At 38.1% G+C, this 72,089-nt stretch overlaps 1 protein-coding gene, 1 long non-coding RNA gene and 4 other non-coding genes across 6 annotated transcripts; 3 read left to right on the forward strand and 3 right to left on the reverse strand.

Annotated features, from left to right (window-relative positions):
* Positions 1 to 3,612: 3,612 nt before the first annotated feature.
* LOC111803444 lies at positions 3,613 to 5,256 on the reverse strand. The gene is made up of 2 exons (XR_002816376.1): positions 5,078 to 5,256; positions 3,613 to 3,830 (listed from the first exon to the last, which is right to left on the reverse strand). It is a non-coding gene; the product is annotated as an uncharacterized LOC111803444 (long non-coding RNA).
* Positions 5,257 to 13,887: 8,631 nt separating this feature from the next.
* Positions 13,888 to 13,959, reverse strand: TRNAC-GCA. The gene has a single exon. It is a non-coding gene; the product is annotated as a tRNA-Cys (tRNA).
* A 5,406-nt stretch (positions 13,960 to 19,365) lies between these two features.
* LOC111804580 lies at positions 19,366 to 19,487 on the reverse strand. The gene has a single exon (XR_002816544.1). It is a non-coding gene; the product is annotated as a U5 spliceosomal RNA (small nuclear RNA).
* A 16,294-nt stretch (positions 19,488 to 35,781) lies between these two features.
* Positions 35,782 to 36,649, forward strand: LOC111803757. The gene is made up of 3 exons (XM_023688293.1): positions 35,782 to 35,970; positions 36,138 to 36,352; positions 36,439 to 36,649. Exons 1-3 carry the CDS (start codon positions 35,782 to 35,784, stop codon positions 36,647 to 36,649), a joined length of 615 nt encoding a protein of 204 aa, XP_023544061.1.
* Positions 36,240 to 36,378, forward strand: LOC111804584. Its single transcript, XR_002816548.1, has one exon. It is a non-coding gene; the product is annotated as a small nucleolar RNA Z247 (small nucleolar RNA).
* A 34,294-nt stretch (positions 36,650 to 70,943) lies between the features above and the next one.
* Positions 70,944 to 71,060, forward strand: LOC111804579. The gene has a single exon (XR_002816543.1). It is a non-coding gene; the product is annotated as a U5 spliceosomal RNA (small nuclear RNA).
* The last annotated feature ends 1,029 nt before the right edge of the window (positions 71,061 to 72,089 follow it).

A 72,089-nucleotide genomic window follows, 5' to 3' on the forward strand; every position in this document is an offset into this window, starting at 1 on the left:
TCAGAGTTCTCAGACACTTCAGACACCTCAGATACCTCAGACACCTCATAGTTCTCAGACACCTCAAACACCTCAGACACCTCAGAGTCCTCAGACACCTCAGACACCTCAGACACCTAAGATACCTCAGACACCTCAGACACCTCAGACACCTTAGAGTTCTCAGACACCTCAGACACCCCAAACACCTCAGATCTCAGAGTTCTCAGACACCTCAGACACCTCAGAGATCTCAGACACCTCATATATCTCAGACACCTCATATATCTCAGACACCTTAGACACCTCAGACACCTCAGACACCTCGGACACCTCAGATATCTCAGACACCTCAGAGGTCTCAAACACCTCAAACTCCTCAGACACCTCAGACACCTTAGACATCTCAGACACCTCAGACACCTCAGACACCTCAGACACCTCAGACACCTCAGACACCTCAGATACCTCAGACACCTCAGACACCTTAGACACCTCTGACACCTCAGATATCTCAGATATCTCAGACACCTCAGACACCTCAGACACCTTAGATATCTCAGACACCTCAGACACGTCAGACACCTCAGAGTTCTCAGACACTTCAGACACATCATCTCAGACACCTCAAACATCCCAGAGACCTCAGAGTTCTCAGACACCTCAGACACCTCATACACCTAAGATACCTAAGACACCTCAGACACCTCGGACACCTCAGACACCGCAGACACCTCAGATACCTCAGAGTTGTCAGACACCTCAGACACCTCCGAGATCTCAGACACCTCAGATATCTCAGACACCTCAGACACCTCATATATCTCAGACACCTCGGACACCTCAGATATCTCAGACACTTCAGAGGTCTCAAACACCTCAAACTCCTCAGACACCTTAGACACCTCAGACACCTCAGACACCTCAAATATCTCACACACCTCAGACACCTCAGACACCTCAGACAGCTCAGATATCTCAGACACCTCAGACACCTCAGATATCTCAGACACCTAAGACACCTCAGAGGTCTCAAACACATTAGACACGTCAGACACCTCAGAGTTCTCAGACACCTCAGAAACCTTAGACACCTTAGAGTTCTCAGACACCTTAGAGTTCTCAGACACCTCAGACACCTCAGAGTTCTCACACACCTCAGAGTTCTCAGACACCTCAGACACCTCAGACACCTTAGAGTTCTCAGACACCTCAGACACCTCAGAGTTCTCAGACACCTTAGACACCTCAGATATCTCAGACACCTCAGACGTCTCAAACACCTCAGACACCTCAGAGAGCTCAGACGTCTCAAACACCTCAGACACCTCAGACGTCTCAAACACCTCAGACACCTCAAACACCTTAGATATCTCAGACACCTCAAACACCTCAGACACCTCAAACACCTTAGACACCTCAGAGATCTCAGACACCTTAGACACTTCAGATATCTCAGACACCTCAGACACCTCAGATATCTCAGACACCTCAGACACCTCAGAGTTCTCAAACACCTTAGACACCTCATACACCTCAGACACCTCAAATATCTAAGACACCTCAGACACCTCAAATATCTCAGACACCTCAGACACCTCAGAGGTGTCAAACACCTCAGACACCTCAGAGTTCTCAGACTCCTCAGATACCACAGACACCTCGGACACCTCGGACACCTCTGACACCTCAGACACCTCAGAGTTCTCAGACACCTCAAACACCTCAGATCTCAGACACCTCAGATCTCAGAGTTCTCAGACACCTCAGATATCTCAAACACCTCAGATATCTCAGACACCTCAGATATCTCAGACACCTCAGACACCTCAGACACCTTAGAGGTCTCAAACACCTCAGACAACTCAGGCACCTCAGAGTTCTAAGACACCTCAGACACCTCAGACACGTCAGACACGTCAGACACCTCAGATATCTCAGACACCTCAGACACCTCAGAGATCTCAGACACCTCAGACACCTCAGATATCTCAGACACCTCAGACACCTCAAACACCTAAAATATCTTAGACACCTCAGACACCTCAGATATCTCAGACACCTAAGACACCTCAGAGGTCTCAAACACATTAGATACCTCAGACACCTCAGAGTTCTCAGACACCTCAGACACCTTAGACACCTCAGACACCTTAGACACCTTAGAGTTCTCAGACACCTTAGAGTTTTCAGACACCTCAGACACCTCAGATATCTCAGACACCTCATACACCTTAGACACCTCAGAAACCTCAGATATCTCAGGCACCTCAGACAACTCAGAGGTCTCAAACACCTAAGACACCTCAGAGTTCTCAGACATCTCTGAAACCTCAGATATTTCAGAAACCTCAGACACCTCAGAGATCTCAGACACCTCAGATATCTCAGGCACCTCAGACACCTCAGATACTAAGACACCTCAGACACCGCAGAGTTCTCAGACACCTCAGACACCTCAGATACCTCAGATATCTCAGACACCTCAGACACCTCAGAGTTCTCAGACACCTCAAACACCTCAGATTTCTCAGACACCTCAGACACCTCAGATATGTCAGACACCTCAGACACCTCAGATATCTCAAACACCTCAGACACCTCAGACACCTCAGATATCTCAGATATCTCAGACACCTCGGACACCTCAGACACCTTAGACACCTCAGACACCTCAGACACCTCAGAGTTCTCAGATACCTCAGACACCTCAAACATCTCAGACACCTCAGACACCTCAGACACCGCAGAGATCTCAGATACCTCAGACACCTCAGATATCTCAGACACCTCAGATATCTCAAACACCTCAGATATCTCGGACACCTCAGATATCTCAGACACCTCAGACACCTCAGACACCTCAGAGGTCTCAAACACCTCAGAGTTCTCAGAGTTCTCAGACACCTTTGACACCTCGGACATTTTAGACACCTCAGAGTTCTAAGACACCTCAGACACCTCAGACACCTCAGACATCTCAGATATCTCAGATACCTCAGACACCTCAGAGTTCTCAGACACCTCAGAGTTCTCAGACACCTCAGACACCTCAAACACCTCAAACACCTCAGACACCTCAAACACCTCAAATATCTTAGACACCTCAGACACCTCAGATATCTTAGACACCTCAGACACCTCAGACACCTCAGACACCTCAGACACCGCAGATATCTCAGACACTTAAGACACCTCAGAGGTCTCAAACACATCAGACACCTCAGACACCTAAGAGTTCTCAGACACCTCAGAGTTCTAAGACACCTTAGACACCTTAGAGTTCTCAGACACCTCAGACACCTCAGACACCTTAGAGTTCTCAGACACCTCAGACACCTCAGAGTTCTCAGACACCTTAGACACCTCAGATATCTCAGACACCTTAGAGAGCTCAGACGTAATATAACCATTCAAGAATGCACTTTTCACATCCATTTGATACAATACAAATTTTTTGTAAGAAGCAAAAGCAAGTAACATTTTAATAGCTTCTAATCTAGCAACGGGTGCAAAAGTTTCTTCATAATCTATGCCTTCCTGTAACGCCCCTAATTTTCTCCACCCTAATTAGCGACGTTACCTTATACTCGTCAAATCAACAGGACAAGAGTTCACATGGAACAGTCTCAATAACGAAAATGCATTCATCAATTTAAGCAGTTCATACCTAGGAAAACAATTGCGACAACCTAGCCTAGAAGTAATCAACAGAGACTAGAGAAAACAATTCGCAAAACTAAGAACCCAAGAGAATCCAACAGGCGCTACGACACAACAAACCCTCCTCAAGATTTCCATGGCCCTTCGCCTCATCCACCGTCACCCGTACATGGGAGCCTTGCCCTTTCCTGAAAAATATTGGTAGCACGTGGCTTGAGTATTATATAAAATACCCAGTAAGTCGCCCCACTGTTGGGGTTAAGCATATATTCATACATTCGGGTACAAGCAGTCGCACACAATGCATCTACATGTCGCACACGATACACATACATGACGCACACAACACACATACATGTCACACAGAATACCCATACATGTCGCACATCGTTACCATACATGTCGCACACTGCTAGAAGAACGGAACTGAGAGAGATGTTTGTCTTCCATTCCTTCCCATGGCCTTAGGCCCTTGCCTTGTCCGGGCGGGGGTGGATGCATGGTAATTTCCCACACATGGCCCACGTGTGTGACTGTGGGCCCACCAGGCGAGCTCGCAAGTGAACTCCCTGGGCCTGGCTTGGTCGGGTATGTATGACATACAATACCGGACGCCACGGACAAAGGAGGGCCTGCATGATATCGTGGCGAACACAATATCGAATATACGCATCCATACCATCCGTAGCATAACGGGGGAGTGCCCCAAGTACATAACCATAGCGTGCATGAGGTTCTTAAGGTTTACCTCCATGGCATTACACCTACGACGCTCCATCCTCTCGCCGCATTTCATAGCATAACCATGACATCATATTCATAAACATGACATACATAGCAATTCACTGCAAGAATCACATACATAAACAAAGCATGCATAGCATTTCACGGCAAGAAACATCTAACCTAGCGTCACAACATCATATTCATAAACATGGCATACCTAGCAATTCACTGCAAGAATCACATACATAAACAAAGCATGCATAGCATTTCACGGCAAGAAACATCTAACCTAGCGTCACGACATCATATTCATAAACATGGCATACCTAGCAATTCACTGCAAGAATCACATACATAAACAAAGCATGCATAGCATTTCACGGCAAGAAACATCTAACCTAGCGTCACGACATCATATTCATAAACATGGCATACCTAGCAATTCACTGCAAGAATCACATACATAAACAAAGCATGCATAGCATTTCACGGCAAGAAACATCTAACCTAGCGTCACGACATCATATTCATAAACATGGCATACCTAGCAATTCACTGCAAGAATCACATACATAAACAAAGCATGCATAGCATTTCACGGCAAGAAACATCTAACCTAGCGTACAGCAACAACATATGGTGCATGCAAGGGCCACAGGGCACGCACCAACATACATACATATCTAACGCCAACAGTAAGGTTACTTACCTCCTTGGCCTTGGCCGAAGTCACCCACAATGCTAATTCCAGCGCCTAACTACCTCCTATAAGATAACATGATACACTTAGAGCCCTTTCACAACTAGCTCTTATGCCTAGCTACAAAGGTACGTCCCTATCACAATCTATTTTATCACAATGGAGTTATACTGACCTCAGATGGCTGAAACAAGGGTGGGAATGACGCCAGAAGGATTAAAAACCTAAAAATCGGTATGCTATTTGGATGTCGAGCCGCCGAGCCGCGCCGCGAAGCCGCACAGCCGAGCTGCTGGTGGATCCGAAACCGACGGCCTGCGAAGAACCCTAACGGCGCGGGGTTTCTAGGCGCACCTCTGGTTTGGGCCGAAAAGGAACGAGGCCAAATGGTGGTGTCTGAGCGCGGCTTGCGAGGTGTGGGCTGCACGCCAGCCGAGACGACCCGCAGAATGCCAAGGGTCGACCCGTGCCCACCGCTTCGTCTTCCTCGCCAGAACGCCTCAATAGCCCTATCACGGGCTTGGCTGCTGTCACCTGTGGAAGCGTCGTCGTTCGTCCATCTCCGGTGACGCGTCTGTCCTCCCTTGCCCGCCGTACACTAGCGCCTGCTCCTACCTAAAGCTCGCGGCGTTTATTGAACCCGATCTGAAGTCTCGCGACACTTTCTATCTCACCTAAACCCTTCGGCTCCTCCCTCAAAGGTATGACAGTCACTCAAAAAAGGAAAAGACGGCTACTAAGGTACCTAGGGTTTAATACGCATTAATACGCCTTGGCTGGCAAGGCATGCCTCACCGAAAATCCCATGATTTCCGGCGAGATTTAAGGAGTTCCCCTTTTTTTTTTTTTTCTTTTTTTTTTTGCCTTTTTGAAACCCCTACCATTACACTTCCTCTTGACAATAACCTTAAGCTACAAACCTAGCTTTATTTCTAATGATATTCCCATTTTCATCCATTTTATTTCTAAAAACCCATTTGGTTCCAATAATAGAAGTATTAGATGACCTAGGTACTAATTCCCAAACGTTGTTCCTTTCAAATTGATTTAGTTCTTCTTGCAGAGCTAAAATCCAAAACTCATCATTTTCGACATCCTTAAGACTTTTTTGTTCAATTTGAGAAACAAAAGCAAGATTATTAAATAAATTAATAGAAGAACGAGTTTTCACACCTTGTTCGAGATCACCAAGAATCAAGTCCTTGGGATGAGATAAGGCATACCTCCATTCTTTTGGCATTGATGAAGAACCTTCCTCCTTTTAAGCTCACCTCTTCTTTACTTGAAACAATTTCTTTGCTTTTGTCACTAACATGTAAATCTCCAAAATTTCTTTCTAAATCATGACTACAAATAGACTCATTAGAAATATTATTGCAAGATTCATCAAATACCACGTGCATAGATTCCTCAATAACTAAAGTTCTCTTATTGAAAACTCTATAAGCTTTACTAGTAGATGAATAACCAAGAAAAATACCAATATCCGTTTTTGAATCAAATTTTCCCAGCTTTTCTTTGTTGTTCAAAATAAAACATTTGCAACCAAAAACTTTGAAATACCCGACCTTTGAAATTTTGTTATGCCAAAGTTCATAAGGGGTTTTATCTAATGAAGGTCTAATTAAAACTCTATTTAAAATATAACAAGCGGTATTAACGGCTTCCGCCCAAAAATATTTAGGTAAATCATACTCATTTAACGTTGATCTAACAAATTCTTGTAAAGTACTATTTTTCCTTTCAACCACACCATTTTGTTGAGGAGTCCTTGGAGAGGAGAAGTCATGACAAAAACCATTATCTTCACAAAAATTTTCAAAGGCAACACTATCAAATGTCACTCTTAATTTTAGTAATTAAAAACTCTTTTTCATTTTGAACTCTTTTTACAAAACTAGCAAATCTTTTCAAAACATCATTCTTATGTTTTATCATCAAAACCCAAGTAAATCTTGAAAAATCATCAACTATGACAAAAGCGTAATAGTTTCCTCCCTAGCTAGCTATTTTAGAAGGGCCAAATAAGTCCATATGAAGTAGTTGAAGAGGTCTAGTGGTAGAAATCATATTTTTAGATTTGAAAGAAGATTTAGTTTGCTTGCCCATTTGACAAGCATCACAAATTCTATCTTTTTCAAATTTAAGTTGAGGAAGACCTCTAACTAATGAAGTTTTTGAAATATTTGAAATCAAGTGCATACTAGCATGTCCTTGTCTTCTATGCCATAGCCAAGAGTTATCAAGCAAAACCGAAAGACATTTATTATTTGTAGGACAATCATTCAAATCAATAGTATACACATTATCATCTCTATTTCTTACAAATAAAACTTTCCTATCACTAGCATTTTCAATTATGCAATTATTCTTATCAAATACAACTCTAAAACCTTTATCACATAATTGACTAATGCTAAGTAAGTCATGCTTTAAACCATCAACTAACAATACATTTTCAATGAGAGTACAAGAGTCATTACCTATAGTACCCTTACCAATTATTTTACCCTTCTTGTTATCACCAAAGGTTACTAAGCCACCATCCTTCTTGGAAAGATTCACAAACTTGGATGAATTACCCGTCATGTGTCTTGAGCAACCACTATCCAAGTACCACTTATTTTTCTTGGAGGCTTTCAAACAAACCTAAAAACAAAGATATTCAAAATTGACATTTTGGTACCCATACTTGTTTGGGTCCTAGAAAGTTAGTATTCACAAATTTAGGAATCCATTTCATATTTGCATTCATATTAAAGACATTGTATTTGGATAAGTAACAAGAATAATCTTTATGTCCAAACTTACCACACGAGAAACAAACAACATTATGCAAGAATTTATTTCTTGGACTAAATTTGTGTATTCTATTTTTATTCGAAAAATTATTTTCTAAAACATTGTTAAACTTTGTATTTTGAGAAACTTTTCTTCCTAAATGAATATTTTGAGAATTTTTCAATTTAAAGCACTTAGGTCTAATATGACCTTCAACACCACAATAATGACATATAGGCACAAATCTAGATTTATCATACTTAGATACAAATTTACATGTGTTAGATTTAGACAAGATAGGGGATGCTTTAACAAATATTGTTTTAGAACTTGAAGGTGTAGAACATTCATCAATATAGCCTAATCCTCTTTTATCACCATATGACTTACCTCCTTCAAGTATTTTATCTAATTTTTGAGCACCTATTGTTAACATTTTAATAGACTCCTTAGCCCTACCAAGTTCTTGCAAATTATTTGATTCATTTTCTTTGAGCAATTTAATTAATTTATCTTTTTCACAACAATCATGCTCAAGAGACTTGACTTTATCAATTAATGCATTTTTCTCATCACAATCAAATACATGCTTTTCACAAGGTACATCAATTTTAACAATATTATGATCCTTCTCTTTTAAGCAAGAAATTTCATTTAGTAAAGACTTATTTTCAATAATTGAAGTCTTATGGTAAGGATCCAAATTTTTGTTTTATTTATTTTAGATTTTATGCTAAGATTTTATTTTTGCTGCCAAAACGAAAAGATATTATGCTGCATTTATTATCGCTGGAAAAGGTATGATTTCTAGCAAGGAAATTACTACCTTAATGGAAAAGTCATAAAGACCTTTTATATTCCCATATACAACTCTCCTCCTTCCTTGGAAACAACTTTTGCTCTCCAAACGTTTAGGGTTTTCGAGGGTGTCTGAGAGTACGGAAAAATCGAGAGGGTTAGCCAGGAAAAACGTGTGAGGTGGTTCGCTGGATTTTCTTCGGTGAGTGGCCGGAGGGAGAAGCGACCGAGGCTATCGGTGTTGAATATCGTTGCGCGTTGGTCGGAATAGGTGAGGGGTGTCGTCGCATCGTCGGAATCGGGGTTGTGACGTCGCCGTTGGCGGCGCAGCGACGATTAGGGTTTTCGCGAGATTTCGGGTAAGGAAGACGAAGGAAAACGGGTCGGGTTCACGTTTGGCCTCTGGACCAGCCCACGGAACGAACGCGGGCCCTGTGCATTTCGGCCCAACGCGGACGCGCGCTGCAGCCTTGGTCTCAGCTCCGCACGCGTGCTCTCAGCTCGGCTTGACGTGTACGGCAGCTCGGCTCCATCAAATCCCGCAGCTCAGCTCGGCGGCTTAATTGGTCGGCTCGGCAGCTCAGCTTGGTGAATCGGTATCACTATAATATATCGATTCCAAGATTTTTGGCCCTTCCGAAGTCGTTTCTGCCCTTATTTTTACCATCCGAGGTCAGTATGGCTCCTAAACGTTAAAGACAGATTAGGTCAAGGGTTTATTTGATAAATAGCATGAGGTTTAGTTAGGGTACCTTATGAAAGGTTCTAAATTTTTATGTGGTTATCATAGGACTTATTTAACCGCTGGGATTAGCTCGTTGTGAGTGACTTCAACCAAGACTATCGAGGTAAGTGACCTTACTGTTGGAGTTAGCTTTCTACGTGTTGTATGATGGTGCGTGCCCTGTGGCCCCTGCATGCACCATATTTTATGTGATATGATTATGTGATGTATAGATTGTATTGACCGTAGATTGTGTATGTTATGTGACGTATGAACTTGTGTTGACTGTTGACTGTTTATGTTATGTCATGAATGAGATGTTAGTATTGTATGCCATGAATATGTTGTTTGATGCCATAGATACACGTAGAATTATCGAGTCATGTTATGAGATGTTTATGCAACTGGAATGTTATGTAATATGCCATGTAATGTAAGTCATGTGAGATGTCATGTGATGTAAGAAACGTAAATGCAATGTTAGCACTGCTTATGTAATGCCATGTTAAATATGTTAAGGGACCTCATGCATATATGTATGTCACGTGCATCGGGATTCTTCCCCTTTATGATACAAAAGAATGAAATACGATATTTATGTTCGCCATAATATCATGCGGGCCCTTTTCTGTTCTATGGTGTCCGGCTATGTGTAACACGTTGTGCCCGACCAAGTCAGGCCCAGGGGGTACGTATAAGAGCCCGCCTGGTGGGTTCATGTACACGTACATGGGCCATGTGTGAAGGAGTACCACACATCCAACCCTACCCGGAATAGAAAAGTGCCCAAGGCTATGAAAAGTTTATGAAAAGTTAGGTCCCGCTCATATGTTGCATGTGTTTGCATTCCTAACCCCAACAGCGGGGTGACTTACTGAGTATTTCATAAAATACTCAAGCCACGTGCTACCTACATTTTTCAGGTAAAGGCAAGGGGCCAATGTACGGTTGACGGCGGAGCTGAGGCCACCATGGAAGTTGGAGACGGGATATTTTTAGGAGTTTACTTTTATTAGACTGTTTTAAGTTATAGGATTGAGTATCGTTTTATTTGGATTTATTTTGAATTCAGTATTGAAGGTTTATTTTCGGAGTTTAGGTTTTGTTTTGGATTCATGAATTTTTATGAAAGACTATTTCAAGGTTATTTATGATGAGCTTCCGCTTAATGAGATAAGTATGCATGGGTGACGTCACTAATTAGGTTAAAGAAAATTAGGGGCGTTACACTTATATTTCTTTTTAAGCACAACATACTTTGAACTAAGTTTTTCTAAATCAATTGTCATCTCATCAACAAGTTTAAATAATTCATGATAAGAAAGAGATTCAAGAGTTACCTCATCTTCTTGTTCATCTTGTTGTTCATCCTCTTTGTCACTATGAGCCATGAAGCAAAAATTTGCTACTTCTTCATCACTTCCACTTGCACTTTCATCACTATCATCCCAAGTAGCCTTCATTGCTTTCTTCTTGGATTTCTTAGATGATTTGAGGAGAGGACAATCCGTTCTTATATGACCCGGCTTTTTACATTCATAACATATTACCTCATCGTTTTTGCTCTTTTCACCTTTTGACTCTTTTTGATTTGTGAAATGTTTCTTGAATTGTTTCTTCCTTTTAATAAAATTTTTATACTTACGTGTGAAGTAGGCGACATCATCTTCATCAAGGACGTCCTCATCTTCAGAGTCAACTTTGATGGACTTTAGGGCTATACTTTTCTTCTTTTTGGATTCTTCTTCCATGTGCCCCTTCATGGTAATCTCATGTGTCATGAGAGAACCAACGAGTTCATCCAAAGGAAGCTTTGTGAGATCCTTTGCTTCTTGAATCGCCGTCACTTTTGCCTCCCAACTTTTAGGCAGAGACCTAAGAATTTTTCTTACATTTTCGGAAGTAGAATATACTTTTCCAAGATTTTTCAAAGCATTTAAAATATTAGTAAATCTAGTAAACATATCACCAATAGGTTCATTTTTCTCCATTTTAAATAGTTCATAATTATGAACTAACATACTAATTTTTGTTTCTTTAACTTGATTGGTTCCCTCATGAGTTACTTCAAGAGTTTTCCAAATTTCATATGTCGAAGAACACATACATACTCTATTAAATTCATCATTACTTAAGGCACAATACAGACAATTGATAGCACTAGCATTCAAAGAACATTTTTTCATATCATGCTCATCAAATTCATTTTCTAATTTAGGCACCTCAATATTATTAACAATTTTTATTGGAATGTAAGGACCATTACTAACATTTAACCACAATTGATAATCAACGGATTGCAAATAAATTTTCATTCTAGCTTTCCAACATGTATAATTTGTTCCATCAAAATAAGGTGGCCTAGAAGTTGATTGTCCTTCACTAAAACCATTTTTAACACGTAGGTTTGCCATAAGCTCGAACAATAAAGTTTAGATAAAAAATCTATAGGAGCAACCTGCTCTGATACCAATTGTTGGATCGGTATGGCAACCCTAGAGGGGGGGTGAATAGGGTTTTAACGATAAAAGTGTTTAAACGTGATTAATTTTTCTAATGATGAAACTTTTTACAAATAAGTAGAAGATGATAATTACTATAACAAAGTAATTCAAGTCAAAACAATAATCAAGTAGAACATGCAATAAATCACCATAATATTTTGAAATTTAAATAGGAAAGAGTTAGAGAAAATGACACCGTAGTTTTATAGTGGTTCGGTCAAACTCGGCCTACTCCACTCCCCAAGCGCCTCTTGGGAATTTGAATAAAAAACTTTCTCAACTCTTTCCACTGATCAGAGCCGAACTGCTACACCGCTCTTTTTACGAGTTCAAGAGCAAACTCAATCTTTTCCACGACGCAGGATCAAACCGATACAAGTATTTGAGTTTGATAATAACACACCACAACTCTCTCAAAGAGTAGATTTACAATTNCAACTATTTCCTCGCAATATAATAATAATCCCTCTCAAGAATAAGATGAACTAGAAATAAACTTGTAAGCTTGGAGAGAGCAACAAACAATGGAGACTTCGAACAAATGAGGATTGGAGAATGTATGTAAGTTGTGTATTTTAAAATGTGGGGGAAGATAGTTTATATAGAGGAGAAAAGTGGCAAAATGTAGGATTGAATATTGACCCTTGGATTGTGTTAGGAATAATGGAAGGTGGAGATTAAAAGTAAAATAAGAAAATTTTCTACATTCATTTGTTTCAAAATTTTAATATAATAATAATAAAAAGTTATGTGAGTAACCGTGAAATGAAAATTCAAAATTTATTATAAATATAATAATAATAAAAACTATGTGAGTAACTACCAAAATTTTAAAATATAATAATATAATAATATAATATAGTAATAATAAAAATCGATGTGAGTAACGGTTAGATTCAAATTTATATTTTGTAAAAATAATTTTATTTAGAAATAAATAATAAGAAAAACTCCACCATTTCTTACTCCTCCAAAATTATAAATGTCATACTTTGATATATTTTGATTTATCCATCATTTTGATTTTGCTGCCACATCATCACGTCGGGTATGTTGTCTCGACTGTAATTTTTTCGTTTTAGCTCTAATTTGAGTAATCAAAAAGTCGTTGAAATCGTTATTCCCGACCTTATACTGTGGACAGTTCAAAATACTGAAAATAATTAATAATTAAAAAGTAGGTTTGTTATCATCAAAACATCAATTAATTGATTGNCAAAATACTGAAAATAGTTAATAATTAAAGGTAGGTTTTTTTTATCATCAAAACATCAATTAATTGATTGAAATTAATTAAAGTGAGATCAAGGGCCAAAAAGCCAACCGTGGGTGCTTAGATACCACTCTTTTCTTAATGATATCTTTGTTCTTGTCCGGAGAACCGTGGCCCCAAGTACATGGTTCTATGTGGAGGATTTTGGAATAAGGTTTTAAGTTCTTTCCTTAGTTTTTTCCTAAGGACCTTGGTTTAAGGTTCTAGTTCTTCCGTTCGTGTGGGGTCCTATGGTAGATGAATAACTCGATTTTCTATCCTAAGGACCTTTGTTATAAGGTTCTGAGTTCTTAAGTTCTTAGTTTATGGATTTTTGTAATTATTCTTATTTCTTTTCCGACACTCTTCAGGTCAGGAGACGTGTGGATTCTATGGTAGATGAAAGATGAATAACTCGATTCAGACCTATGTTCGATGTTTCATGTGTTCCCTTTGACACAGTTTGCTTTCAAAAATAATATAGAATCGGTGCAAATTAGGGTCAATTATGCCAATTAATAGAAAGGCCTAACCAGGTTTGAACTGCTCTACCGCTGAGCTATGAACCGTCATTTTGTATGATTTCAACCTTAATGACCCCTTCGACTAGGTGTCGGTCCAGAAGTGTAACAAAGTGTCTATCCAAAGTAAAAAGGCCCAACTAAGGGAGCTATGAACCCATTTTGTATGATATCAACCTTAGTGACCCCTTCTACAGAGTGTCGGTCCAAAAGTTTAACAAAGTTCTGTCCAAAATTGAAGGGCCCAACCAGGCTCAAACTGGTGACCTCTTGATTTGCAGTCAAATGCTCTACCACTGAGCTATGGACCCATTATGCTTATGCATGATTTCAACCTTAGTGACTCCTTCTACAGAGTGTCGGTCCAAAAGTATAACAAAAAGGCCTAACTAGGTTCAAACTAATGGACTCATTTTGTATGCTTTTGCCGAACCAAGTTTGAACTGATGACTTCTTCATCTACAACTAAATGCTCTACCATTGAGCTATTGACCCATTTTGTAAAATTTCAACCTTAGTGATCCTTTTTATAGAGTGCAAGTCAAAAAATGAACCTATCGAATCAGTTATGGACATATTTTGTATAACCAAAAGTGACTCCTTCTACAAAGTGTCGGTCCAGTGCTAACCATTGCACCATAGAACCCCTTGTTAAACTTTATTTTGGTAGTGTTTTTGATAAGTGCTAATACTGAATTTTGCAAAGCTAGAGGTTCTAGTATCCTTGCAAACATTCACAAAAAAAAGCTAACTTAACGAATTGATAGCAACCAAGAGCGGGTTAGAAGGATGAATAACTCTTAGATTGAACTTGAAATCTATGATGGTCACTCTTACATTCCAAGATGACTCACTCCAGAATTAGCTTGATCATGACTAATCCAATGAATCGATTTTAACATCAAACCTAAAGCAAGGTTTGAAATAAACATAACACCCTGAATATTACAAGCTTTTAAATAGGCCAAAAAGATCATCCAAACAGGATGTAGTTCATCTACAAACTACCAAAAGCTATTAAATACAAATTGAAGAAAATAAGACATAACATAAATAATCTTAAATGTAATTCAACTCCTAAAGATAAAAAGTCTTCAAATCACTCGATTCTTTTCTTGATTTATTACTTGAATCTTCTTTAGATGGCTTATTATAGTTGAACTTTTAAATCCATGCAAATGATCCGTTGTTGGATTCGTATAAGTTTGAGAAGACCGAAGAGAGAAGAGAGACTTCGTTAGAAACTCTCTCATAGGTAATCTCCAAGGTATTTTCAACTTCCTTGAAAAGGGTTTGAAATGAAACCAACAACATTTACTTCTATCTAGCATTTTTTTTTGTTTTGTTTGAAGCAAGATTCTCCCCTCTTTTTCTAAAACAAAATTTGACTCTTAATCAGTTTTAATAGTTTTATTAATTAAAGTTCCTTTAAAATTTTTGCAGGGTACAATAGAAATAATTTTTTTTTTTTTTTTTTTACTGTTTTGTAATTTTTATGATATTATTGAAGACTTTTGAATGAAATGTGATAATTTTTATGATATTATTGAAGACTTTTGAATGAATATATTTTTTCACTATAAGCTGTGCCCTTGAGTCAATAAAGCTTAAGTAGAGAGTTTATTTGACCAATGATTTGATTTTTTTGAGTTTGAGAATTTTTTAGCCTAAATGACATGACGTTCCTTTCATATTTTCTAAACGGGACATTAAATATTATTTTATATTTATCCTTTTAGGAAATTTGAATTTTCCAAAATCTCAATTTCATATCAAATTTTATGAAAATATCTGACTCTAAAATTCTTTTTATCAAATCATTTTTTGTTTCGGATTGGATATCTTATTTATTCTAAAACCTTATTCAAGGGTTTGTAGTTAATTTCGAGTATCAGAATTTCTCGTTTCTTTTTGCCGTGTTGTTAACGTAAAATGTCAGACATGACCACATCCTCTTTGAAGACCTTATCAACTTCTTCGGCAAAATATCACCTATTTCTTTTTTAAAGAAGTTTGATGCAAAGCTATGGTGGCGCTTGAAGGTGAATGGTATAAAAAATGGGTCATGCACTATAAACTCATGGGAAGACCGTTGATGGAATTGATGCAATCGACGCTCCACTGGATGTGTTGCCAATTAAAGACCTGACGTTTAATGTTGACTCTTTTGAAGAAAAAGCCACACGGTCGAACAGCTCAAAACATCGCGGTAGCTCTAAGAACTCTATCACACATATGGAAGGATGTGTCGAAGAGTTAGACATTACGCAAAAGATCATGCTAAAACTATATAGCGATCGGACAAAAGACTCTAGGACAATTACCAAAAATCCATTGTTGTCCAGTAGTTAGGTATCTCGCTTTCAACTATGAGACTTGGGTTTGATTCTCCGTAATGGAATATTATTTTCCTATTTCTTTTTATTTTATAGTTTCATCTTTTGTCACCAACTATATTTTAAGTTTACCTACGTTTAAGAGGCACTATAATGGCCAAGTTCAATAGTATCTTAGAATAAAAAGACTTTTATGAACTTCCTACCTTTGTTAGAGTTATGTTATAGATATTTGGTTCATTTTCAACGAGTGGAGTTGAGGTGATTCAAATGGTTAATGCGATAATCCGGTCGATTTTGAGGTCTTTCTTGTTGAACGCTATCATGGTTGAGATGAGCACCCGAGTGAGATTGACAAAGAGGGTAGTAGAGAACCACACCCCAAGCCAAGTTCATGTTGGGCTTAATAAACTGAAAATCCAAGAACACAAACCCTTAAATGGGAACTGAGATGTTAAGGAATTAGAAAACTTTATTTTTGACGTACAACAATACTTGAGGCTACAGGAACTTGCTCATAGGACCTGAGAGTGACGTTGGCCACAATGCATCACATGGACGATTGAAAACTATGGTGGCGCTCGAAGGTGAATGGTATCAAAAATGGATCATGCACCATACACTCATGGGAAGATCATTGATGGAATCGATGCAATCGACGCTCCCCTGGATGGGTTGTCAATCAAAGACTTGACGTTTGACGTTGACGCTTTTGAAGAAAGAGCCACACGATCGAACAGCTCGAAACGTCGCGGTAGCTCTGAGAACTCTATCACACACATGGAAGAACGTGTCGAAGATTTAGACATTATACAAAAGATCATGCTAAAACTCTTTAGCGATCGGACAAAAAACAAGAGGACAATTATACCAAAAATCCATTGTCGTCCAACGGTTAAGATATTTGGTTTTCAACCAAGTGACCTGGGTTTAATTCCCAGAAATGGATTTTTATTTTCTTATTCCGTTTTATTTTATTGTTTCATCTTTCGTCGCCAATTATATTTAAACTTTACCTACGTTTGAGACATATTCAAGTGGGGTTGAAGTGATTCAAATGGTTAATGCGATAATCTGATCGTTTTCGAGGTCTCTCTTGTTTTATGATATCATGGTTGAGATAAGCACCTGAGTGAGTTTGACAAGGAGGGCCATAGAGAACCACACCCCAAGCCAAGCTGTTTTTCCTTATTTAGATTCACACAATTACATTAATTCTCCGTTTGACCATTTGACAAACATGTCCAATGGATTAGCGAATTCTTAGACGGCAATTTTATAGGAAGTGGCACAGATTCAGTTGTCTCCACCCATTTTTAGGATAGGTTATATTTAAATAGGAAATGTGTTCAGAAGATTTCACAACCTGATTTTAAGCGCAGTCAAACTTTCAGTCCCTCTCTCTGTTATTTTATGCATTTTATTTTTCTTCCAACAACCTCTTGTCGAAGATTTCCTCTCACTGAGAAGAAGAGATTTCGCTCGCTGATTATCGCTGATTATCCAAATCCAACAGCCAAGCTCATGTTGGGCTTAACATACTGAAAATCCGAGAACCAAATCCTTAAATGGGAACCAAGATGCTAAGGAATTAGAAAACTTTATTTTTGACGTAGAACAATACTTGAAGGCTACAGGAACTTGCTCATAGGACCTAAGAGTTACGTTGGCCGCAATGCATCTCATGATGATGCAAAACTATGGTGACGCTCGAAGGTGAATGGTATAAAAAATGGGTCAAACACCATAAACTCTTGGGAAGACCGTTGATGGAATCGATGTAATCGACGCTCCCCTGGATGAGGAGTTGCCAATCAAAGACCTGACGTTTGATGTTGACTCTTTTGAAGAAAGAGCCACACGATCGAACAACTTGAAACATCGAGATATCTCTAAGAACTCTATTACACACATGGAAGGACGTATCGAAGAGTTAGACATTACCCAAAAGATCATGCTAGAACTCTTCAATGATCGGAGAAAAGACTCCTGGACAACTACACCAATAATCCATTGTTGTCCAGCGGTTAGAATATCAATATCTGTCTTTCACCTAGGAGACTTTGGTTTGATTCCTAACAATGGTATGCTATGTTCCTATTTCTTTTTATTTTATAGTTTCATCTTTTGTCACCAATTATATTTAAGCTTTACCTATAGAGGCACTAATGGTAAAGTTCAATAGTAATCTTTTATGAACTTCGTGCATTTGTTAGTGTTATGTTATAGATACTTAGTTCAATTTCAACAAGTTGGGTTGAGGTTATTCAAATGGTTAATGCGATATTCCGGCTGTTTTCGAGGTCTCTTTTATTGAACGCTATCATGGTTGAGATGAGCACCCGAGTGATTTTGACAAGGAGACTCGGATTTAAACTGTACCTACATTTGAGTGGCACTATAATGGTCAAGTTCAATAGTATTTTAGATTAAAAATACTTTTATGAACGTTGTACCTTTGTTAGTGTTTCTTTGTACCTTTGTTAATGTCATGTTATAGACATTTGGTCAAGTTCAACAAGTGGGGTTGAGGTGATTCAAATGATTAATGTTACTTTATTTGATTCAAATAGTTAATGTGATAATCCAGTTGAACAATTACCGTTCATTTCTAAGGTCTCTCTTGTTGAACGCCATCAAAGCTGAAATGACTGAGGTGAGCACCCGAGTGCATTTGACAATGAGGGTGGGAGAGAACCACATCCCAGGCCAAGCTCATGTCGGGCTTAACAAACTGAAAATCCAAGAACCCAAGGCCTTGAATGAGAACGAGATGCCAAAGAATTAGAAAACTTTCTTTTTGATGTAAAACAATACTTGAAGGCTACAAAAGCTTGCTCAAAAGACCTGAGAGTTACGTTTGCCACAATACATCTCATGGACAATGCAAAACTATGGAGTCCCTCGAAGGTGAATGATATAAAAAATGATTCATTCACCATAAACTCATCGGAAGACCTCAAGAAGGAATGTAAGACTCAGTTCTTCCTCGAGAATGTAGAATTCATAGTAAGAAAAAACTGCAGAAACTTATTCACATTAAAGGCATTAGAGACTACGTCAAGTAGTTTTTAGTTTTGATGTTAGATATCATGGATATATCTGAGAACGACCAAGTATTCTGTTTTGTTGAAGTATTACAACCTCGGACCAGAGTAAAGTTATACGAACAAAAGGTTTAAGATCTTGTTGTCGTACTCACTATCGTAAAGAGACTCTTAGACTTTGGGGGAGAAGCTCAATTCTTAAGAAAGAGTACACCAATCCCAATGTCCAAAGTGCTGTCCAAAGTGCTAACCACTACACCATGTCGGTTGAGTCATGTTATATATACAAAACACATACTTGCAAACATAATAAAAGAAACAAAAAAACTATTTTAAACTAAAATTGATGTAGGTGCCCCTCAGACTAGAGGACCCCTAAAAATAACCGCAACGATCACACGGTATTCTTTAGCAAAAGACAAAAGAATAGTTCGTTATGTGGTCACCGCACTGATCCGTGAAAATAAATGGGTACGTTGATGGTTTTATATAGGCTGTGGACAGTTTCTTCCACAACTTGTTTTTGATGTGGGACTTTACCCACCAAAGAGTATTATTTATTATCTTTTGGACCATTGTTTCTTTGCATGCAAATCATTTGAACTATAAATTTATTTCATCTCTTTTATAAATTATGGATTAAGAAAAATGACTAAAATGTCCCAAATGGTTAACCTAAGATTTATGCATAAGGATCTTAAATCTTATTAAGAATTACGATCAGCCTAGGTTATTTGCTTCCTGTCATCCTTAGGATAACCCCAAATTTTTAACTAATTCTTCTCATGTCCCTCTTCGACACGTGTTGAGCATGTATTGAACACTTATTGGATATGTATTGAACACTTCTTAATACAATAGATAAGTTAGACATTTAAATCTAACCTTTCATATCATACACTTTGATTAAGTTTTGAGAATGAAACGTATAAATATATTTATATTTAAGCATATAAATATATAAAATTATTTATTTTGAATTTCTTTTTAATATAAAAGCAATAAATTTTAAAATGTATTTTTTTAAAATTAATATGCATTATCACATAGGTGTCCTAGATTTTTTTTATAAATGACATGTTACCCTAATCATGTGGTATCATATTTATGTCTCTTTTATATATATATATATATATATATATATTTACTATTAGATATTTGGCAATAGATATACTCACAAAAAATAATAATAATAATAATAATAATAATAATAAAAAAAATAAAAAATAAATTCATGTTCAAATGGAAAACAAAAAATTGACACTTATCGAAGTTGATACTTGGAGTTTGATTCTTTTAGTGCAACTTGGAATTACTTAGGTAGAAAAGGTGTTTTACTTGAAATTCACTCCCGAGAAAATAATCAATATCGTACCATATTTGAGAGAGAATATATATATTTTTTTTTTTATGCTTGAAAAATAAGAGAGAATTAAAAAGATTGCACGAATGACATTTTCTTGACTCATTGTTTTGTTCTTGTAAATGTTTAAAAAATGAAATCTTATATATTTTTAGATATAATTTAAGATTACCCTTTCAATCGAGCTCAATCAAGACTTCTACTCACAAATTTATATTTGTAGTTGTCTAATACATGTCTGACATGTTTTGAAGATAGACATGAGAATAAGTTATTGTCGGGCTTTCTTTACACCCGTTCGAACTAGTTTGAAAGTTACAACTTTAATTTTGTTACTTAAGGAAGTGTTTTGACCAAGGGAATGAAGATCAGATGAACATACGAATGAGAAAGTTAAATAAAATATTTTGTTTAATACAAATTCTCATGCTTTCTTTACACTCGGTCAAACAGTATTTGATACACTTCGAAAATCAAAGGTTTTCTATATGTATGTTCTTGTATCTCCTTTTCCCTCTCTCTTTATTCATATAAAATTTTGGCTAAATTAATAAAAATATCCCTAAACTTTATATTTTGTCTTCAAAATACCTATAAAATTTAAAAAGTTTCAATAAAACTTCTAATTTTTTTTTTAAAAAAGAATTCTACAAAATATTCTTACCCTCGAAACCATTAATATTTTCTTTCAAAAATACCGTTCAACTTTCAATAGTGTTTCAAAAATTTAGTTGAATTTTAAAAAGTTTTATTAATACTCTTCTACTTTTAAAAAGTTCAAAAATAATCTTGGAGTTAGTGATGTGTTTAAAATACCCATGAAAGTATAAATGTAGCATTAACACCCTTCACTTTTTTTAAAAAAATAAAAAATAAAATAATAATAATAATAATAAACAAACTTTAACCGTCAATATATGGATGGAAACCATCTTGGACACCTCCAAGTAGGGGTGTACATGGTTTGGGTTGGGTTGGGTTGAAGGATTTTTTTGACTCAACACAAAAGTTCGGGTTGGTTGGATTGGTACTCTATTTTCGGGTTGGGTTGTCAATTTTTTTTTTAAGTTTTATTTATCCACAATTTATAATTATTCGGAATCTTATATAAAATGTATTAAAAGTTNAAAAAAAAAAAAAAAAAAAAACTAGTAAAAATGGTAACATATTAACATAGTTCAATATTGTCATAAAATTATGTTACCATAGTTCAATATTGTCATAAAATTAAAAACCTGAATACAGACATTTCTTGAAAATTGGTTAAAGTAAGAAAAATATAAGATTTATTAACAATAAAAATGATTAGTTTAAGGATATTGTATATAACAAAAATATATATATATATAAAAATATTTTAATTGATATATGCTTACTTATACGTGACCTTGATAAAGATAGAGAGCCCTAGACTATTAGAAAAATAAAATATATATATATAAATTTTGATATAATAAGATTCTAGACTATTAGAAAAGTAAAATATATATATAAAAATTGTGATATAATAGGGTTCTAGACTATTGAAAAAATAAAAAAATATATATATAAATTGTGATACAAATAGAATATAAATACATTAGAATTTAGAATGGCTTGTCTTAGTTTAATAACAAAATTTTTAAATATATTTAAACTAATTTTCTATGATCCAATTTTGTGTCTACTATTTAAATGCCGTTAAAACATTTGAATTTTTAGAATTCAAAAAATGAAAACAATATGTTTTAAAATTATATATATATAATTTATAAACATTGAACATAAAATGAAAACAATGTCCACTCTTTAAGTATACACTAGAACGGTCAAAACATTCTTTATATATTCTTTAAAATTATATATATAATTTATGAACATTGAACATAAAATGAAAAAATGTCCACTATTTAAAATTATATATATATATATATATATATATATATATATATATATATATAATTTATGAAGATTGAACATAATGTAACACCTCAAAAAACGAAAGAAAGCTACCTATGCAAGACCCAAAGGATCCAAGGAAGGAAATTACGAGAATTAAGCAAGAAAGGGGTCTTAGTAAGTCATTTATAAACCATAAGAAGTAATCTTAAGGACTCAAGACCTTTGGAGAATGACTGGGAATGAAAGCGTAAGCGAAAAGGACAAAAAGATTATTTTCCCAAATATTAAGGATCTTCCCGGATTTTTAGTTCCTTATCTAGAAGGAATTATATATTCTGAAGTTGGGGCAATCGTTTGGAACAAGAATCGAGCCAGGTCGAGCTCCTAGTCGTTGGCAATAAGTGTTTAGATTTTGGGTCTCCTACTCTCGGGTTTCTTCTAAATTCGAGAGAAATTCTCCACCATTTCCTTTCAAACTTGTTCCTATAGCTTCTAAACACGATTACCCACAAGTTCTATGAAGGAATGGAGAGCTAAAACGTCGTAGAACAAGATACCCAAGAGATCGAAAATTGGAGGAGTCGGGTAACTTGCAGACCGAGAGTGGTTTCTCAAAATTAAGATCCCACACTCAAAGTCGTTCCTCCAAAAAAATTCCTATAGCATGATAAAAGGATAAGGAAGAGGTTTCGTGAAGAAATCGAGCCTCGAAGACCCCTAGAATCGGCTACCCAATAAGAAATCCTCTGTTTTTACTCTGGCGAGGAATCATATTTTGGACGAACTTTGGAAGCAAATATCTTAGGCTACGATCCAAGAAAAGGTACAACATCTATCATAGCTCTTCCTTATAACACCCTCTTTAAGTTTCATGAAGGAATCGAGGGGCGAAACTGCGTGATAGGAGCTGGGGAGGGCGAGTTACAGACAGCGGCAAGAACAGTTGCGCGTGTCTTCTTCCCGTATGGAGGAAGAAGACGATGACATGGACGGTTCAGTTGAACCGGCCATGTCAACCCAAAAACTCGACCTTTCCTTGGTATTTCTCAATTTTAACCCCCTTCTAGATCGGTTCTCATGAAAAACTCTATGGTTCAAGAAAGTAGACACAATAAGGAGTCTGTGAAAGGAAAGTTGAAGTAATTCGGGTGTCGGAAGCTCAAGAAAAGAGGTCCCGAACGTCGACAACGAGGTAAGTAGCCACCTTGACTTTTTGTTAAGAAATACTTGTAGGAATCACTTGGACTTCTATATGAATCCTAAACCAAGAATGAAATTAGGATATATGAAAATAAAACCCTAGGAACCGTAAGATAAGACCTTGAACCGAACAAATTGCTCGGGATTTAGGTAACGTTAAAATAACCCACTAGATGAAGTCCGCTGCCTATGAAATTTTAATGCTGAGCATATTATAGAATTTTGAGGTTATATATGAAGTTTGGTAGTAATTGGAAAAGGATAAATAGGTAAAACAAGAAATGGTGCAAAATGACCATAATGCCCCTAGGATATCTACCTACGGTTCATGACCTAGATGACCACCAAATGCTATGAAACCCTGAAGTAGATCTTATTTTATGATGTTTGATGATTTGGTGAAGTTTGAAAGCCATTGGAACACGTTAAGTAGAAAAACCAAGAATTAGGGGTAAAATAACCAAAATGCCCCTAGGACTACTTATGGAAATTCAAGGTCTATACGTGCTCCAAATGATTTGCTATTTCTTATAAGGTCCATTATGAAGGACATGAAGATATGTTTGAGGTCTCGAGTTGATTGGAGCAAGTTTGGAACCTAAACCAAGTTAGGACCCAAGAAACACCTAAAGTTTCATCACAAGACTCTGGACTCTTCTAGAACCCTCTAAAAGACTCCCTAGTAATCTATGACCTTCTAGAAAAACTCACACTAAGATGAGTTCATATGGTTACAAATACAAGATTACAACTTATACCTCAAGAAATCAAAGACCTTAAAAACTTACAAGATTAAAAACTAAGAACAACAACACACAAGCTTTACAACTACCCAAGTAAGAAGAATGCTAGGTAGCACTCAAGGACGAGGGACCAAGGTCCCCAAATGCAAGGAACTCAAGAATGCTAGGTAATGGTCTAGTCATGTCCAAAGTGACCCATGACCTCCCACCAAGCGGTGCCCAAGAATTCCTCTTCTAGGTGGGATGCCCTGCACCATGTTTCCTTTGCAGGATGTCATGCCTCAAGTTTTCCTCATCTAGAAGGGATGCCCTGCAGACTTGTAGGATGCCATGTTTAAGTATGCACCGAGGAAGTGACCTTTACGGTCTATTAAGGGGAGTAGTCTAAAGTCACGGAGGAACAAGAAGAGAGTACGTTACCTTAGCCACGAATCAAGAACCTCTTAAGACCTCCCACGGTACAGCATGCTCATGACTTAGACTACGCTGCTTGGAACGCATGAAGCCTTGAGCGTAGGTTAAGCATATTGTATTATAGGGCAAGCCCTTGATGCAGTATTAAGACTACATCGCTTGGAACGTAAGAAGCCTTGGATGTAGGTTTTCAAACTATGCCGCTTAGAACGCATGAAGCTTTGGGCATAGGTTAAGCAAACTGTATTATAGGGCAAGCCCTTGATGCAGTATTAAGACTACATCGCTTGCAACGTAAGAAGCCTTAGATGTAGGTTTTCAGACTATGCTGCTTGGAACGCATGAAGCCTTGGGCATAGAATTAAGCAGACTGTATTGAAGGGCAAGCCCTAAGATGCGGTAAGACTACGCGCTTGGAACGCATGAAGCCTTCGACGTAGGTTAAGACTGTGTCGCTTGTAACGCATGAAGCCTTGGACACAGGATTGTCAGGTGCATGTCTAGTGTCGTAAATCCTAGGGGGAGTGTCTTAGAGAACGAATCTAGAACAAAACAAGAACAAAAAAAGTACCAATAACAAGAGAAAGATCAAAGACTAGAACATGGATCAAGATCCTAGTTCTAAGGACAAGAACCAGGAACAAAGGACCAAGAACCAAAAACCATAGTATAAGGCACTTAAAGGAAAACCAAGGTTTTAGGATTCAAGGACCAAGATCCTCAAGAAAGATGAAGATAAGAACCCCAAGTCAAGAACAAGAATTAAAGGAGGCCTAAGTACTTACAACAAGGACAAGATCAAGAACAAACAAGAACAAAGAATGTGGTACCCTAGCATATCAAGAACACGATTAAGAGCCTACAAGTAGGCTACTTACTGAGTCTTGTACTCATTTCTTATTCTCCATTTTTTTTTCAGGTGAAAAGGAGCTGGTTGAGGTCGGGAGCGGACTCTGGAGCAGGTGCCATAGACTAACCTCACCCATCGTTCTCAACCCTTTTGTTTTAAAATGTTTTACATCTGTTCCTTATTCTGTCTTTTAACTATTATGTTGTATTTTAAATTACTAATGTGCACATACTATTTTGGTATAATGTAAATTATGTTTTAAATTTTAATGGTTTTATCAAGAATGAAAAATTTACCTGTCTTTTAGAGTCATCGCGTCAGCCCTGTCCTTACAACGAGAGCATATCAAGACCCCTATTCCTTCATTAATTATCCTCCAATTCACCCCTCAAGCTAAAGGATGAGTTTTTTAAGGAAAAATTTATAGGTTGACATCCAATTTCTTACTCCAAGCTCTTGGGTATTAGGCACAATTTGTGTAAAAATGAGCGTTTCTAAGGCAGCATGATAGACCTTCTCATGCCTAGACATCTTCATGAAGAACATCTCTCTCATCTCTACGAACTAAATTGGATTGACCTTAACAACCGAAATAGTCTCTAGGGCTGAATCATGAGTTACCCATATCTGGCTTGAAACTCAGCTGTAATGAACATTCTTTGATTTCCCTAATTCTAGAACTCGAATGGTTTCGTGGTCTTCTAGTAAAATGATCCTTGAACACTCAAAAAAAACATTTTGGAATAGATTTGGATGGATAAATTTGCATCAACAGCATGAATTGAATTTCAAAAATCCTGGTCGCTTCAACTATGGAGCTCAAATTGGGGAATTAAGTTATGAAAACTTTTAGCCCTTGGCTTTTTCATGAAAATTGTAGGTAATCATATTTAGAACGTGTAGAACAAGTTTTGAATAAATTGGTTAAAAAACCTTCGAGAGTAAGGAATCCACCAAAAGCTTCATTCTCAAGATTTAAGAACTATCAACTATCATTCCATCCTTGTCCCAGATTCAAAGTCCAAAGTATTCACCACTATATCATAAAACTCCTTGTTGAAATTTACTTTTATATTGTGTTCATGTTTTATGTCAGCGGAGTCATGTTCCATAAATTAATATCAAAAGTCAAGCTCAAGTTATAGTTATTGAATTTGTTGGTGACCACAAGAAAAAAAAAATTGAAGTTAGATGGAGAGGAGGAGTGATTTGAATGATGAGGAGGGAGTTTCTTTTATAGGGGGATTCTCGGAGTTGGTTGGGATTTTTGTGGATGAAATTGAATTCACCTCCTTCTTCTATTCCGTAGTAACTAATTTCAAATTACTATCATTAGCTTCAACACCCTCCTTTAAACTGAATTCTCGTCAATCAGTTTAGGACTTCACTTCATCTTCTTGATATACATCTTGGATTCTGCACATCCCCATCTTTCTTCTAAGCTTCTCGAACAATGGTTGTTTCAAGGGCTTTGTGAATAGGTCTGCGATTTGTTCATCACTTCGGCAAAAGTTGAGTTCAATAATGCCTTCTTTACACAAATCACGCAAGAAATGAAATCGAACATCGATGTGCTTGCTCCTTCCATGCAACACAGGATTTTTAGACAACTTAATAGTTGACATATTATCACAATATATAACCGTCGTACCTGGTTGCTTATGATTAAGAATTTCAAGCATTTTTCTTAACCAAATTGCTTGGCACGAGCATGCTGCTGCTGCCACAAATTCTGCTTCTGTAGTTGAGAGTGTTACAATAGGTTGCTTCTTTGAAGACCAGCAAATAGCTCCTGAACTCATCATGAAAATACTTCCTGAAGTACTTTTACGATCGTCTATATCACCTGCATAGTCACTATCTGTATAGCCAACCATCTTCGAATCATCTCCTTTCTTGTAGAATACCCCCAANTTGCATAGTCGCTATCTGTATAGCCAACCATCTTCGGGTCATCTTCTTTCTTGTAGAATACCCCCAAATCAAAAGTTCCTCTCACATAACGAAGTATCCTTCTTGCTGCATTGAGATGTTTTTCCGTTGGATGCTCCATGTAACGACTTATCATACTAACCGCATACATGATGTCTGATCTTGTTGAAGTTAGATACATCAAACTTCCCACAATTTATTTGAAATACCTATTATCAACCTCGCCCGTCAATATCCTTGTGCAACTTCAAACCTAATTCTGATGGAGTTCCAAATGTGCGCTCATCCACATTAAATCTTTCAAGTAATTCTTGAGCATATTTCTTCTGACAGATAAAGTTACCTGCGGGAGTTTGAATAACTTCTACTCTAAGAAAATATCTCATCAAGCCAAGATCTGTCATTTCAAATTCCTTCATCATGCTCTTCTTAAAAAATTCAAACATTTCTTCATTATTGCCAGTAAATATTACATCAACGTATAAGCAAATAATGATAATGTTACCTCCCTTTTCAGTTTTCACATACAACGTATGTTCATGTGGGCATTTAGTGAATCCCATCTTTTCAAAATGAGAATCAATGCGACTGTACCATGCCCTCGGAGCTTGCTTCAAACCGTACAAAGCTTTCTTCAACTTGTATACTTGTTCCTCTTTGCCATTTTGAACAAAACCTTCTGGTTGCTCCACATATACTTCTTCTTGAAGCTCTCCATGTAAGAAGGCCGATTTCACATCAAGTTGATAAATAGGCCAAGATTTCTGTGCTGCAATAGAAATTATGAGCCTGATAGTGTCTTGACGTGCCACTGGTGCAAATACCTCCTTATAATCAATTCCATACTTTTGCTTGTATCCTTTTGCAACAAGTCGCGCCTTGTACTTATCCACCTCACCGTTTTCATTCAACTTGGTTTTGAAAACCCATTTTACTCCGATTGTTTTCTGCCCTCTAGGAAGATCAGTGAGCTCCCAAGTCTTGTTCTTCTCTATGGATTTGATTTCACTGTCCATAGCTTCCTTCCATTTCTTCTCCTTTACTGCTTCTTCATAGACAATTGGATCACTATCCATAAAGAATGCAAAATAACCACTATCACTTGATTCATAGTCCATCTCATAATCAATCATCCAGTTTGGTCTCTTTCTTGTTCTTGGATGTCTTTGATTATGATCATGATCTTCTTCTACTGGTTCTTCTTGTTGAGCTTGTGATGAGCTCTCTCCATGCTCATAGTGAGGCTGAATAGGGGCTTCAGTTTGTTCTTCTTCAAGATCTACAGGAATCTGCTGATTCACAGTGATCTTTTCTTCCCATGTCCAAGTCTTCTTTTCGTCAAAGACTACATCACGACTTACCACCACCTTCTTTGTCAAAGGATCATAAAGCTTGTACGCCTTAGAGGTCTCGCTTACTCCAAGGAATACACACTTCAAACTCTTGTCTTCAAGTTTCTTCCTTTTCTCATCAGGAACGTGTGCATATGCTATGCACCCAAAGATTCTAAAGTGGTCTACTGCAGGTTTTCTTCCGCTCCATGCTTCTTGTGGAGTCATATCTCTAACAGAAAAGGTAGGGCACCGGTTGAGAATGTGAACGGACCAAAAGACAGCTTTTGGCCAGAATTCCTTCGGGACTTCTCCTTTATTTAGTAAACTTCGAACCATGTTGAGAATGGTCCTGTTTTTCCTTTCGACCACACAATTTTGTTGTGGTGTATATGCTGTTGTTAATTGACTCCTTATGCCCTTCTCTTCACAAAATTTAATAAACTTGTTCGAGCAGAACTCTCCACCTCTGTCAGTTCTTAAAGCTTTGACTCTTGTTCCAGTTTCCGTCTTCATAGTAGTACAAATTTTTTTGAAGTAATCAAAGGCTTCTGATTTGGCATGCAAGAAATAAGTCCATGTTTTTCAACTAAAATCATCGATAAGGGTCATGAAATATTTCTTGTTACCATTTGATGCTGGAGAGATGGGACCACATATGTCTGAATGAATCAACTCCAAAATTGCTTGAGCTCTTCTTGATTTTCCGGATGGAAAAGAATTTCTTTCATGTTTTGCTACTACACAACGTCTTTAATCCTTTGAAGTGTAGATGACCATACCTAAAATGCCAAAGCCAGGTGGTATTTTCTTTCTTCACCATCAAACTTTTGGCGACGATATTTAACGTCAACGGATATAGACGGTTGATGGTCATCTTCATCTTAGCAATCAATCCTCTTTTGGAGTCATAAATCTCACATTCATCATTTTGGAATGTGATCACATACCCCTTTTCTTGTAACTGACCGATACTAAGTAAGTTGACCTTCAGATCAGGAATGTAAAATACATTAGAAATAGACTCTACAAAGCCATTTCTAGTCTTGATATCTACGGTTCCTTTCCCCATCACTTGGGAGAGTTGAATTGTTGCCAAGAGAAACCGTAGTATGAAAATTAGCATCCAGAGTTTAGAAGAATTCCTTACAACCTGTCATATGGTTGCTGCATCCAGAGTCTACGACCCATACACCTTGATCTGCAACCTTCATAGCATGGAATGACATTAACAATCTTTCTTCTTCTCTTCTCTCCACAAAATTGGATTGATCTCTTTTCTCCTTTTTTTTGGAGCCAGCCTGGTATAGCATTCATTTTTGTAATGTCCAAGGCGTCCACATCTGTAGCATTCCACCTTAGACTTGTCAAAGTCTCTCTTGCCTTTGTTGTCATAATCGTCTCTGACTAGATCTGCTGACCTGCCAACATCTCCACTTCTTTCTCGACTGCCTCTCCCAAGACCTCTGCCTCTTCTTTGCCCTCTACCTCTAGGGCTTGAAGTTTCACCTGGTGTGGATATCTTTAAGGCTGTCATCTCTTCTATTGCACTTGTACGATTGAGTCTCTGTTCATGTACTAACAGGGAGCTTTGGAGTTCATCTATTTGCATCTCTTCGACATTGTTTGCTTCTTCGATAGAACATACAATGTAATCTCACTTTGGAGTTAGATAGAGCTAAATCTTTTCTACGACCGCAACATCCGTGATTGAATCACCATGCATCCTCATTTTACTTGTAAGACTTATAACATTGCCAATATAATCATTCTCTGTTTCTCCCTTTTGCATTTGGAGAATTTCAAAGTCTCTTCTAACCGCTTGAAGTTGAGCACGCTTTACTCTCGTTGAGCCTTGATACTTCCTCCTCATAGAATCCCAAATTTCCTTGGATGTCTTCTTCTTCAGCATTGTTTCCAAGATAGTCCTATCACATGGACTGAAATAAATAGTTCTTGACCTTCAGGTCCTTCAACTTCGATGCTGCTAACAATTGCTGTTGACCAGCTGAGAGTACCTCGCCTTCATTTGGCTCTTCATAACCCGTCTCCACAATATCAAAGAACTCCTTTGATCTGAGAAAATTTTCCATCAACATCGCCCAATAATCATAGTGACCATCGAACCTCGAGATAGCGGGCTGAACGTAGCTCTCAACTTGTTTTTCTGCTGCCATTTTTGCTGCTGCAAGATTGCTTTGATACCAGTTGTTGGCGACAACAAAAAATTGAAGTGAGATTGAGAGGAGGAGTGATTTGAATGATGGGGAGGGAGGTCCTTTTACAGGAGGGATTCCCGGAGTTGGTTGGGATTTTTGTGGATGAAATTTAATTCACCTCCTCTTCTTCAGTAGTAACTAATTTCAAATTACTATCATTAGCTTCAACAGAATTCAAAGTCAAGCTCAAGTAATAGTTATTGAATTCAAAGTTTAGAGCTGTTTTGTCTAGCTCGTTCGGATCCTAATGAAGAATGAAGACCAATGTTACCTATTTCAATGTTTTGAGATCCATGTGAAAACCATACATGAAATTTTTAGAGTCATTTAAAATCCATACACAAAACACATATTTGCAATCATAATAAAAAAAATCAAAATACCGATTTTAATAATAAAAGAAAAAAGGACTTTTTTAAACTAAAATTGATGTAGGTGTCCCTCAATCGATAGGACCCATTGATGTAGGTGCCCCTCAATCGATAGGACCCCTAAAATAATAGACGTATACCATTTGGAGAGGTGAATACGCAGTATTCTTTAATAAAAAGCAAAAGAATAGTCCATAAGTAAAGGTGTTCCGCTAATTCATTTAAATTTTAAAAAGAAAGAAATATTATCTTCAATCTGACCGTGACGCTCTCCCAACTAATAATTAAAATAAGAATTCATAAATAAGGTATTCTACGTGGATCGAACGCATGACCTTTAAATCTTCAATCTATCACTTTCCCAACTGAACTATCCACACTGAAAATTAATATTAAATTCATTATTCTAGTTATGCAGTCCAACTTGAAACCAAGTGCGGTGAAGATCGAACACATGACTTTGAGATCTTCAACAATCTAAAGCTATCCCCACTATTATTAAATATAAAAATTCATAAGTAAAGGTATTCTCGTCAATTCATTTCAAATTTAAAAAGAAACGTGGATCAAACACATGATCTTCAGATCTTCAATCTGACGCTCTCTTAACTGAGCTACCCACTAATATTTAGAATGAAAATTTGTAAGTGTTTGTATTCCTGCGGTGAACGTCGATCAAAGACGTGACTTTCAAATTCTCATTTTGACACTCTCTCAACCGAGCTATCCAACCAATATTAAAAATGAAAATTCATAAGTAAAGGTATTTCCGTAAATTCATTTAATTTTAAAAAGAAATATTCACTAATTTTAAATTGAAAAGTCAAGTTGGGGACTTATTTACCAAGTACAGAGCTATACACAGCTATCCTGCTCAATTTTAAAATGAAATAATCACTAAATTCAAAATAAAAATTCATGAGTTCATGTTAATTAATTTAAATTTAAGTTTTAGATTGAAAATTCGAGTTATGCAACTTGACACCAAATGTGATGAACGTGCATCGAACATGTGATGTTCAGATTTTCAGTCTGACGCTCTCCTAACTGAGCTATCCTCGCTAATAAATAAAATAAAGATTTATCAATAAAGGTATTCCCGCTAATTCATTTAAATTTCAAAAAGAAATATTCACTAATTTTAGATTGAAAAGTTGAGTTATGCAACTTGACACCAAATGCCGTGAACATGGATCAAACATGTTACCTTCAGATCTTCAGTTTCATGCTCTCCCAACTAAGTTGTCCTCGCTAATAAGTAAAATAAAAATTCATAAGTAAAGGTATTCCGCAAATTCATTTAAATTTTAATAAGAAATATTCACTATTTTTAGGTTGAAAATTCAAATTATGCAACTTGACACCAAATGCAATGAACATGGATCAAATATGTGACCTTTAGATCTTCATGCTCTCCCAACTAAGCTATCCCTGCTAATTGTGGAGAAGTGTTGTCTTCACATCTATTTCCAATTAAGGATGTTGAGGACAAAAAGGTGAGGCACGTTGGAACAAATAACAAGATTCATGGACATCATTTCATTTACAAGCTTGTGATGAACGGTCTGTCTAGTCCAATGAATCTAGGTAAAATCATTTCTTTTTTATCATTGTGATAGAAGTTATAAATGACGATGGTATTCCTTGGTCATATATTGCAAAGGTGGAGTACCATGTGTTTAACTTTATAGACCCCCGTTTCATATCCTTTGAAGATGTCCTCAAGGATTTTAACAAGCATTAGATTGCTTTCCCTGCTTACACCAAGCCCTCTCTCTATATATGAGTGACGTTACTATCTCTTAACTATGAAAATGACATAGGCCACAATAAAATAATCACATAGTTAAGTGAATAGGACGATTATAAGTAAAAGGACTAATTTATTATACAAATTCTCTACTTTTATTTTGGATATGCTTATTATCTTCAAAAGTTTTACTTCCTAGTATCACATGTTTGAGTATACATATTAAAATGATTAGTAAAGCACTTATAATTTGAATGATCTTCATACCCTAATTCATGATAAATAAATAAAATAATTAGGAAGCGTATATGTGTGAGATCAAAATAAGATGCATAAAAAGAACCTACCGTAATTACTTTATTCAGCAATTACGACTTTTAATCTTAAAAGTAACTTAAAATATTGCAATATTGTGATTCAATCATCTGTTTTGTTTTGAAATTAGGGAGAAACTAAAAATATAATTTTTTAAAAGATGGAGAAAATTCATAACCCAACCAAAATATGTATTCAAAGATGAAGAATTCACAACCACAAAAGTAGGTAAGATAAATTCAATAATTATATAAATCGGTTTGTCACATTTTCAAACATGAACGAACTTCAATTTCGAGTATGTGAATATCATCACTACAAAAAAAATATATCTTTTCATAGAATTTTAGAATAGCATTTTTAAAATAATGCTATGAAAAAGAAGGAAAATGACCCAATAATAATAAAAAAAAATTCCTCTCGATCCTCTCTTTTCTTTTCTGTTTCCCCTCCCTTCTCTCATTTGTTCCGTTCTTTCTCTTAGCCCTAGATCTACCTCTTGTCTCTCATTTCTTTGTTTCTTCAATCATTAGGCGGCTGGAAATGATCGATAATGACCACAATGGTGGTGGAGGCGGCAGCGAGGATCATGATCGGAATGTAGAGGATTGGGATTGGGCGGCTCTGCAATCGCAATCATACAACCAGAATGAACTAGACAAGATGTAGAGGAGCTGACTTCTCGGTCCGGCGGAGGAGAAGAAAAACAAATATGTTGACTTAGGTTGCATAGTGTCGAAGAAGGCTTTGAAATAGTATTACCGATGGAAACAAGATGTGCCCTTCCTATTTTTTCCTGACTGACGCATGGTATGGCTCCCGTTATAAAAGATTTTGTATTTTAATCAACCTTTTTTTTCTTCCGTTGTTGTTCAGTTTAGAAGCCTAATGCTTGAAATGGCCTTAATGGTTGGTGATAGACATAGACAAGGACTTTTGATTTTGATGCATCACTCTTGAATTTGATTCTTTAGTTATGTAAAATTGATTCTTTAGTTATGTAAAATAGAGTTAAGGGTTATTTAAATACACGAGAACCATTGTTGTAGAATAGCTTTCACTTCAGTGTTAGGAGGGCATGTGTGGTTGTGGTAAGGAATGAAGGGGATTATTGGCACACGATTAGAAATACATTAGTTTGTAAAGTAAATAGATTATAAAATTTCAATTATGAATTGAAGTCATGACATTTAACGCATTATGTATTTCATGTGTGTTTAGTTAATACTGAGTACTTGGATACAGTTTTATTACCATATAATTAATTCTGAAAAATAAATTCTATGAAAAGGTTATTAGAATAATTATAATTATTATAAATGATTAAATAACTTTATTATAGCATAATATTAAAGCTATAAATATTATATTACAACGTTAAAAAAAAATGTAATTATAAGTGCACAATATTTTAACATATAATAGCTAAAAACACTATAAAATGATTACATAACAATTTATATAAGCTATAACCTCATACTTTATTATAGAATTTATTATAGTTACTCTATAAAATGTCCCAGACTTTTAATAACATGGGTTGTCACAACCTACGAAAAATACTCTAAAAAGTCTATGATAGCGTCTTTTCGTAAGTTATTGTATTCATTATTTCTTGTAGTGATGGAACGTAATCTACAGTACTTTGCAAGTAGCTTTGAGCACACACAAGAGATCAGAAGTTGAATTTCCTTGGAATGGCAACCAAATAACCGAAGATTATTGTTGAATTTCCAAAGAATACACCATAAATTTCATTTATAGATATAAATGGAATCATTGATATAAAACCGTGATTATACAATTGCATTTTCACTAACAAACCACCTCAAAGTGATCATGAGGCTTCAAATTAAGAAGCCTTCAGATTACTCAAAAGTGAACTTTTAAGACAAATGAAGCTATATTTGAGCAAGAAGAATCATGTTCCATGTGCCAGAGATGGAGACACCAATGCAAGCAATCATTACCACCCAAAGTTTCTTTGATATTGTAGTTGGATCTATGAGCCTCATCCCTCAATGGGAAAGAGCAGTTATATCCAACATTCTTACTTGTGTGCCTCTATTCTTCTCTACTTTGCTTCCTCTCGATAACGGTGTGGTATTGACATAGCTCATATTGATAATAATCATTGTTAAACGTAGAATAGATCATATCTGTATATAGTAAGATAATCTAGTGATTTACTAGTTTGTTATCAAATCTATGATTTAGAAGGTAATCTTCATTATACACATCTATAAATACATGAGGTCATGACCCTAGGTCATTGTGCCATTCAACCTAACATGGTATCAGAGCCAAGGTTTATTTTTTAAATGTTGACCATATCTTCTTTCTCCTCTCTATCCACCATCTCCAACACTGTCTTAACTACCATGGCGACCTTTGGCCCAATCCCTCTACACCATGCTGTCACAATTCGTCTAACCAAAAACAACTTCATCATATGGCGCGCCCAGCTCCTCCCCTACCTACGGAGTACGAAGCTTATGGGCTACCTCGATGGCACCAATGCCGCACCTGCCAAGATGGTTCCTTCCTCAACTGCTGCTGATGCTGAGCTGGTCTCTAATCCAGCCTATAATTAGTGGTATGATCAGGATCAACAGGTCCTTAGCGGCCTTCTCTCCTCCAAGGAGGCGTGGGATACCCTGCAGCTACTACGTCCAAGGAGGCGTGGGATACCCTGCAACGGATGTTTTCATCGTCAACTCGTGCTCGCACTACTCAGATTCGTGTTGAGCTCGCCACGTCCAAGAAACGAGATCAATCTGCTGTAAATTATTTTTGCAAGATCAAAGAGCTGGCCACCGAGCTGGCCGCCGCCGACTCTGCCTTGCAGGATGATGATGTGATTGCGTATCTTCTCGCTGGTCTTGGCCCTGACTATGATCCCTTCGTCACCTCAATGACTACCAAGAGTGAAGCCCTCACGCTTGATGATGTGTTTGCACATCTAATGACGTTGAAGCTCGCCAACTACAACACCAGGCTGAACTTCAGTTAAATCCGGGATCTTCTGCCAATTATAGTGGTCGTGTTGAACTTCAGTTAAATCTTGGATCTTCTGCCAATTATGCTAGTCATGGTGGTCAGCAGAAGAATCATGGGCGTAGGGATCGTGGTCGTGGTCGTTCTCAAGGTTATGCACTCTCTCGTCCTGGTGGTGATCGCCGTGGCCCTTCTGCTCGTCTTTCCTGCCAGATCTGCGGCAAAGTGGGGCATACTGTTATCCGCTGCTAGCATAGGATGGATGAGTCCTATCAAGATGAACCTTCTTCTACCCCTCCTACGGCACTGGCGGCTACTTCCTCTTACAAGATTGACCCAAATTGGTACAGCGACACAGGCGCTACGGATCATATCACCAGTGACCTGGATCGTCTCGCTGTGCGTGAACGTTATCATGGAGGTGAACAAGTTCAAGTCGGCAATGGAGCCGTTTTGCGTGTTTTGCATACTGGTCATTCTCTAATTAATACTGCTACTCGTCCTCTTGCGTTGCGTAATATTTTGCATGTGCCTGAAATTTCCAAACATCTTCTTTCCGTTCATAAATTTTATCGTGATAATGACGTATTTTTTGAATTCCATCCTTGGCATTTTTCTATAAAGGATCGACAGTCGAGGAAAAGTCTCCTAAATGGGAGGTGTGAATCTGGTCTTTATCCTATTAAGCCATCCGATGTCGATAATCTCAAGCACGCCTTGGTGAGCAGATCTACTACTCACGCCCAATGGCATGCACGTCTTGGACATCCTTCATCTCAAGTAGTAAAATCAATTTTGCGTCTCAATAATATTTCGTGTGCTAGTGAGTTATCTTTATTAGTTTGTAATGCGTGTCAGTTAGCAAAAAGTCATCAATTACCATATACTAGTTCTTCCCATAGGTCTTCGTCACCTTTGGAACTTATTTTTTCGGATGTTTGGGGCCCTGCACCTCCATCTGTTGGGGGTTTTAANATTCTCAACACCCTAGTTATCTCTGCAAGCTGGATAAGTCGCTTTATGGCCTTAAACAAGCTCCGCATGCCTGGTTTTCTCGCCTTATCTCCAAACTATTACAACTGGATTTTACACCTTCAAAGGCTGATGTCTCTCTTTTCATTTTTAACAAGACGGGCATTTAGATGTATATCCTCATCTATGTTGATGACATTATTATTATTAGCTCATCTTCTACGGCTACTGAGAAACTTCTTACACAGCTTCAGGATGATTTTGCCGTCAAGGATCTTGGCATTTTGAGTTATTTTCTTGGGATTGAGGTCCGCCATACTTCCAATGGACTTATTCTGACACAACATAAATACATTCAAGATTTATTGTCCAGAACCAATATGCTCACCTCCAAAGGTGTGCCCACACCTATGCTTCCTAGTGAGAAGTTGTTATTGGATGGTGGTGAAAAGATTTCGCCTGAGGATACTACTCGCTATCGGAGTGTCGTTGGTGCTCTCCAATATTTGTCTCTGACACGTCCTGATATATCATTCTGTGTCAATAAAGTGTGTCAGTTCATGTCCTCCCCGAAATCTATACATTGGGTGACAGTCAAACGAATTCTCCGTTATCTACATGACACTATTGATATGGGTTTGTGTCTTACAAAGTCCAGCACTGATTTGTTGAGTGCCTTTTCAGATGCTGATTGGGCTGGGAATCCTGATGATCGTCGAAGCACTGGAGGCTATGTGATCTTCTTTGGTGGCAATCTTATCTCTTGGAGTTCGAGGAAACAATCGACAGTTTCTCGTTCTAGTACGGAGGCCGAATATAAGGCAGTTGCTAATGCCACCGCCGAATTAATTTGGATCCAAGTTCTCTTGCGTGAGCTCAGGATCTCGCAAGCGCGAGCGCCTAGCCTGTGGTGTGACAACATTGGTGCCACCTACCTGTCTGCCAATCCAATCTTTCATCGACGGACGAAGCATGTTGAGGTTGATTATCACTTCGTTCGTGAACGAGTATCGACTCGTCAGCTTGATGTTTGACTCATTTCCTCCAAGGATCAGCTTGATGTTTTGTTACCAAATCTATGATTTCATGGTTTGTTACTAAATCTATGATTTAGAATGTAATCTTCATTATACACATCTATAAATACATGACGTCGTGACCCTAGGTCATTGTGCCATTCAACCTAACAATCATCACTTACATCCAAAACAAGAGTATAGCAGTCGACCATCATCAAAGACGGTTTTGGACAAGTTTTGGGCAATGTACTTGTTGTTCTCATTATTCTTGCTCCTCTTAAAAAAAAATTTGTGGATGCAGCATATGTGAATTTGAATATGTTATTTTTCAGTGTTCTCCTTTACTGTGTTAGGTATTACAGAACTATATATGGAACCCATCATGAACCCTAAACAATCATCAGCAAAAGCTACATCAATAGTAAGAAAAGAAAATGTGAAAAGTACACTCTATTTGCATTTGATTATGTTTCAGCATTAAAAAAAAAAATTAGAAGAGGTTTAAACATAAAGACGATAGACATAGATAATCTTTAACAAAAGCGAGAATGTTACGAGAATTTTATCTTTCAGCTTCAAGAAAAGAAGTATATGTCAATAACCGCTAAGTTACGCTCATGTTAACAAATTAGATATGATTTTAAGAAAAGAAATAAAGCCACCAAAACATAAGATCATAGATAGTTTCATTTTATTATTCTGACATAATTGATAAAGATGATATAATAGCATGCATTATTGTAAGATACAAAAGTTAAAATATACGGTTTTATTCATTCAAATTTTCTCCTTGCCATCCATAACACCGACAAATATTTTGATGCACTCTAAATTTGTTAAAAAAGTTGGGAATTTATTTATTTTTAAATAAAAATATATTTAATTTTAAAAAATTAATTACTCTTTTGCATATTTAAATCTACATTTCTTTTTATATGAACGATCACTAAGATAAATACTCATTTAACCCTCACATATTTAATATTGAAATGAATTATTTACTTAGATAAAAAATGTGTGTGAAAGAGAATAATCATTATCCTATTATATTCGAAAGAGAATAATCTTTTTTTATCATTGAAAAATAAGGGAGGAATACTCAATTAGTCTTTATGGTAAGATTTGATTATATCAATTTGAGTAGCGTTCATGTAATGTTCCATTTTTAAAAGAAGAAAATTTGTGAAGTCGCTGGAATTTTCGGACTCCGAACGACAACGAACCCCGCAGATCGTCAAACGTACCTCACGATGCTCCCCTCGATCCCTCAACCTCACACCGCCTTCAGCATGGCCAAAAACCTGTGACAGAGAGCAAGGAAAGGAAAATCACTAGAGAAAGAGAGCGAAAGAAAGAAACCCACAACTCTCGAGACCTTGAAAAACCTCAGCCCGATGCCTAAACCGAACAAACCAATCGGGAAAAGCCCTCACCGACCTTGGTACATCCACCTAGAGCAGAGTCACGCCGCGTAGTCATCGTCGCCACTAGCGGAAAAGAAACCCAGAAATCGAATTTTTGAAGATGTCCTCAAGGATTTCAACAAATCTAGCTCTCTCAGTTTACACTAAGCCTTCTCACTCTACAAACTTTAGAGATGAAAGCAGGAGAAGGTATTTCTGAGTATTTTTCAAGAGTTATGTCTACTGCTAATGACATAAGAAATTGCGGAGAAGATATGCCGGATGTCAAAATTGTTGAGAAAATACTTCGAAGTCTCACCGATCAATTCAACTTTGTAGTATGCTCAATTGAAGAATCCAAGGACATTGACCAATTAACAGTTGATGAATTACAGGCATCTTTGCTTGTACATGAAGAAAAGGTGATTGATAAGAGGAGTGAAGAGCAGGTTCTGCAGGCAGAGAATGCACCAAGGTATAGACAAGGAAGAGACAGAGGGACATTGGAGAGAGGAAGAGGTTACACTAGAGGTAGATCTTTTGTGAATCGTTCGGCCATCAACTGTTTTCGATGTGGAAAGCAAGGACATGACCAATTTGAATGTCCGAGCTTAGAAAAAGTCAACTGTTTTTTATGTGGAAAGCAAGGACATTACCAATTTGAATGTCCGGGCTTAGAAAAAGAAGCTGTCATTTATGCTGAATTTGACAAGGAGGAAGAACTGCTATTGATGGCGTACACAAAGAAAAGTAAAGTTGAAAAAGAAGGCATTTGGTTTCTCGATTCCGAGTGCTCAAATCATATGACAGGGGACAAAACATGGTTCGTTGAGCTTGACGAAAGTTTCAAGCACACTGTCAGGTTGGGAAATAGCTCAAAATTGGCAGTTGAAGGAAGAGGTAGTGTCAGATTCGAAGTTGAAGGTATCACACAAACTTTGACAAATTTCTACTATGTCTCAAATCTCACCAACAATTTGCTAAGCATAGGGCAGCTACAGGAGAAGTGCTTGGTGATCTTAATCAATGAAGGAACCTGGAGAATCTATCATCAACAAAGGGGCCTAATAATGAACACACAAATGATGGCGAATCGCATGTTCTCAGTTCATGCAAAGATAAAGCCATTGATTGATAAATGTTTGAAAATAGAAGATGAAGATTTGGAGGTCCAGAATGTGGCGACAGAAATAGCAAAAGCAGAGGAGATAAAAGAGAAGGAGGTCACCTGTGANCAATTCAACTTTGTAGTATGCTCAATTGAAGAATCCAAGGACATTGACCAATTAACAGTTGATGAATTACAGGCATCTTTGCTTGTACATGAAGAAAAGGTGATTGATAAGAGGAGTGAAGAGCAGGTTCTGCAGGCAGAGAATGCACCAAGGTATAGACAAGGAAGAGACAGAGGGACATTGGAGAGAGGAAGAGGTTACACTAGAGGTAGATCTTTTGTGAATCGTTCGGCCATCAACTGTTTTCGATGTGGAAAGCAAGGACATGACCAATTTGAATGTCCGAGCTTAGAAAAAGTCAACTGTTTTTTATGTGGAAAGCAAGGACATTACCAATTTGAATGTCCGGGCTTAGAAAAAGAAGCTGTCATTTATGCTGAATTTGACAAGGAGGAAGAACTGCTATTGATGGCGTACACAAAGAAAAGTAAAGTTGAAAAAGAAGGCATTTGGTTTCTCGATTCCGAGTGCTCAAATCATATGACAGGGGACAAAACATGGTTCGTTGAGCTTGACGAAAGTTTCAAGCACACTGTCAGGTTGGGAAATAGCTCAAAATTGGCAGTTGAAGGAAGAGGTAGTGTCAGATTCGAAGTTGAAGGTATCACACAAACTTTGACAAATTTCTACTATGTCTCAAATCTCACCAACAATTTGCTAAGCATAGGGCAGCTACAGGAGAAGTGCTTGGTGATCTTAATCAATGAAGGAACCTGGAGAATCTATCATCAACAAAGGGGCCTAATAATGAACACACAAATGATGGCGAATCGCATGTTCTCAGTTCATGCAAAGATAAAGCCATTGATTGATAAATGTTTGAAAATAGAAGATGAAGATTTGGAGGTCCAGAATGTGGCGACAGAAATAGCAAAAGCAGAGGAGATAAAAGAGAAGGAGGTCACCTGTGAAAGCAAAAAGAAGTTAGAAGAAGATGCCGCTAGGAGATGGAAGAATGAATTCAGAAGAATGTTGAAGAAAGGCTAAACTCTGAAGAGACTAAATTAGAAATATAGTGGCGAATAGAGGAAGGATGCAAGAAGTTGTATGATGATGTTGATGTGCAGCTTGAGAAAGAGAAAGAAGCCGCTCTTACTGCTACAAGACATAAAGAAGAACAAGCACGGAAAGAGAGAGAAAAGCTAGATAAAGTGCTGGAAGAGAATAGAAGAAGGGTAGAAAAAGCTAATCGACGATTAGCTCTGGAGCTGCAACGGAAGGAAGAAGAACTATATTGTGAGCTCGAGTTGATTCAGAGACAAAAAGAGGAGGCAGCTCGGAGAACTAAGCTAGATGATAAGAGTTTGAGTTATGTGTTGCTGGGAGTTAGTGAAGAGTCAAAAGCTTACAGACTCTATGATGATGAAGCGGTAGATGAAAATACTGCAGAGGAAAATACTTTCTCTGGCTGTTTGGCTGAAGCAAGCTCTCCTAGCTTGAATAAGAAGAAGATTTTTGTGAAGAAGATGATGAAGCAGTCTGGATGAGAGACTATGCAATAGGAGAAGTTTTCTGTAAAGAAGATGATGAAGCTCATTCGGCCATGTTTACCACTACTGAACCTGTAAACTTTGAAGACACAGTGATTTAAAGACGCATTGAAGAGTGAGAAATGGAGGCAAGCCATGGATCTGTTGCAATAAACAGAAATGACACATGGGAATTGATGAAGTTACCTCATGGTGGAATCTGTTAGGAGTGTTATGAAGTCGTAGATATAAACTGATTACTATTTGTGTTCAGTTTAAAGGAGAGATTGTTAGGATTAGATTTGATTATTTGGATTAGATTTGATTTAGTTATTTGAATTAGATTTAGTCCTATTGGATTTGATTATGCAACGGCTATATAACAGCCAATTTTATTAGACCGTGAGATTTCTCCCTCTATTCCTAACAAACAATGTTTATTACCTAACTTTTTTTACCTAGCAATGTTTGAAAATAGTAGTTAACTTCACAAAGTTTCATTAATACCAAATAATCTTAAAGTTAACAGTGTTTAAAATATACTCATCAATGTTAAAAGGTAGCATTAACACCTTTCACTATTATAAGTAGAATAAAAAAAAATTTACCGTCAATATATAGATAGAAATCACATATGGACACCTCTAAGATTATCTAATTTTACTTTTGAGGAAGAAGGAAGAGGGAAGAAGGAAAAAGAAAACCCTTAATTCTGGAAGCCTATCAAATACTCTATCACCGATGTAAAGAAAGCATGAGAATAATTTATTCCCATCTTTGAAACCATGTACTAAAGTTTAAAGCTTTTATTTCCCTTTCTCATTTCTATATTCATTCCCATCTTTGTTCCTTTGGTTTAAATTACCCATTAAATGACAAAATTAAAGTTGTAGTTAATCAATCGTAATATTTGACGGGCTAAACTTCACACTATTTTAAATGGGTGTAAAGGAAGCAAAAGATGAATTTATTCTCGTGTCCCTAATCAACACGCGTTGGAGATGTATTGAGACATTGATAATCCAATATGAGAGTTTGAAAGATTACAAAAGTATTTGTTTTGTGATTCGGCATTACAGATTCTGCAAGCATCGGCTCCACACAACTCATTATAATACATTTGATTATAATATCTCTAGCATATTTCTTATTTAAAAATATTTATATCAATTGAACAACATATAATATACTAGTAATTCATCCAAGAAGGTAGTGTTCGTTTTGTCAAAATTATTTAAGTAGAGAAATTTGTTTCACTTAAAATTCACTCAAGAGAGAATAGTCAATATCATACCATATTCAAGAGAGAATAATATTTTTTTTAATAGTTGTGGAATAAGAAAGAACAAAAATTAAAACATGGCACCAATCACATTTTCTTGACTCTTTGTTTTGTTCTTGTGAATGTATAAAAAAGGAAACCCTATATGATTTTAGATATAATTTAAAATTACCCGCTCAACTAGCTCAATCCAATACTCAATTTTATTTAACATTAGTTGTATCTAACTATTAATGTGTAATTTATTACTCAAACCAAAAATATACCTATAAAATGTTTATACTACCTATAATACACTAGTCTTGGTTGTTTGACTAAAACAATGCAATCATCATCCCAATTAAAGAATTTGATTCGAAGCTATCTACCAGAGCAATGTTCAATTAGCCTTTGCTGTAAGATTCGGCTATATCAATTTAAATAGCGTTTAACAACTATAAATATCGAACTCCAAAATATTCATGAGCAAAGTAAGTTTGTTGAAGCTATCTATTAAAGGTGTTCTAAAAGGAGTTGGGAAGAAATATTGTCCTTAAATATAGTTCCAATTAAGGATGTCAATGACCAAAAAGTGCAAGAGGCTGGAAGGTTTGCGGTGAGAGAGAATAATAGGAATGGTGGACATAGCAAAAAATCTGAAGTGTATATTATTGTGGTAGAAGTTTTGAATGACATGGTATTCATCGGTCATATATTGCAAAGGTGTGGCACAATACGCATCCCATGCTACTGTCCCATCTTTTGTCCTTTGAAGATGTCCTCAAGGATTTCAATAAGCATTAGACTGCTCTCTCCCGACTTTCAATAAGCCCTCTCTCTATATACAGAGGGTGTTACTCTCTGTTAACTATGAAAATGACATAGAGACATAATAAAATAATCACATACTTATCTATCTATATATATACTTATCTCTTCTTTTTTCCTCAAATTTTGTCAAACTCGACTCTTAATTATGCATATTAAGGTACTACCAAGCTTTCTTAGAAAGTTGAGTGAACAGGACTATTATAAGTAAAATGACTAATTTATTATATAAAATTTCAAATATATTTATTATCTTCCAACATTTTAGGTCATAAATATCACATGTGAGTATCAAGATAGGTATATAACTAAATATTACAACGATTAGTTATTAAATATTGCTTGAATTAAAATGCTTATAATTCAAATGATCTTCAAAACCTAATTCATAAACCATAAATAAAATAGACATCACAGACATCTCAGACATTACATCACAGACATCACAGACATCTCGGACATCACATCACAGACATCACAGACATCACAGAAATCTCAGCCATCTCAGACATCTCGGACATCACATCATAGACATCATAGACATCACAGACATCTCAGCCATCTCGGACATCACATCACAGACATCTCAAGCATCACATCACAGACATCACAGACATCACAGACATCACAGATATCACAGACATCACAGACATCTCAGACATCACATCATAGACATCACAGACATCACAGACATCACAGACATCTCGGACATCACAGACATCTCAGACATCTCGGACATCACATCACATACATCTCAAACATCTCAGACATCTCAGACATCACAGACATCACAGACATCTCGAACATCTCAGACATCACATCACAGACATCTCAAACATCTCAGACATCACATCACAGACATCTCAGACATCACAGACATCACAGACATCACAGACATCTCGGACATCACAGACATCTCAGACATCTCAGACATCACAGATATCACAGACATCTCGGACATCACAGACATCTCAGACATCTCAGACATCTCAGACATCTCAGACATCACAGACATCTCAGACATCACAGACATCACAGACATCACAGACATCTCGGACATCACAGACATCTCAGACATCTCGGACATCACATCACATACATCTCAAACATCTCAGACATCTCAGACATCACAGACATCACAGACATCTCGAACATCTCAGACATCACATCACAGACATCTCAAACATCTCAGACATCACATCACAGACATCTCAGACATCACAGACATCACAGACATCACAGACATCTCGGACATCACAGACATCTCAGACATCTCAGACATCACAGATATCACAGACATCTCGGACATCACAGACATCTCAGACATCTCAGACATCTCAGACATCTCAGACATCACAGACATCTCAGACATCACAGACATCTCGGACATCTCAGACATCACAGACATCATAGACATCATAGGCATCACAGACATCTCGGACATCACATCACAGACATCACAGACATCTCGGACATCACATCACAGACATCTCGGACATCACAGACATCTCGGACATCTCGAACATCACATCACAGACATCACAGATCGTTACTTGGGTTTGGCAGAAACTCAAGTCATCATACCTAATGATGGCGTTGAGGATCCATTGACCTATAAACAGGCTATGAATGATGAAGATAGAGATCAGTGGATTAAAGCCATGAATCTTGAAATGGAGTTAATGTACTTCAATTCGGTCTGGGAACTTGTAGATCAACTAGATGGGGTAAAACCTATTGGTTGCAAATGGATCTATAAGAGGAAACGAGACCAAACCGGTAAGGTACAGACCTTTAAAGCTCGACTAGTAGCAAATGGTTATACCCAAAGAGAGGGGGTGGACTATGAAGAAACCTTCTCTCCTGTTGCTATGCTTAAATCGATTAGAATACTCTTCTATTGCCACATTTTATGATTATGAAATTTGGCAAATGGATGTTAAGACAGCCTTTCTAAACGGAAATCTTGAAGAGAGTATCTATATGGCTCAACCAGAGGGGTTCATTGAACAGGATCACGAGCAAAGGGTTTGCAAGCTTAAAAGATCCATTTATGAGTTGAAGCAAGCATCTCGATCCTGGAACATAAAGTTTGATACTGCGATCAAATCTTATGGCTTTAAACAGAATGTTGACGAACCTTGTGTTTATAAAAGGATAGTCAACTCTACAGTAGCTTTCCTGGTGTTGTACGTTGACGATATCCTACTCATTGGAAATGATGTGGGAATTCTGACTGACATTAAGCATTGGCTGGCGACACAATTCCAAATGAAAGATTTGGGAGAGGCTCAGTTTGTTCTTGGAATCCAAATTGTTCGAAATCGCAAGAACAAAACACTAGCTTTGTCTCAAGCATCGTACATCGACAAAATGTTGATTCGATATAAGATGCAGGACTCCAAGAAAGGATTATTACCTTTCAGGCATGGAGTTCATTTGTCGAAGGAACAAAGTCCTAAGACACCTCAAGAAGTTGAGGATATGAAACACATTCCCTATGCATCAGCGGTCGGTAGTCTGATGTATGCTATGCTATGTACCCGACCCGACATATGCTATGCTGTGGGAATTGTCAGCAGATATCAGTCCAATCCGGGACGTACTCATTGGACTGCCGTTAAGAATATCCTCAAGTATCTTAGGAGAACGAGGGACTATATGCTAATGTACGGTGCTAAGGATCTGATCCTTACAGGGTACACTGACTCAGATTTTCAGACCGATGTAGATACAAGAAAATCGACATCAGGATCTGTCTTCACTCTGAACGGAGGAGCAGTAATATGGAGAAGCATAAAGCAAGGTTGCATTGCTGATTCCACCATGGAGGCTGAGTATGTTGCTGCTTGTGAAGCAGCGAAAGAATCTGTATGGCTTAGGAAGTTCTTAACTGATTTGGAAGTCGTTCCAAATATGCATCTTCCCGTCACTCTTTATTGTGATAACAGTGGAGCAGTTGCAAATTCAAAAGAACCAAGAAGCCATAAGCGAGGAAAACATATTGAGCGCAAATATCATCTCATAAGGGAGATTGTGCAACGAGGAGATGTGATCGTCACACAGATAGCTTCAGAACACAACATTGCTGATCCATTTACAAAGCCCCTCACGGCTAAAGTGTTTGAAGGGCACCTAGTGAGTCTAGGACTACGAGTTATGTAATCTAGGGCAAGTGGGAGAAAAGGCATGAGTATGTGATGCCCTAGTTTATTGTATTTCTCTCTACTCAACGTTATAAAACCCCACTAGAGTTTTAGTCCAAGTGGGAGTTTGTTGGGTTTTATGTCCTAAAACTCATAGTTTGTAAACAAAGATATATTCTATTTTCAATAAAGTTATTATTGTTGTTTATTCAGAAAAAATTGTTATTGAATAAAGTGAACTTTACGATCATTAATCTAAATCCAATAAACTAAGAACACTCTGGCTATAGTATGACTACTTGAACTATATGTAGAGACATAAGAGTGGATCAAGTTCAAGTATATAGTCAAAATGATCTATAGTATAAGGATAAGGCTGAGTACCTTATTCTGGGGACACTATGGATGCGGCCCACTTTTGTATATGATATAAACAATGCGATCACTAAATTGTGCATGTGGAGACATGTGAGTGGGGGCGTCCTATGCAATGAGTATTGCATAAGATCGGACCATGAAGAAAACCACTCTCACTTTATAAAGTCGTTTACTGTTGAGACTGATTTTCTTTTCATTCGATAACCTAGGTAACTCGGTTTTAATCCTGAGCTAACCATGAACTCCTGTTTATTCGGAATTATCCTTAGATTTGCATGGGTGAGAGTGGCTCTAGTTCGCCGACTCAACAGGCCTCCCATTTCAGGGGTAAGACTGGGTGAATGGCTGGGGACGTGGGGTGCAAGACGGAATTCACTCCTACCCACTTTTAGGGATAGAAGAAAGGTAGTTCCCTTAAGCACTGACTCCAGGTCTTGAACAAGGGGCCCCACCCTCTCATTGGCCTGAGAGGGATTCGGTTTACTGGTTGGACCACAAACCAATTGTTTATTAGAGGATCAGTGAGACATAAGGAACAAGAAGTAACTTCAGGGGTAAAACGGTAAATTGACCCAGCTCTAGTTACGAACAACCTGTGAAGGATCGACTTACTAATCATGGTTATATCAGATGGACAGAAATATATCTATAGTGAGGGGAGTGCAACTACTAGGCTATAGTGGAGTGTCCTAGTAGTTAACGAATGTTGGTTAACCAGGTTAATGAGTTTAATCGGTTAATCTTGAATCGTTGGAGCCCATGATCTATAGGTCCATTAGGTCCCTCTGCTAGCTCATATCGGACTAAACCATAGAACAGTGTGACGAGTGAGTTCGAAGTGTTCGAATTCAAATTAGGGAATATGCGTTACATATATACGATATATTTAACCGCAATTTTATTTTATTTACGAAATAAACGAAAAGAGAGAATCTGAGATATTTAAATAAGATTTAAATATCTTAATCAATTATGTGTCGGAATTGACTGGGATTGGCATTTGAATTAATATTAAATATTAATTAAATAGTTTAATTAATCATTTAATGTTACTTTAATTTGAAATTCATTATTCAAATTAATTGTTGAATTAAAATGAAGAAAGTCAAAATGTTGACTTCATTTAATGGAAAAATCCACAAGTTTGAGTGGAATTTTGAGTGTCAAGATTTGGTTTAACCAAACTTGCATGCTTGCCAAATAAACCTCAAAAGTTTGAGTGGAATTTTGAGTGTCAAAATTTTGTTAACTCAAACTTGCATGCTTGCCAAATAAACATCACAGTCATCTCGGACATCTCAGACATCTCAGACATCACAAACATCATAGACATCACAGACGTCACAGACATTTTAGACATCTCAGACATCACAGACATCACAGACAGCTCAGACATGTTAGACATCACACACATCTCAGACATCTTAGACATCACAGACATCTCAGACATCAAAAAACAGACATCACAGACATCTCAAACATCTCGAACATCTCGGAAACCACAGACATCACAGACATCACAGACATCTCAGACATCTTAGACATCTTAGACATCATAGACATCACCGACATCACCGACATCTCAGACATCTCAGACATCTCAAACATCACAGACATCTCAGACATCATAGACATCACAGACGTCACAAACAACACAGACATAACAGACATCACATACATCTTAGACATCTTAGACATCACAGACATCTCAGACATCAAATCACAAACATCTCAGACATCACAACATCACAAACATCTCAGACATCACAGACATCACAAACATCTCAGACATCACAGTCTTCTTAGAAATCTCAGACATCTCAGACATCACATCACAAACATCATAGACATCACAGACATCACAGACATCTCAGACATCTTAGACATCACAGACATCTCAGACATCACAGACATCTCGGACATTTCGGAAACCACAGACATCACATACATCACAGACATCACAGACATCTCAGACATCTTAGACATCACAGACATCACAGACATCTCAGACATCTTAGACATCACAGACATCTCAGACATCAAATCACAGACATCTCAGACATGACAGATATCTTGGACATCTCGGAAACCATAGACAGCAAAGACATCACAGACATCTCACACATCACTGTTGTCTGAGACATCGCAGACGTCATAGACATCCCAGACGTCACAGACATCACAGGCATCTCACACATCCTAGACATCTCATGCATCACAGACCACAGACATCACAGACATCTCAGACATCACATCACAAACATCACAGACATCACAGACATCTTAGACATCACAGACATCTCAGACATCAAATAACAGACATCACAGACATCTCTGACATCAAATCACAGACATCACAGACATCATAGACATCTCATACATCATAGACAACACAAACATCGCAGACATCACAGAAATCACAGACATCTCAGACATCACAGACATTTCAGACATCTCAGACATCACAGACATCTCAAGACATCTCACACATCACAGACATCTCACACAACACAGTTATCTCAGACATCCCAGACGTCACAGACATCCCAGACATCACAGACATCTCACACATCCTAGACATCAAAGACATCACAGACTTCTCAGACATCTCAGGCATCACAGACATCTCACACATCACAGACATCTCACACATCAAAGACATCACAGACATCACAGACATCACAGACGTCACAAACATCTGAAACATCTTAGGCATCATAGACATCACAGACATCACAGACATCACAAACATCACAGACATCACAGACATCTCGAACAGCACAGACAATACAGACATCTCAGACATCTCAAACCTCTCAGACATCTTAGACATCACAGACATTGTTAGGATCGCACAACAACGCAAACGCTCGATCTAAATGAACACAAAGAAAAGGATAGAGAAAATTGCAAGGAGAACTCTGGGTAAAAGGATTTTTTTTTTTTATTGATAACTTCAGGTATGTACAACAAGAGAGAGTACAGAGAATAGAAAGTACATTTCCAAAGCTTTACTGGACGGGATATATATATGGTTTAGTCTACTAAATATAGCTTTACCAGATTTAACCATCTACTATATATAGCTATTTACCATATATAGCTTTACCGGATATACCTTTACCATATATGGCTTTACCAAATATAGCTTTACCGGATATAGCCGTTGACCAAGCTATAAATACAGGGAGCAGACTCCATAACTCAACAATTCTCCCACTTGGAGACTGATCCTACACCATACCAATTAGGGCTTTGCATAGCTTTAATTTTCCAACATCAACACATTTTGTCAACATGTCTGCTGGATTCTTTGCACCCTCTATCTTCTCCAAACACATATCGCCTTCTTCCACTAACCTGCGAGTGAAATGGTACCGTCTTCTAATGTGTTTTGTTCTTGAATGATAGACTGGGTTTTTCACCAACTGTATGGCACTCTGACTATCTGTATAAAGGATCTTCTTGCACTGCTTCCGGCCTAATTCTTCTAGATAGTCTGTCATCCATATCATCTCCTTTCCAGCTTCAGCTATGGCCACGTACTCAGCTTCAGTAGATGAAAGAGCAACGCATTTCTGAAGCTTAGACATCCAACTCACTGCTGTTCCATCTATAGTGTAGATATACCCAGATGTGCTCTTGCTGGAGTCTACATCTCCACTCAGATCAGCATCCACAAAACCTTGCAGAACTACTTTGCCATTGCCATAACAAAGTGTAGTATTGGATGTACCTCTCAGATATCTTAGAAGCCACTTCACAGCTTCCCAATGTTCCTTCCCTGGATTTGCCATGTACTTGCTAACAACTCCCACTGCATGTGTTATGTCAGGTCTAGTGCAGACCATAGCATACATCAAACTCCCAACTGCAGAAGCGTACGGAACTGATGCCATGTGCTCACGTTCCTCAACTGTCTTGGGAGATTGCCCCTTTGACAATTTAATATGATTTGCCAAGGGGGTAGTCCTGGGTTTAGCGTTATTCATCTTGAATTTGGACAACACCTTCTCAATGTACTGCTCTTGGGATAGATTTAATGTGCCAGCAGATCTATCTCGAGAAATCCTCATCCCAAGGATCTGCTTCGCTGCACCTAAATCTTTCATCTCAAATACTGAAGACAAGCTTGCCTTCAGGTGGTTTATCTCCCTCATACTTGATCCAGCAATTAGTATATCATCCACATACAGGAGTAGAAACACATAAGAATCAGTGTATTTCTTGAGGTAGCAACACTGATCCTTTTCACTTCTGTGGAAACCACTCTTGCTCATGAAGGAGTCAAACTTCTTGTACCATTGTCTCGGTGCTTGTTTCAGTCCATACAAGCTCTTATTGAGCTTACACACCATGTGCTCCTTGCTTGGAGCTGCAAATCCTTCGGGTTGTTGCATATAGATCTCCTCGTCTAGATCTCCATGTAAAAATGCCGTTTTTACATCCATTTGCTCAAGGTGCAAATTCTCCGATGCAACAATACTCAGTAGAATTCGGATAGTAGTTAATTTCACAACTGGAGAAAAGATCTCAGCATAATCAATGCCTTTTCTTTGTGAATATCCTTTAACTACTAACCGAGCCTTAAACCTCCTTCTGCCATCTGGTTCAACCTTGATTTTGAACACCCATTTGTTCAACAGAGCTCTCTTTCCTGTAGGCAACTCAGTCAGCACCCACGTATTATTCCTTTCAAGTGAGCTCATCTCATCATCCATGGCTTGCTCCCACTTAGTTGAATCTTCCACTTGTAGGGCCTCATCAAAGGACTCTGGTTCTCCTTCGTCAGTCAGCAACAGATAGTGTAATGAGGTTGAATATCTGTCTGGTGCTCTGGTAGTTCTGGATGATCTTCTCAACACCTGTTCAGGTGCAACTTGCTCCACGTCTGGTTCTTCAGCAATAGGATCAGCCACGTCTGGTTCTTCAGCAATAGGATCAGGAGTTTCTTGAGCTTCTGTTGTACCATCACTGTGTGAATTTTCTTGCCACTCAAATTCAACTCCCACTTGCTTCGTAGTCTCAGAGTTTATCTTCTCTCTGTCCTTGTACATGACATTTTCATCAAAGGTCACATCACAGTGTCTTAGGATCTTCATATTTTTCTCATCCCAAAACCTATACCCGAACATGTCAGAGCCATAGCCTATGAAGTAGCATTTCACAGCCTTAGCATCAAGCTTATCTCTCTTCTCTGGATCAACATGAACATATGCAGTACAGCCAAAGGTTCTCAAGTGAGAGTACTTGAGTTCTTTTCCTGTCCATACTTCTTCGGGCAATTTGAACTTCAAGGGTACTGACGGCCCTCTATTAATCAAATATGCTGCTGTGTTCACAGCATCAGCCCAGAATGCCTTTGGCAATCCAGAATGAATCCTCATGCTTCTTGCTCGCTCATTCAAGGTTCTGTTCATCCTTTCTGCAATACCATTTTGTCTTGCCTTACCGGGAATTGTTCTTATTAATCTAATTCCCTCAGCTGCACAAAATGTTATAAACTCTGATTTGTTGTACTCTCCTCCATTGTCAGACCTCAGGCATTTGATCTTCAAGCCGGTCTGATTTTCAACTTCAGCTTTCCACTTCTTGAAGGTGGTAAACACATCTGACTTATGTTTCAGAAAGTAAACCCATACCTTCCTGCTGAAGTCATCGATGAAGGTGACGTAGTACCTTGATCCACCAAGTGATGAAACTGGAGATGGTCCCCAGACGTCTGTATGGACCATTTCCAACCGCACTTTCTTCGGTTCTCTGGCAGCCTTTGTGAAACTAACTCGTTTCTGTTTGCCCATAACGCAGCTCTCACAAAGACCCATATCAACAGATTTTAAGCCTTCTAAAGCTCCTTTCGCAGTGAGCATCTTCATTCCTTTGACGCTCATATGTCCAAGTCTATTGTGCCATAGACTTGAATTGGAAGCACTCTCAGCAGCAGCAGTCATGTTTATACACTCTGCAGTAGTGTATAAGGTTCCAGATTTTGTGCCACGCGCAACAACCATGGCGCCCTTCACAATCTTCCAGGAACTCTTTCCAAACTCTGCTGCATAGCCTGTGCTATCCAACTGACCAATAGAGATCAGGTTCTTCTTGAGACCAGGAATGTATCTGACATCTTGTAATGTCCATTGATTTCCTGCTGGAGTTTGTATGGAGACATCTCCCTTTCCTTCAATCTCCAAGGTTTTATTGTCGGCAAGATACACCTTCCCGAAATTTCCTGATTTGAAATTTCGAAACAATTCCTTACTTGGAGACGAATGGAACGATGCACCTGAATCCAAAATCCAGGATTCAGCTGGGCTATCCACACTAAGGATTAAAACGTCCTCAGCATCTTCTGTTGTGTATATAGAATCATCATCATCTTCAGATTTATGATTCTGCTTCTTCTTTAGCTTTGTACAATCTGTCCGAAAGTGTCCTTTTCCCCCACAGCTCCAACACGTTACGTTGGGTTTGTTTGGAGATTTTCCCCGGTTCTTTGATTTTGAACGCCCATGTTTGTTTGAGCTCTTTGATTTGCTTCTTCCCCTTCGATCAACACTGAGAGCATTGCCTGATGAATCTCCAGTTTCCCGTTTGCGAATACTTTCGCTGAGAACTACATCTCGAATTTCATCAAACTTCAGTTTATCAGATCCTCGGGAACTGCTGATTGCGGCAACAACAGTATCCCATGACTCGGGTAAGGATGACATCAAAATCAACGCTTTAATTTCATCTTCGAAATTAATTTCCACCGAACCCAGTTGACTTATGATCATATTGAATTCATTTATATGATCCGCAACACGTCCACCTTCAGACATCTGTAGATTGAACAATCTACGCATCAAATACACCTTGTTCATAGCCGACGGTTTTTCATACATATTTGACAGCGCCTTCATCAGATCTGACGTTGTCTTCTCCTTGATGATGTTAAACGCCACGTTTCTGGATAGCGTCAACCGGATCATCCCTAAGGCTTGTCGATCCTTGAGCTTCCACTGTTCCGTGGTCATGGTATCCGGCTTCACCCCCAACAGAGGTTCGTGAAGATCTTTCTGGTACAGATAATCTTCAATCTGCATCTTCCAGAAACCGAAATCGGATCCATCGAACTTCTCAATTCCAATCTTTGAACTTTCCATCTTCACAGATCGTGGTGAATTTTGCCTTGCTTTGATACCAGTTGTTAGGATCGCACAACAACGCACACGCTCGATCTAGATGATCACAAAGAAAAGGATAGAGAGAATTGCAAGGAGAACTCTGGCTAAAAGGATTTTTTATTGATGACTTCAGGCATGTACAACAAGAGAGTACAGAGAATAGAAAGTACATTTCAAAGCTTTACTGGACGGGATATATATATGGTTCAGTCTACTAAATATAGCTTTACCAGATTTAACCATCTACTATATATAGCTATGTACCATATATAGCTTTACTGGATATAGCTTCACCATATATGGCTTTACCAAATATAGCTTTACCGGATATAGCCATTGACCAAGCTATAAATATAGGGAGCAGACTCCATAACTCAACATTACGTTGGGTTTGTTTGGAGATTTTCCCCGGTTCTTTGATTTTGAACGCCCATGTTTGTTTGAGCTCTTTGATTTTCCCCGGTTTGTTTGAACGCTCATCTCAGACATCTCAGACCTCTCAAACATCTTGAACATCTCACACATCTCAGACATCTCGGACATCTCAGACATCTCAGACATCTCCGACATCACACACATCACAGACATCTCAGACATCACAGACATCACAGACATCACAGAAATCTCACACATCACAAACATCACAGAAATCACAGTCATCACATACATCACAGACATCTCAGACATCTCAGACATCACAGACATCACAGACATCTCAGACATCACACACATCATAGATATCTCGGACATCACACACATCTCAGACATCTCCAACATCTCGGACATCACAGACATCTCAAACATCTCGGACTTCACAGACATCTCAGACATCTCAGACATCTCGAACATCACAGACATCTCAGATATCTCGGACTTCTCGGACAGCACAGACATCTTAGACATCTCGGACATCTCAGACATCTGAGACATCACAAACATCTCAGACATCTTAGACATCTCGGACAGCACAGACAGTACAGACATCTTAGACATCTCGGACATCTCAGACATCTCAGACATCTCGGACATCTCAGACATCTCAAACATCTCAGACCTCTAAGATATCTCGGATATCTCGAACATCTTGGACATCTCAGACATCTCAGACATCAAATCACAGACATCACAGACATCTCAGACATCAAATCACTGACGTCATAGACATCTTAGACATCTCAGACATCTCAGACATCAAATCACAGACATCTCGTACATCTCAGACATCTCAGACATCTCAGACATCATAGACATCTCAGACATCATAGACATCTCTGACATCTCATACATCTCAGACATCTCAGACATGTTAGACATCACAGACATCTCAGACATCTTAGACATCTCAGACATCTCCTCGAACATCTTAGACATCTCAGACATCTTAGAATTTTCAGACATCTCAGACATCTCAGACATCTTAGACATCTCAGATATCACAGACATCACAGACATCACAGACATCTCGGACTTCTAGGACAGCACAGACATCTCAGACATCTCCTCGAACATCTTAGACATCTCAGACATCTTAGAATTTTCAGACATCTCAGACATCTCAGACATCTTAGACATCTCAGATATCACAGACATCACAGACATCACAGACATCTCGGACTTCTAGGACAGCACAGACATCTCAGACATCTCCTCGAACATCTTAGACATCTCAGACATCTTAGAATTTTCAGACATCTCAGACATCTCAGACATCTTAGACATCTCAGATATCACAGACATCACAGACATCACAGACATCTCGGACTTCTAGGACAGCACAGACATCTCAGACATCTCGGACATCACAGACATCTCAGACATCTCAGACATCCCGGACAGCAAAGACAGTACAGACATCTCAGACAACTCGGACATATCAGACATCTCAGGCATCTCAGACCTCTCAGACATCTCAGACATCTAGGACAGAACAGACAGTACAGACATCTTAGACATCTCAGATATCACAGACATCTCAGACATCTCCGACATCTCCGACATCTCAGACCTCTTAGACTTCTTGGACAGCACAGACATCTCAGACATCTCGGACATCACAGACATCAAAGACATCTCAATCATCTCAGTCATCACAGACATCACAGACATCTTAGACATCTCAGACATCACAGACATCACAGACATCTCAGACATCACAGTTTTCTCAGACATCACAGTCTTCTTAGACAACTCAGATATAACAGACATCTAAGATATCTAAGAAATCATAGTTATCTCAGACATCACAGACATCAAAGACATCTCAGAGATCTTAGACATCACAGATATCACAGACACCTCCGACATCACATCACAGACATCACGGACATCACAGACATCATCGTCATCACAGACATCTCAGACATCTAAGACATCACAGACATCTAAGACATCAAATCACAGACATCTCAGACATCTCAGACATCACTGTCATCTCGGACATCTCAGACATCTCAGACATCACAGTCATCTCGGACATCTCAGACATCTCAGACATCTCAAACATCTCGGACATCACAGACATCTCAGACATCTCGGACTTCTCGGACAGCACAGACATCTCAGACATCTGAGACATCTCAAACATCTGAGACATCACAGACATCTCAGACATCTCAGACATCTCGGACAGCACAGACAGTACAGACAACTCAGACAGCACAGACATCTCAGACATCTCAAACATCACAGTTATCTCAGACATCACTGACATCACTGACATCTCAGACATCTTAGACTTCTTAGACATCAACGACATCACAGACTTCACAGACATCACAGACATCTCAGACATCATAGACATCTCGAACATCTCAAACATCAAATTACAGACATTACAGACATCTCAGACATCTCGGACATCTCAGACATCACGGACATCTCAGACATCTCAGACCTCTCAGACATCATAGACATCTCGGACATCTCAAACATCAAATTACTGACATTACAGACATCTCAGACATCTCAGACATCTCAGACATCTCGGACATCTCCGACATCACAGACATCTCAGACATCTCAGACATCTCAGACATCTCGAACATCTCAGACATCACGGACATCTCGGACATCACAGACATCTTAGACATCTTAGAATTCTCGGACAGCATAGACATCTCAGACATCTCGGACATCACAGACATCAAAGACATCTCAATCATCTCAGTCATCACAGACATCACAGACATCTTAGACATCTCAGACATCACAGACATCTCAGACATCGCAGTCTTCTTAGACATCTCATACATCTCAGACATCTCAGATATCACAGACATCACAGACATCTCAGACATCTCAGAAATCATAGTTATCTCAGACATCACAGACATCAAAGACATCTCTGACATCACATCACAGACATCACGGACATCACAGACATCTTAGACATCTAAGACATCACAGACATCTAAGACATCAAATCACAGACATCTCAGACATCTCAGACATCTCAGACATCTCAGACATCACGGACATCTCGAACTTCTCGGACAGCACAGACATCTCAGACATCTCAGACATCTCATACATCTCAGACATCTCCGACATCTCACACATCACAGACATCTCAGACATCACAGACATCACAGAAATCTCACACATCACAAACATCACAGACATCACAGTGATCACATACGTCACAGACATCTCAGACATCTCGAACATCATAGACATCTCAGACATCACAGACATCATAGATATCTCGGACATCACAAACATCTCAAACATCTCAAACATCTCGGACATCATAGACATCTCAGACATCTCGGACTTCATAGACATCTCAGACATCTCAGACATCTCGGACTTCATAGACATCTCAGACATCTCAGACATCTCAGACATCAAATCACAGACATCACAGACATCTCAGACATCAAATCACATACATTACAGACATCTCAGACATCAAATCACAGACATCACAGACATCTCAGACATCTCAATCATCTAAGTCATCAAAGACATCTCGGACTTCTCGATAGCACAGACATCTCAGACATCTCAGACATCACAGACATCACAGACATCTTAGACATCTCATACATCACAGACTTCACAGACATCACAGACATCTTAGACATCATAGACATCTCGGACATCTCAAACATCAAATTACAGACATTACAAACATCTCAAACATCTCGGACATCTCAGACATCACGATCATCTCGGACAACTAAGACCTCTCAGACATCATAGACATCTCGGACATCTCAAACATCAAATTATAGACATTACAGACATCTCATACATTTCAGACAACTCGGACATCTTAGACATCTCAGACATCTCAGACCTCTCAGACATCTAGGACAGCATAGACAGTACAGACATCTCAGACATCTCAGACATCTCCGACATCTCGAACATCTCAGATCTCTCAGACTTCTCGGACAGCACAGACATCTCAGACATCTCTGACATCTCGGACATCACAGACATCAAAGACATCTCAATCATCTTAGTCATCACAGACATCACAGACATCTTAGACATCTCAGACATCACAGACATCTCAGACATCTCAGACATCTCAGTCATCTCAGACATCTCAGAAATCATAGTTATCTCAGACATCACAGACATCTTAGAGATCTTAGACATCACAGACATCACACACATCTCCGACATCACATCACAGACATCACGGACATCACAGACATCTTAGACATCTAAGACATCACAGACATCTAAGACATCAAATCACAGACATCTCAGACATCTCAGACATCTCAGACATCTCAGACATCACGGACATCTCGAACTTCTCGGACAGCACAGACATCTCAGACATCTCAGACATCTCATACATCTCAGACATCTCCGACATCTCACACATCACAGACATCTCAGACATCACAGACATCACAGAAATCTCACACATCACAAACATCACAGACATCACAGTGATCACATACGTCACAGACATCTCAGACATCTCGAACATCATAGACATCTCAGACATCACAGACATCATAGATATCTCGGACATCACAAACATCTCAAACATCTCAAACATCTCGGACATCATAGACATCTCAGACATCTCGGACTTCATAGACATCTCAGACATCTCAGACATCTCGGACTTCATAGACATCTCAGACATCTCAGACATCTCAGACATCAAATCACAGACATCACAGACATCTCAGACATCAAATCACATACATTACAGACATCTCAGACATCAAATCACAGACATCACAGACATCTCAGACATCTCAATCATCTAAGTCATCAAAGACATCTCGGACTTCTCGATAGCACAGACATCTCAGACATCTCAGACATCACAAACATCACAGACATCTTAGACATCTCATACATCACAGACTTCACAGACATCACAGACATCTTAGACATCATAGACATCTCGGACATCTCAAACATCAAATTACAGACATTACAAACATCTCAAACATCTCGGACATCTCAGACATCACGATCATCTCGGACAACTAAGACCTCTCAGACATCATAGACATCTCGGACATCTCAAACATCAAATTATAGACATTACAGACATCTCATACATTTCAGACAACTCGGACATCTTAGACATCTCAGACATCTCAGACCTCTCAGACATCTAGGACAGCATAGACAGTACAGACATCTCAGACATCTCAGACATCTCCGACATCTCGAACATCTCAGATCTCTCAGACTTCTCGGACAGCACAGACATCTCAGACATCTCTGACATCTCGGACATCACAGACATCAAAGACATCTCAATCATCTTAGTCATCACAGACATCACAGACATCTTAGACATCTCAGACATCACAGACATCTCAGACATCTCAGACATCTCAGTCATCTCAGACATCTCAGAAATCATAGTTATCTCAGACATCACAGACATCTTAGAGATCTTAGACATCACAGACATCACACACATCTCCGACATCACATCACAGACATCACGGACATCACAGACATCATCGTCATCACAGACATCTCGGACATCTAAGACATCACACACATCTAAGACATCAAATCACAGACATCTCAGACATCACAGTCATCTTGGACATCTTCGACATCTCAGACATCTCAGNTCAAACATCTCGGACATCTCAGACATCACGATCATCTCGGACAACTAAGACCTCTCAGACATCATAGACATCTCGGACATCTCAAACATCAAATTATAGACATTACAGACATCTCATACATTTCAGACAACTCGGACATCTTAGACATCTCAGACATCTCAGACCTCTCAGACATCTAGGACAGCATAGACAGTACAGACATCTCAGACATCTCAGACATCTCCGACATCTCGAACATCTCAGATCTCTCAGACTTCTCGGACAGCACAGACATCTCAGACATCTCTGACATCTCGGACATCACAGACATCAAAGACATCTCAATCATCTTAGTCATCACAGACATCACAGACATCTTAGACATCTCAGACATCACAGACATCTCAGACATCTCAGACATCTCAGTCATCTCAGACATCTCAGAAATCATAGTTATCTCAGACATCACAGACATCTTAGAGATCTTAGACATCACAGACATCACACACATCTCCGACATCACATCACAGACATCACGGACATCACAGACATCATCGTCATCACAGACATCTCGGACATCTAAGACATCACACACATCTAAGACATCAAATCACAGACATCTCAGACATCACAGTCATCTTGGACATCTTCGACATCTCAGACATCTCAGACATCTCAGACATCTCAAACATCTCGGACATCACAGACATCTCAGACATCTCGGACTTCTCGGACAGCACAATCATCTCAGACATCTCGGACATCTCAAACATCTGAGACATTACAGACATCTCAAACATCTCAGACATCTCGGACAGCACAGACAGTACAGACATCTCAGACAGCACAGACATCTCAGACATCTCAGACATTTCAGACATCTCAGACATCACAGTTATCTCAGACATCACAGACATCACAGACATCTCAGACATCTTAGACATCTCAGACATCACAGACTTCACAGACATCACAGACATCTCAGACATCATAGACATCTCGGACATCTCAAACATCAAATTACAGACATTACAGACATCTCGGACATCTCAGACATCACGGACATCTCGGACATCTCAGACCTCTCAGACATCATAGACATCTCGGACATCTCAAACATCAAATTACAGACATTACAGACATCTCGGACATCACAGACATCTCAGACATCTCAGACATTTCGAACATCTCGAACATCACAGACATCTCAGACATCTCGCACAGCATAGACATCTCAGACATCTCGGACATCACAGACATCAAAGACATCTCAATCATCTCAGTCATCACAGACAACACAGACATCTTAGACATCTCAGACATCACAGACATCACAGACATCACAGACATCTCAGACATCATAGACATCTCGGACATCTCAAACATCAAATTACAGACATTACAGACATCTCGGACATCTCAGACATCACGGACATCTCGGACATCTCAGACCTCTCAGACATCATAGACATCTCGGACATCTCAAACATCAAATTACAGACATTACAGACATCTCGGACATCACAGACATCTCAGACATCTCAGACATTTCGAACATCTCGAACATCACAGACATCTCAGACATCTCGCACAGCATAGACATCTCAGACATCTCGGACATCACAGACATCAAAGACATCTCAATCATCTCAGTCATCACAGACAACACAGACATCTTAGACATCTCAGACATCACAGACATCTCAGACATCACAGTGTTCTCAGGCATCACAGTTCTCTGAGACATCTCATACATCTTAGATATCACAGACATCACAGACATCTCAGACATCTCAGAAATCATAGTTATCTCAGACATCTCAGAGATCTTAGACATCACAGACATCAAAGACATCTCCGACATAACATCACAGACATCACGGACATCACAGACATCTCAGACATCTAAGACATGAAATCACAGACATCTCAAACATCACAGTCATCTCAGACATCTCAGACATCTCAGACATCTCAAACATCTCTGACATCACAGACATCTCGGACTTCTCGGACAGCACAGACATCTCAGACATCTCGGACATCTCAAACATTTGAGACATCACAGACATCTCAGACATCTCAGACATCTCGAACAGCACAGACAGTACAGACATCTCAGACAGCACAGACATCTCAGACATCTCAAACATCTCAAACCTCTCAGACATCTCGGACATCTCAGACATCTCAGACATCTCAGACCTCTCAGACATCTCGGACATCTCGAACATTTCGGACATCTCAAACATCTCAGACATCTCGAACATCTCATACATCTCAGACATCTCCGACATCTCACACATCACAGACATCACAGAAATCTCACACATCACAAACATCACAGACATCATAGTCATCACATACGTCACAGACATCTCAGACATCTCAGACATCATAGACATCTCAGACATCACAGACATCATAGATATCTCGGACATCACAGACATCTCAGACATCTCCAACATCTCGGACATCACAGACATCTCAAACATCTCGGACTTCACAGACATCTCAGACATCTCAGACATCTCGAACATCTTGAATATCTCAAACAACTCAGACATCAAATCACAGACATCACAGACATCTCAGACATCAAATCACAGACATCACAGACATCAAATCACATCAAATCATAGACATCTCAGACATCACAGACATCTCGTACATCTCAGACATCTTAGACATCACAGACATCTCAGACATCACAGACATCTCAGACATCATAGACATCTCGGACATCTCATACATGTCAGACATCTCCGACATCTCACACATCACAGATATCTCAGACATCACAGACATCACAGAAATCTCACACATCACAAACATCACAGACATCACAGTCATCACATACGTCACAGACATCTCGGACATCTCGGACATCACAGACATCTCAGACATCACAGACATCATAGATATCTCAGACATCATAGATATCTCAGACATCACAGACATCTCAGACATCTCCGACATCTCGGACATCACAGACATCTCAGACATCTCGGACTTCACAGACATCTCAGACATCTCAGACATCTCGGACATCTCGAATATCTCAGACATCAAATCACAGACATCACAGACATCTCAGACATCAAATCACAGACATCACAGACATCTCAGACATCAAATCATAGACATCTCAGACATCACAGACATCTCGTACATCTCAGACATCTCATACATCTCAGACATCACAGACATCTCTGACATCTCATACATCTCAGACATCTCAGACATCTCAGACATCTTAGTCTTCTTATATATCACAGATATCTCAGACATTTCAGAGATCTCAGACATCACAGTTATCTCAGACATCACAGACATCACAGACATCTCAGACATCTTAGACATCACAAACATCACAGACATCACAGACATCACAGACATCATAGACATCTCGGACATCTCAAACATCAAATTACAATCATTACAGACATCTCAAACATCTCAGACATCACAGACATCATAGACATCTCAGACATCTCGGACATCTCCTCGGACATCTTAGACATCTCAAACATCTTAGAATTTTCAGACATCTCAGACATCTCAGATATCACAGACATCACAGACATCTCCGACATCTCAGACTTCTCGGACAGCACAGACATCTCAAACATCTCAAACATCTTAGACATCTGAGACATCACAGACATCTCAGACATCTCGGACAGCACAGATAGTACAGACATCTCAGACATCTCGGACATCTCAAACATCTCGGACAACACAGACAGCACAGACATCTCAGACATCTCGGACATCTTAAACATTTGAGACATCACAGACATCACAGACATCTCAGACATCACAGACATCACAGACATCACAGACATCACATACGTCTCAGACATCTTAGACATCTCAGACATCACAGACTTCACAGACATCACAGACATCTCAGACATCATAGACATCTCGAACATCTCAAACATCAAATTACAGACATCTTAGACATCTCAGACATCACAGACATCACAGACATCATAGACATCTCAGACATCTCGGACATCTCAAACATATCAGACATCTCCTCGGACATCTTAGACATCTCAGACATCTTAGAATTTTCAGACATCTCAGACATCTCAGACATCTCAGACATCTCAGACATCTCAGATATCACAGACATCACAGACATCTCCGACATCTCGGACTTCTCGGACAGCACAGACATCTCAGACATCTCGGACATCTCAGACATCTCAGTCCTCTCAGACATCTCGGACATCTCAGACATCTCGGACAGCACCGACAGTACAGACATCTCAGACATCTCTGACATCTCGGACATCACAGATATCTCAGACATCTCAGACATCTCAGACCTCTCAGACATCTCGGACATCTCGAACATCTCGGACATATCAGACATCTCAGACATCTCGAACATCACAGACATCTCAGACATCTCGGACTTCTCGGACAGCACAGACATCTCGGACATCACAGACATCTCAGACATCTCCTAGGACAACTTATACATCTCAGACATCTTAGAATTTTCAGACATCTCAGACATATCGGACAGCACAGGTAGTATAGACATCTCAGACGTCTCAGACATCTCGAACATCTCAGACATCTCAGACATCTCAGACCTCTCAGACATCTCAGACATCCAGACCTCTCAGACATCTCGGTTATCTCGAACATCTCGGACATCTCAGACATCTCGGACATCTCTAACATCTCGGACAGCACAGACAGTACAGATATCTCAGACATCTCAGACATCACAGACATCACAGACATCACAGACATCTCAGACATCACAGACATCACAGACATCTCAGACATCTTAGACATCTCATCACAAACTTCACAGACATCACAGACATCTCAGACATCATAGACATCTCGAACATCTCAAACATCAAATTACAGACATTACAGACATCTCAGACATCTCAGACATCTCAGACATCACAGACATCACAGACATCATAGACATCTCAGACATCTCGAACATCTCAAACATCTCAGACATCTCCTCGGACATCTTAGACATCTCAGACATCTTAGAATTTTCAGACATCTCAGACATCTCAGATATCACAGATATCACAGACATCTCCGACATCTCGGACTTCTCGGACAGCACAGACATCTCAGACATCTCGGACATCTCAGACATCTCAGACATCACAGACATCTCAGACATCTCAGACATCTCAGTCCTCTTAGACATCTCGGACATCTCAGACATCTCGGACAGCACAGACAGTACAGACATCTCAGACATCTCTGACATCTCGGACATCACAGATATCTTAGACATCTCAGACATCTCAGACCTCTCAGACATCTCGGACATCTCAGACATCTCAGACATCTCGGACATCACAGACATCTCAGACATCTCGAACTTCTCGGACAGCACAGACATCTCAGACATCTAAGACATCTCGGACATCACAGACATCTCAGACATCTAAGACATCTCAGACATCTCCTCGGACATCTTAGACATCTCAGACATCTTAGAATTTTCAGACATCTCAGACATCTCGGACAGCACAGATAGTATAGACATCTCAGACATCTCGAACATCTCAGACATCTCAGACATCTCAGACCTCTCAGACATCTCAGACCTCTCAGTTATCTCGAACATCTCGGACATCTCAGACATCTCAGACATCAAATCACAGACATCACAGACATCTCAGACATCAAATCACAGACATCACAGACATCCCAGACATCTCGGACATCTAAAACATCGAATCACGGACATCTCAGACATCACAGACATCTCGTACATCTCAGACATCACAGACATCTCTGACATCTCATACATCTCAGACATCTCAGACATGTTAGACATCACAGACATCACAGACATCTTAGACATCTCAGACATCTTAGTCTTCTTAGTTATCACAGACATCTCAGACATTTCAGACATCTCAGACATCACAGTTATCTCAGACATCACAGACATCACAGACATCTCAGACATCTTAGACATCACAGACATCTCAGACATCACAGACATCACAGACATCTCAGACATCACAGACATCACAGACATCTCAGACATCATAGACATCTCGGACATCTCAAACATCAAATTACAGACATTACATTCCTCTACCTAAATAATTTGGAGGAAACAAACACTACCTTATTGGATGAATTACTAATATATTATATGATGTTTAATCGATATAAATATTAAATATTAAATATTTTAGAGTAAAATGTCTAATACTTTTGTAATATTTCAAATAAGAAATATGCTAGAGATATTATAATCAAAGATATTATATTGAGTTGTGTGGAACCGATGCTTGCAGAATCTGTAATGTCGATTAATGAAACAAATACTTTTGTAATCTTTCAAACTCTCATGTTGGATTATAAATGTCTCAATACATCTCCAAAGCGTGTCGATTAGGGACACGAGAATAAGTTCGTCGGGTGCTTTCGTTACACCCATTTAAAATAGTTTGAAATCTAGCAAATCAAATATTACGATTGACTAACTAGAAATGTAATGGATTGTTTAGACCAAAGGAACAAAGATTGGAATGAACATAGAAATGAGAAAGGGAATAAAAGCCTCAAAATTTAGTACATGGTTTCAAAGATGGAAATAAGTTATTCTCATGCTTTATTTACATTGGTTAAAGAGTATTTAATACACTTCCAGAATTAAGGGTTTTCTTTTTCCTTCTTCCTTCTTTATACGGTTCTTCTAACTTCTTTAAAAAAAAAAATTAAATGTGAGAATGAAGAAATTAGGAAGGAGAAAGAAAGGAAGGAGAAGAGTATTTTGTCATATTTATGTCCTAGGTTTTTTTTTACAAAAAAAACAAGAAATCTTGTCGGTGTTATAATTGTGCCTCATTTCAATATATCATCTTCTTAGAGCTCTTACACATTAGGTTTTCGAAAATGGATATCCCAAATGCTAACAAATGCTACCTTTTAACCTTTGGTAGATATATTTTAAGCACCTTCCTAACTTAAAGATTATTTTAAAAAAAATTGAAAGGTATTAATGAAACTTCTTACCATTCAACCACTATTTTGAAACATTACTCAAACTTCAAAGGTAATTTTGAAACAAAGTATTAACCTCCCTAAGAACATTTTGAAGAATTCTTTTAAAAATCTATTGAAGTATTATTGAAACCTTTTAAATTTAGAAGTATTTTTAAGATAAAAGTTTAGAAATATTTTTATTAACTTAGCCAAAACTTTATAGAAATAAAAAGGAGGAAAAAGGATATAGAAGAACATACATATAGGAAACCTTTGATTTTGGGAGCGGTTTGACCGAGTGTAAAGAAAGTATAAGAATAATTATTCTCCTATCTCATCTTTGAAAATGTGTATTAAACAAAAGATTTTATTTCGCTTTCTCATTCTTATGTTCATTTCATTCTGATCTTCGTTCCCTTGGTCAAAACGCTTCCTTAAGTAACAAAATTAAAGTTGTAGCTTTCAAACTAGTTTGAATGAGTGTAAAGAAAGCACGACAATAACTTATTCTCATGTTCATCTTCAAAACATGTCGAACATGTATTAGACATCTATAAAGATAAATTCAACATTTGTATCGAACGCTTCACTTCAAATAAATTTTTAGAGTAAAATACACAATAAATTATTTAAAATATATTAGTGCATAAACTTATTGGTTTTAAATTTCTTTCTAATATAAAATTGTACTTAATCAATTGTAATATATGACAGCTTTCAAGCTGCTTTGCACAGGTGTAAAGAAAGCATGAGAATAACTATAGATAGATAAGTACGTAATTCCTTTATTGTAGAGAGAGAGGGTTTAGTATAAAGAGAGAGAGCACTCTAATGCTTGTTGAAATCCTTGAGGACATCTTCAAAGGAAAAGACCCACGGCAGTCTCATGTTAAACCCAAAGTGCTTCACCTTTGCAATATATGACCAAGGGATACCATCGTCATTTATAGTTTCTATCACAAGAATATAATATTGATGATTAGGTAAGGGGTTGTCGATAATATCGGACAGACCGTTCACCACACGCTTGTAAATTAAACAATGTCCCTGCTTGTTTTTCCATTCCACTGCAGCCCGTGCAGCTTGTTGTACTTTTTGGTGGTTGACATCCCTAATTGGAAATGGAACGGGAGGAAACACTTCTTCACAACTCATTTTGGAACAACTATGATAGATAGTTTCAACAAACTTGCTTTGCTCGTGAATACTTTGAAGTTTGATATTTATAGTCGTGGTTAAACACTATTCAAATTAATATAGCCGAATCTTACTACAAAGTCTAATCGAGCATTCCTCTCTTATTTTTCAAAGATTAAAAAAAAATTATTCTCTCTCTCGAATATGGTACGGTATTGATTGTTCATGAATACTTATGGGTTCGATATTTATAATTGTAGTTGAATGCTACTTAAATTGATGAAATGAAATTTGACAATAGAGACTAATAGACGTATGTCCATTATGAGATAGCTTGGAATCAAATTCTTTTTAGTTAGAACAATGGATGCACTGTCTTTCATTATCATGCATACTTTTTAGTTTTAAAATAAATTAATTTTATTAAGCCGGATTATTTATTAATTTCATTAAATTAATTTTAATATGTTGTTATGTTTTCTTTTTTCCAAAATTTATTTTATCAATTCAAATTTTTAATGTTTTATTAATAAATTTAATATTAACTTAATAAAAAATAATAATAATAATTGTATTTTTTTTTTCAAAATTCATAGACTAAATTAATAAAAATATTATTAAATTTTGCCGTCGGTCTAACAAATATCTTTCAAAAGTTTCTGTAATACCCTTCAACTGTTAAAAAAATCTAAAAAACACCTATAAACTTTTAAGTTTAGAAATATCCTAACCATTAATTTTGGATAGATACTATTATTTTTTCCGAAAATACTCTTAATTTTGAAAAAAGTTTCAAAATTACCCTTTGACGTTTAATGGTGTTTCAAAAATATCCATGAATAATTCCAAGTTGAACTAAAGGAATCAAACTCGAAGTATTAATTTGGATAAGTATCAATTTTTATTCTCCATTTGAACATGAATTAAATTTATTTTTTTTTGTGAGTATATCGATTTATAGAAGTCAAATATCTAAGAGTTACAACAATAAAAATGAGATATGGATAAGAGACATAAATATGATACTATATAATTATGGTAACATGTCATTTTTAAAAAAATCTAGGACACAAACGTGACAATGCACATTAACTTTAAAAAAAATATATTTTAAAATTAATTAATTTTATATTAAAAAGAGATTCAAAATAAATAAGTTTATATATTTGTATGTTTAAATATAATTTAATGTACATTTCGTTCTTAAAATTTAATCAGAGTCATGACAGGTTAGATTTAAATGTCTAACCTATCTATTGTATTAAGAAATGTTCAATACCTATCCAGCAAGTGTTCAATACATAGCCAACACGTGTCAAGAGGGACATGAAAAGAATTAGTTAAAAATTTGGGGTTATCTTAAGGGTGACAGGAAGCAAATAACTCACCCTTATCATGATTCTTAATAAGATTCAAGTTGCGTAAGAAACTGTCCACAACCTACATAAGACCATCAACGTATCCATTTACTTTCATGGAGTAGTGAGGTGACCACACAACGAACTATTCTTTTGCCTTTTACTAAAGATACCGTGTGCTCGCCGCTCCAAGTGGCATGCGGCTATTTTTTTTAGGAGTCCTCTCGTTTGAGCCGCACGTACATCAATTTTTGTTTAAAATAGTTTTTTTTTAATTTTATTATTAAAATCGGTATTTTGTTTCTTTTATTATGTTTGCAAGTATGTGTTTTGTATATGGTCTTTAAAGGACTCTAAATTTCACCTTATAATATATGGTCTCCACATGGATCTCAAAACATTTAAATCTTCTCACAAGTTAGAGTAATATTGGTTTTCATTAGTATCACAACGAGCTAGATAAAACAGTTCTAGAACTTTAAATTCAATAACGAATAACTTGTGTTTGACTCGTGTTAGGACATTTCTTTTTATCTCTAATATTAATTTATGGAACATACTGATTCCCATTAAAGGGTTTGTGTTCTTGGATTTTCAGTTTGTTAAGCCCAACATCAGCTTGGTTTGGGGTGTGGCTCTCTACGGCCCTCCTAGTCAAACTCACTCGGTGCTCATCTCAACCATGATGCCGTTCAACAAGAAAGATCTCGAAAATGACCGGATTATCGCATTAACCATTTGAATCACCTCAACCCCACTTGCTAAAATTGAACCAAATATCTATAACATAACTCTAACAAAGGTACGAAGTTCATAAAAGTCTTTTTAATCTAAGATACTATTGAACTTGACCATGAGAGTGCGTCTCAAATGTAGGAAATGTTTAAATATAATTGGTGACAAAAGATGACAAAAGATGAAACTATGAAATAAAAAGAAATAGGAAAATAATATTCCATTGCCCAGAATCCAACCTGGGTATCTTGGGTGAAACCCAAATATCCTAAGCGCCGGACAACAATGGAGTCTTTTGTCCGGTCGCTGAAGAGTTTTAACATGATCTTTTGCGGAATGTCTAACTCTTCGACACGTGCTTCCATGTGTATGATAGAGTTTTCAGAGCTACTGCGACTTTTCGAGCTGTTCGATCATGTGGCTCTTTCTTCAAAATAGTGAACATCAAAGTCAGTTCTTTGATTGGCAACCCATCAAGGGGAGGCTCAATTGCAACGATTCCATCATCGATCTTCCCATGAGTTTATGGT

This window comes from Cucurbita pepo, chromosome LG10 (assembly GCF_002806865.2).
Source record: "Cucurbita pepo subsp. pepo cultivar mu-cu-16 chromosome LG10, ASM280686v2, whole genome shotgun sequence".
Classification (NCBI taxonomy): domain Eukaryota; kingdom Viridiplantae; phylum Streptophyta; class Magnoliopsida; order Cucurbitales; family Cucurbitaceae; genus Cucurbita; species Cucurbita pepo.

Coding starts and splice junctions, on each gene's coding strand:
- LOC111803757 (XM_023688293.1), top strand. CDS start 35,782: ATGGCGACCTTTGGCCCAATCCCTCTACACCATGCTGTCACAATTCGT. Junction 35,971..36,137: donor CTGCTGCTGATGCTGAGCTG/GTCTCTAATCCA, acceptor CGCACTACTCAG/ATTCGTGTTGAGCTCGCCAC. Junction 36,353..36,438: donor GCCCTCACGCTTGATGATGT/GTTTGCACATCT, acceptor TGCCAATTATAG/TGGTCGTGTTGAACTTCAGT.